The sequence below is a fragment of the Oxyura jamaicensis genome, chromosome 1 (genome assembly GCF_011077185.1).
Source record: "Oxyura jamaicensis isolate SHBP4307 breed ruddy duck chromosome 1, BPBGC_Ojam_1.0, whole genome shotgun sequence".
Classification (NCBI taxonomy): Eukaryota; Metazoa; Chordata; class Aves; order Anseriformes; family Anatidae; genus Oxyura; species Oxyura jamaicensis.
The window spans coordinates 58,808,021-58,877,573 of record NC_048893.1 but is presented as its reverse complement, the minus strand read 5'-3'; the positions used below and the strand labels follow the sequence as shown (position 1 = coordinate 58,877,573).

The 69,553-nt window shown below is 44.6% G+C and overlaps 4 protein-coding genes across 10 annotated transcripts in view; 2 read left to right on the top strand and 2 right to left on the bottom strand.

The window, feature by feature from the left end:
- TRIM24 (tripartite motif containing 24) overlaps positions 1-6,899 on the top strand; it is a 58,245-nt gene extending 51,346 nt beyond the window's left edge. For all 3 annotated transcript variants that reach the window (XM_035342421.1, XM_035342414.1, XM_035342432.1), the window contains 4 exons: positions 2,184-2,316; positions 3,480-3,554; positions 4,876-5,025; positions 5,987-6,899. In XM_035342421.1, the coding sequence (XP_035198312.1) occupies positions 2,184-2,316; positions 3,480-3,554; positions 4,876-5,025; positions 5,987-6,196 (568 nt within the window). In that variant the 3' untranslated portion in view covers positions 6,197-6,899. The remainder of the gene's footprint in view (positions 1-2,183; positions 2,317-3,479; positions 3,555-4,875; positions 5,026-5,986) is intronic.
- A 2,550-nt stretch (positions 6,900-9,449) lies between these two features.
- SVOPL (SVOP like) lies at positions 9,450-24,994 on the bottom strand. Of its 4 annotated transcripts, none has more exons than XM_035342445.1 (15): positions 24,911-24,994; positions 24,105-24,196; positions 22,957-23,055; positions 22,497-22,568; positions 21,970-22,094; positions 20,487-20,550; positions 19,238-19,363; positions 18,831-18,959; positions 17,668-17,741; positions 15,705-15,907; positions 15,223-15,334; positions 14,407-14,488; positions 12,868-12,957; positions 12,364-12,477; positions 9,450-9,545 (listed from the first exon to the last, which is right to left on the bottom strand). In XM_035342445.1, exons 1-15 carry the CDS (start codon positions 24,987-24,989, stop codon positions 9,534-9,536), a joined length of 1,473 nt encoding a protein of 490 aa, XP_035198336.1. In that variant the 5' UTR covers positions 24,990-24,994; the 3' UTR covers positions 9,450-9,533. The 4 variants fall into 4 exon arrangements, with proteins under 4 accessions (XP_035198336.1, XP_035198353.1, XP_035198361.1 ...); XM_035342462.1 differs by having other exon boundaries at positions 14,407-14,483; XM_035342452.1 differs by lacking the exons at positions 9,450-9,545; positions 12,364-12,477 and having other exon boundaries at positions 12,526-12,957; positions 14,407-14,483.
- A 5,673-nt stretch (positions 24,995-30,667) lies between these two features.
- On the bottom strand, positions 30,668-59,211 carry ATP6V0A4 (ATPase H+ transporting V0 subunit a4). Of its 2 annotated transcripts, none has more exons than XM_035314398.1 (21): positions 59,072-59,211; positions 53,704-53,912; positions 53,101-53,179; positions 52,172-52,266; positions 51,016-51,141; positions 50,524-50,615; positions 49,662-49,788; positions 49,047-49,129; positions 44,856-44,949; positions 43,593-43,805; positions 43,041-43,191; positions 42,101-42,240; positions 41,781-41,938; positions 41,219-41,312; positions 39,757-39,875; positions 38,640-38,856; positions 36,922-37,029; positions 34,933-35,067; positions 33,980-34,097; positions 31,845-32,016; positions 30,668-31,328 (listed from the first exon to the last, which is right to left on the bottom strand). In XM_035314398.1, exons 2-21 carry the CDS (start codon positions 53,818-53,820, stop codon positions 31,235-31,237), a joined length of 2,532 nt encoding a protein of 843 aa, XP_035170289.1. In that variant the 5' UTR covers positions 53,821-53,912; positions 59,072-59,211; the 3' UTR covers positions 30,668-31,234. The 2 variants fall into 2 exon arrangements, with proteins under 2 accessions (XP_035170289.1, XP_035170282.1); XM_035314391.1 differs by lacking the exon at positions 59,072-59,211 and adding an exon at positions 55,406-55,718.
- A 1,261-nt stretch (positions 59,212-60,472) lies between these two features.
- On the top strand, positions 60,473-64,959 carry TMEM213 (transmembrane protein 213). Its single transcript, XM_035314405.1, has 3 exons — positions 60,473-60,881; positions 62,579-62,647; positions 64,057-64,959. Exons 1-3 carry the CDS (start codon positions 60,800-60,802, stop codon positions 64,224-64,226), a joined length of 321 nt encoding a protein of 106 aa, XP_035170296.1. The 5' UTR covers positions 60,473-60,799; the 3' UTR covers positions 64,227-64,959.
- The last annotated feature ends 4,594 nt before the right edge of the window (positions 64,960-69,553 follow it).

Genomic DNA, 69,553 nt, shown 5'->3' with positions numbered 1-69,553 from the left:
GTCATAACATGCTCATTGTTTAATGCTTCTATGTAAATATTAGGCTTTCTTATTAAATATCAGCAGAGTTTTCTGGGATGAAACATTTGAATAGTTTTGTATACTTAGTTTTGTATATTGATCATCTCTGTTTATGTGCTTCTCTGAACAAGCATATTTCTGCAAGCATATCTACTCTTCAAAAAATGTTTCTACATTTTAAAAATGTTTTTTACCTTTTGAAACTTGAGATTTATAGGGCTTTTTCTTTAAATAAGGTGATACTAAATTACAGCTTTGTACCATAAGCAAAATACAGCAAAGTTACAGTAAGCGCTTCAACTAATATTTGTGCCTGTCTGAAGGGAGGAAAAAAAAAAATCCTTGAGGCATCAGATATCTTCAAATTCACAAAATTTTGTTCATATGAACAAAACATGAAACCTCCAGAAATAAGTCTTCAGGAGTTGTCATTTTCACTGGATTATTCTATGGAAACTGAGATGATGATATCTGGGGGGCAAGGAAGCCAAAACCAACTTTTCTGAAAAGCATTCAGTGTTGTAAAGGTCCATACTGATACAAGTGCACTAGGTTCCTAGACTTCAGAACCATGTTTTAGCTTAAGTTTCCTCCTGGCTTCAGATTTTTTTTTTCTCAGCTTCACTTTTTTTTTTTTTTTCAACTGTAATGGTCTACTTCACAAACTTTGGTCTCTTAGGATTAGTTCCTTCAAACACAAAAATTCCCTTGTCATGTCAGCAGTCTCAGTCTACTTGTGATTGCCTTTTGTTCTTGCTTCACATGGATAGAACACTTTCCCATATAGATTCACAAGGTCACTGCATCTTTTTGTCCTTCACACCAACCATCCTACTCTTCCTGATTCTTGGATATTTGAATGTGCCTTCTCTCCATCTTCCATGTGTTTCCTATATTACAAGATCTTTAGGTGATGACCTGTATCTATTTTTGTATATCTGTCATATCATTTCTTCGATACTGGTCCAGGTACAGAGGTGAAAATATGGAAATAAATCTGCTAATCTAAGACAGGAGAAGGCAAAAGTCTTTTTGAAGGGAAATGACATTATTCATTCCTGTACACTAAAGCTAGCAGGTGGTGGAAGTCTTTGAATTATTCTAAATAAGTACTAGTAAGACAATTTTTTTTTTAAATAGTGGAAGTCATCTGCCTTGCTATCAAAATGAACTGAAAGGTGCTGCAGAAATTGTTTTCCATTTGCAAAGATCTTTTAAGATCTCTGAGTAAGTACTTGCAGTTAGGTCCCATAAATGGTTATTGCTGAGTTGTCTATTATGTAAAGTACAATTCAGCCCTCTTGTGGTTATCTGTAAGAGTGCAAGTTCTCCACAAGTTTTATTTTAGAGAACTCTTATTAAAAGCATAGATTCTTCATAGGTTTTCTGAAACATAGAGATGTTCACAAATTGTATGAGAGAGTCAGTGAACACGGTCACCTTCCAGAACTAGTTTTGTCTTGTTCTTATGCTGTCAATTACATCTATTGGGTATTCTTAGGTGGTAATTGATAAAATCAGAAATAGCTGAAAGTTTATTTAGGGAGTGAAAAATAGCCAGTTTTCAAAAAAAAAATAATGTTGTCTAGGGTAATCTGGATACGTGGTAGATCAAGCTTGTACAGAGAGAACCTGGTTCTTGAAATATAACACTAACACTTTTCTTTCTGTTGGGCCAACGCCATTTGTCTGTAAATGAATTCTTCAGTCTCTCTGTAGTTACAAAGTACAACACTTAATAATGCTTTGGTTGAATTCTAGGAGGTCAAAGTTTTAGGAACTTTTTGAAGTTTTGTGAATTTTTGTGAAACTTTTCAAAGGAGTGAAAAGTTTCAGCAGTAATAAAAGTAGACACCATTAGTCTTATGACAAACCATTCCCCTATTGTGATACCATTAATGATACCCGGTGCCATTAAAAAGGTAACAAGTTCTAATAATGTTTTTGCCAGCAGTCCCTATCTCTGCTTTTTGTAGTTTTAAAAAACGATCTAACCAACAAAAAATGCAACAGAACAAGACACAAAGTAGGGAAAAAAACAACCCACAAATGAAGAACTTATCAAGAAATATGTAGAAAGTCTTTTATCAAGAGTTTGCTACTTTTATCAAGAGTGAGGCTAATGTATCTGTCTGTCTTGTTTCTGTCTGTCTTGTCTTTAGCGGGGAGTGGATTTGTACGTTCTGTCGGGATTTGTCCAAGCCAGAAGTTGAATATGATTGTGATAAACCCACTCACAGCCCTGAAAAAAGAAAACTGGAAGATACTGTGGGTTTGGCACCAATAGACCGTAGGGTAAGGATGAGATGAGTCTTGCTGCTTTTTTGTACTATGAAATGCATGCCTTAAAAACAAAACAAAACAAAAAAATACACACCAAACAAAACCACCAAGAGATGGTAAAAAGGAGAAATAACTTCTTAAATAAGCTCTGAGGTGTTAGCAGCCTTCATGTAAACATGCTGCACGTTCTGAAAGTCTGAGAAGTGCCTGTGATCTGACGCTCTGAACTCAGACTGCATTCTAGGAATTATTGAACGCTGTTTGTAACAGCGACCTAATGCACAATGACCTTGCATTGAGCAATTTTTTCTTTGTGTTTTCCAGGTTTGGCACAGATTGACTTTATCAACTAACGATTTTTGTCTTTAAAGCACTTTATTACCATCCTTTTAAAAAAGCTATGTTTGTTCTTTCCTAGCAAAGAGGCAAGGATTAACGCAAGTGTTTGGGAAAAACTTATATCAGTTTGAATCTCTTAATACTCTAGTGGAAAAGTGTTGAAAACAAACAAACGAAGACCAAACAAACCACCATCTGAGGTTTTGCCTTAAACCTCAGAGTTAAACAAAAACAACTTGTGCCTTTGAGCAGACGGTTGAACTGCTTGCCAGAATCTTTTGGATTTTGTTTCTTGTTTTTGATTTTTGTTGGTGTGTCTTTTTAATTTTTTTATCTCTTTGTTGCTTTATTAAAAACTTATTTTTAAGCTATTTTGAGGTCTCTTGGAAACTTCATCAGTGTTTTACTTGGTTCCTGTTGGCAACCTGTGTAAATATACTGAGACGAATATTGTATTAAGGAGCTTAGTCTACAGGTAGGGCCATTGTTTGCCTGTGCAGTCTGAAAGTAAACTAGCTCTGTTCATATTTTGCTTTAAATGTAAGTTATAAGTCTTGTAAATATTCCAGTGAAGGATCAGCAAGCATAAAGTCACAGAAAACTATCTTTTGAATCTCTTTCCAAGCTCAAGATCCAATTTAATATACTTGGGTACACAAGGAATAGATTTTTTCCCCACTGCTAACAAAAATTGCTTCCTAATACAGTTTCTGTGCTCACTTTTCTGCTTAGGGGCTGGGGGGAGTACTGAGCATTTGTTCAGTGTTTTCTGTAGTTCATTATTTTAGGACAAATCATGTAGTTTTTTACTTGGCTATCTATTTTTCTTGATACAGAAGTGTGAAAGATTGCTGCTATACCTCTACTGTCATGAAATGAGTCTTGCTTTTCAAGATCCAGTTCCTCCCACAGTATGTACTACACTTCTTTCATTTCCATTATATATTAATAGCATAACTGGCATGGTTGTAACAGCATTGTTATACTCATTATTAGAAGTCAGGTTTCCTGCACATTGAGTGTATTGAACATGTTTAGTTTTACTAAAACTGTCTGAAGGGCAGTTGAAAGACAAAGCACTGGGTTGTAAGCGGAGTCACTAGTATGATTCCCCAAGAGCTAACTTCACTTTAAAAAGTACTACAAAGTAGACATGAAAAGTAAATTCTGACACTGTTTGCTGTTTTTACAATGCTGAGTGATATCACTAAAATAAAATAATAAAGGAATTGGGATACATATTTCTTTTTTAAAAAAATTACCTGATTTTTGAAGATTGGAGTACTGCACAGTACTAACATGAAAAGTTCTGGCTGACTGTGAGAGGGCACTTCTTTACCATGAGGGTGACAGCACTGGAACAGGTTGCCTGGAGAGGTTGTGGAGTCTCCTCTGGAGATACTCAAAACCCATCTGGATGCCATCCTGCGCAATGTGCTCTAGGTGATCCTGCTTGGCAGGGATTTGGGCTAGATGATCTTCAGAGGTCCCTTCCAACCTTGGCTATTCTGTGATTCTGTGAAATTGAATTTCTCGCTATTAGTTGGAAATTTTAGTTTAAAATGCCGAAGAAAACTTGGGTGCATGCATCAAACAGTGGAAGAATGACAGCAAGTTATTTGTGTGCTTTTACAAATTGTAGTCCAGGATATGCAGAAGAGCTACCAACACAATCAGATGAATGGTGCTTCTTTTACGTTCCTCAAGACATGTCAGTGGGAAAAGAATACATCAATAAGTAATAACGCCCCTATGTATCCTTCTTATTCCATTTGCCAAAATCATTGAACTCTGTAACTTGCCACCATTTTCAAGGACATATTTCAAGACTAAAATTTGCTTTAAGCAATGCACGTACTGCCTCTGAGCGTGTTGCCAAAGTTGTTATATTGTGGTCTTGAGAGTGAAACTTAATAGATGGTTCTCTTGACATACAAAGGCAATGTCAACATCGTTTGTTTTATTGCATGTAATTCATGCAGTTGTTTGTTTATTTTGCTTTTCTTTTAAAATGGGTATTGGGAGGAGTATATTTTAGCCAGCAAAGCTAGCATGTGTCACTGTTAGTCCAGAAACTGTCTGTATATTTGTGAACTGTATATATATCTTAGAATTGTACTTCAAAAGATGAGACTAAATCTCCCCCTCTCCCTCAGATGTAAAGGTTTATACAACAATATTCAATGAACATATTGTTCAATAAATAATTAAAATAAATTATTCTCTGTTTAGGTTCCTGATTACTACAAAATAATCAAAAAGCCTATGGACTTGTCAACCATCAAGAAAAGACTTCAAGTGACCAGTTCATTCTACACAAAGCCAGAAGATTTTGTGGCCGACTTCAGACTGATTTTCCAAAACTGTGCTGAATTTAATGAGGTTAGAAAAGTAGATACCTCATCTGCTTTTGTAGGCTTAGATGTTTTCAAGAAGACTCTAGTGGGGGTAGAACTTATTTAAACCTAGGTTGATGATAAGACCTTAGCGAAAACAAAAATTGCATTTGAAACTGTTGGTGTTAGATGAGTACACAGTAGAGATCTTTTTGTAGAAGGAAGGAGGCTTATAACAAACCTGAATGGTAGGACAACAGATAAGGAGTAGAATCATTGCTCATTATAGAGGTTAATGGTGAGGATTTGACTGAAAACTTGGTTTAATGTTTATTGCATTGAATCTTAAATACATGTTGAAAAAGGGTTGCAAGTACTGAGTGAACCACAAAAGGAGACAATTAACAGTGGGAATAAGGTTTCTCTAAGTGGCTTCCATTGGGTTCTCATCCAGACATCTTCAGTAGCTGGGAGTCACCTGCCATGGTGACTTCTACTTCATGAAACTGGTCAGCCATGGTAGCTTCAGACCTAGTCTTCTGAGACTCAGACATTATCCGTTCTAGTAATATTTTCAACATAATTTAAAGATAGGTCGGTAAGCTAGACAAACTAAAGCATTTCATACGGGTATTCCAAAATACTTAAATACCCTTGAGGCATACCTGTATATTTCAGAGCATAACCCAACTTTTTTTGTAACAGTCAGGATGTAACAGGTTGTAGAATCTTTTTATACAGCTTTCACAACCCATGGCTTTTGCAGTTAGTTTCTGTGATAATCCATCAGAGAAAAAGGTCAGTGGAGGTGTGGACCAAAAGGTCTGCCCTCTCCCTCTGTTTTGCAGGCTTGTGCTGTTGGGTACCATGTGTTCCCAAAATGCTATCCTTGGTGCTGTTCTTACTGCTGTTTGATTTTTGTAACTTATGAGAACACTTAATCACATTACGTCCTTTAGGTATAAAGCTATTTTGTGATGTATTGATGTTGTTAATTCACCCAACAGCCTGATTCAGAAGTGGCTGATGCTGGCATGAAACTTGAAGCATACTTTGAAGAACTTCTAACAAGCCTGTATCCTGAGAGAAAGTTCCCCGTACAGCCTAACTGCCAGGGTGAAAGAGAGAACACAGAACTTACTGATGACTCAGATGATGACTTTGTACAGCCCCGGAAAAAACGCCTCAAAGGAGAAGACCGTCAGTTGCTTAAATGAGACGCATGTGTGACTGTGGAACGTTTTTTAAAAACTAAGAATATTTATCAGTCAGTTGTCAAAAGGGGAAAAGTCATGACTGCTTTGACCTGTAGGTTTGTGGATATTTACTATACTTCCTACCCCTTGTCTGAAACACAAATCTAATGGAGATCCAAGGCATGTGGAAAGCTTCTCTGAAGTTCCAAACTTTCATCAAACTTCTGGAACGGCACAGAAATTGTGATTTGTTTGGAGTGACTGCTGTTTAACTTCTCTTTAAGGAAGAAAATAAGTTTGTATAGAACTAAATTTTAAAACATTACATGGATTCAACTGAATGGCTTTCTGAGTTTGAAGAAAATGTGATCTCACTGGACATTTAATTTTACCAAAGGCATGTGGCTGGCCATAACTTGATTTTTGTACTGTATTTAACACAAGCCATGAAAACAGGTGGTGTAATATTGTTGTCCTACAATACTGACTGGTACAATGAAAGTGTAGTTACTCCCAAAGACATTATTGGTGATTTTAAAATGTAAGGGAGAGTGTATTAAAAAAAAAACTTAAAAAAAAAAAAACTTAAAAAAAAAAAAGGAATTTGAGAGTTTTTAATAGAGGAAGCAAAGGATACAGTGCTTTTGTACCACTTTTCTCAGCACCAGCAAGAAATAATGGTATTTCTGTACTATGTTGTTTAACAGATGTCTCATAAGTTTGATGTGTTTCTGTTTAATGGAGTCAAAGGCAAAGTCTTGAGGAAAAAATGTTTGCTTGCAACTACCAGTCAATCTTTGGGTATATTTGGGGGTGGGAGGGAAATATTATTTCTGTCCACAAGGTCTTGTTGTTTTTCCAAATTTCTCAATATTGTTGTGAGCATACAGCCAGCATTGTTATTCTCTTGGAAGTACACAAGAGGAAGAAGAGGTTTTTTAAAAAATGTCCTGTTCTTTGACCCTTCATCTGTCCTTGTTAAAATTATCAGATGAGGACAAACTGTTGTTGTTGTTGTTCTGTCTACTTTCCAGAGGTGCTGACCACAACACAGATAGCCGTTTCTGCCCTCAGCAATTTCAGATTTAGAGAAGTACTTGTCTGTGGCTGCTCCAGCTATTGATTTATATTCTTCATTTATGCCATCTTAAATGAAAACTGAGTTTTAGGGATAACAAGCAGTCTCTTGGATTAATTGAACTCTGATGGTGCCAGAATGTTTCAGATGGTATTATGAAGATGTGTGTGTACACAAGCCTGCTTTTTTACTTGCTGTGTAGCACGGATAATGGTGCTGTGGATAGATCACTGACAAGCATAGACACAAGTGCTGCTTGTGTTTCCCTGCTGTGTACATATGCACTCAGAAAAAGGTCTTTTTCCTTTTGCCTTTCACCAGGTGAGATGCTACCCACCTGCCTTTACCCTAGAGTGGCCCTGCATATTAAATATAGTAGATAGTTCAGAAGAACACCCAGTTGTGCTTACAGCCAGCCTTTCACAGTCACTATACCTTTTGAAATTCCAGGATGATATGGTTTTAAGCTGCCTTGAGTAACCATTCTTTTTCCCTTTTTTTTTTTTTTTTGAAAGCTTTATTGCCTGAATAGAACTGCTTGTAGCAGGAGTTCTATCAGGGGAAAAAAAAAAAAAAAGAGAGGTGAAGGATGGTGACAGAGACCATTCTAACAAAACAGGCATGATCAGTGCACACTGTAGGAGCACGAAGTTAAGAAACATGAGGTGCTGCCATTGCAACACTAAGTTTTAAAGCTAGCACCGCCTAACCGTCCTAGATACCCTGTCACCAAATTAAGTGTGCTTCCAGAGGATGCTGACAAGGGTTTCTCTGGACCTTAAGTTGCAAGCACGTATTTATTAGGTTTAGCACAGTTAGACACTTATACAGCTTCATACACAGCTTGTTCTTTCAGTGGAAAATACTGGGGAGATGAGTAGTGATGTACTTGCAGTCCACTTGCTTCTCTCTCTGCTTCTGATTTTTCACTTCAAAACAGAAAACTTTGAAATCATGCAGCCAGCACTTGAACAAATTAAAAATAGTTTATTCAAAACAAAACCAACCAAACAAACAAAAAAAACTAACCAACCTACAACCTCATGCTCTATTTTGTTGAGGAGTGTGAGTGAGCTATAAGACTCTTCCATAGTCTGGTTTTCATTCAAACTTCACAGCACTATAGTTCAAAACAGAGACAATAAAAAAAAATCCTCCTGAGCTGGAGGTGGGAAAGTAGCTAAGGAATTACCTTACATCAGTCTATTTCCCCTTTTCATCAAGCTTCAGGTGTATTTTCATAAGAAAAATATTTAAAAACAAAAACAGGCATGCTCTAACATATTGTTCTTGTTTCCTTGCTAGTTGCATAAGCAGTGCAGGTGCTAGTTGCCTGAGAAGTCAGTCAGGCTCCTGGGCAGCCAGCCCGCTGGCTTACTCTTGCATTAACTGGGGAGCTGTGGCAGCTGGCCATTCAGACCATCACTGTTAGATCTGAATGTCCAGATGAGCGTGTGATTTGTGTGCTTCACTGGCATGCCATCTTAAGTGAGATGGGTCAGGCTAGCTCTGTGCCAGCTTGCCACAGCTGCTGTCAGGACACGGATGCTTTGGTACAGAAAGCCATTAGGTAGGTCTTCAAGGACCTTAAAGTTGTGGTAAGCTGTGCTTGCCAGCTGCCTCCTGAGATCCTCATCTGTGTGCTACCATCAGGCATGTGGGTGAGTGGGTATGAGGATAAGAAAATTATTTCAGTAAACTGTTTGAACACATCCCTGTTTAAATAACCCACTGGAAAGGTCAGACTCAACTTTTGTCTTGTGATTTCGGATGCCACCCTAAGAACCTTCAGAAATTGCCCATGCAATGATGTTTGAGATGTTAAAATTAACTTCTTTATGATGTACGCACCAATATTTGAGGAGTGCTATTTTGTTTTTTAAAGGTAAGTAACGTGTTCTTTCAAGCTGCTATTGTGAAGCCCCTGTCTACTTCATGTATTTTTTTCTTTGCCTCAGTTCCTTGAAGCAATGATGACGGTGGTGGTTTTCCATTTTTTTGCAACATGACACTGGCACTACTATTAGCACTAGTGGTAAACAGTCTTCATCTTGCCTCACAGGATCAGTAGAAAGCATCTTTTTATTGAATCACAGGAAAGGGAATATACTTGAGGAAGTTGCCCTTTGTCTATGCAAATCATAGCTTTTACACTGTTCCAGTTACCTTTTTCTTTTTTTATGATGGAAAGGGTGTGGAGAAGCAATCACCATCAAATGCAGCTCACAGGAAATGACAGCTTCCAAACGTCTCTTCCACTCTATCATCAAATACATGCTTTCATTTTACTTGCTAAGAAATGGGAAAAATCAAAACAAAAAATTAATAGAATGCACATGAAAACAAACAAAAATGCATACAGAAGAGTATCCACTTGGTTATGTGTCCAAAAATTCTTGCCTCTGATAGGCAATCCTCATGGCTATTTTGAGTGTAGACTGATGCTGTCCTAATAACCTGAGACAGATACAGAATAGAATCATGGAATGGTTTGGGGTGGAAGGGAATTTAAAGATAAACTAGTTCCAACCACTGCCCTGGGTAGGGACCTACCTTCTGCCTGAAGTCTCATCCAGCCTGGCCTTGAAGACCTCCAGGGATGGGGCTTCTTCCACAACTTCTCTGGGCAACCTGTTCCAGTGCCTCACCACCCTCACAGTGAGCAACTGAACAATTTCTTCTTTTTATCTAATCTCCCCTTTTCCAGATTAAAACCATTACCACTTGTCTTAATGTTACACATAGTGATGGTAACATCACCCTGAACCCTTCTCTGTGCTAAATAACCCTAACTCCCTCAGTCTTTCTTGATAGGAAATGTGTTCCAGCCCTCTGATTGTTTTTATGACCCTCCTTTCACGTCCTTCTTATGCTGGGGTCCCCAGAACCTATTGCAGTACTCTGTGTGGGGTCTCATGAGAACAGAGAAGAATCACCTCCTGCGACCTGCTGGCCTTCTTTCAATGCAGCCCAGGGTATGGTTGGCTTTCAGGGCTGCAAGCACACATTGTCTGTTCACGTCAGGCTTTTCATCCCCCAGGACCCCCAAGTCCTCTGCAGAGCTGCTCTCAGTCCATTCATCCCCCAGTCTGTACTGATGTTTGGGATTGCCCCAACCCAGGTGCAGGGCCTCGCACTTGGCCTTGTTGAACTTCATGAGCTTCACACTGGCCCACCTCTCAGGTCCCTCTGGATGGCATCCCTTCCCTGTAGAGCATCAACTGCACCATTTGACTTGGTGTCAAACTTGAGGGTGCACTGAATCCCACTGCCTGTGTCACCAATGAAGATACTGAACAGTTCCAGTCCCAATACGGACCCTCGGTGGACACCTCCTCACTGGTCTCCATCCAGACAACGGACAGTATGTTTTTTTAAATGTCATTGTTCAGATTCCATAAAAAGTTTCCTACATGTGTTTCATTCAGTTGTTTCACTTAGATCTAGTGTTGAGTTACACATCTATTGTTTGGAGCTTTAGGATTAAACATTTCCTTGTTCAAGAGCTTTTACATTGTGCATTTAAACTTCAGAATGGATTAGATGACTGCTCTGTGAAGCCCTTGGAACATTCAACAGTCATGATTCAGCAACGCCTGAATGACATTACGTACACAAATACAATCTCTGACATGACCTCTAGAGAAGAATAACCGATCTGAATATATGACCTAATGGTGGCTTCTTGTAGTACACAACTGGATCTACAGATTTTTATTTTTATGTCCTTTTCACTTGTGCATGTGAAGGCCAGCAACTGGAGCTTATTACTCTTACTTGTAGCAAGTAATAATGCTATTACATTTGCAGGGGAAGAGCCCCTTCCATTAAGGAATCATTACATTCCCATTTATCTCAGCCACTACTAGCCAAAATTAATCTATCTGTACCTGAATCAGAGGTTTCCTTTTATGTTTAAAGCAGTTTTAAATAAGCATTTGCTTAGTAATTTTTGTAGATCCAACCAGTTGAGGGATTGTGGGTCCCTGGCATCTGTGCATGAGGTTGAATTTCACCCACAAGAGAAAAATGAGTTGTTTTGTCCACTTAAATTTCTTAAAACTTATTAAATTTCACTTAAAGCTTAAGCTTTTATATTTTTTTATAGTCATTTACAGAATATCATATAGATATTTTAAAATGGCATAAAAACATGAGTCCATATTTCTAAAAGACGTGCATTTTAAGAGGCAGGCAATGATTAATATGTTTATTTTCCAAAATCTCTAAGGTTAACTGTCCCACACACCTGTGGGAAACCGGAGATGTGACCCAATGAAATTCAGTGTGCATGTCTGTATGCATATAATGCATGTATATGCATATATATTTCAAGTCTGGTCCTGAATCCCACAAAAAGCAGTTTGGCCAAACATCTGTCTGGCCCTAGGTTGCTAAAGAATTTGGATTACCTAGCCCATGGTCTTCTGGTTTACAGGTTAAGACTGCAGAGGAACGTGCAGAGTGATGCAGACCTGCCTCCTGCATGATATGAAAATTTCCATGCTGGTAGAGCTGAATTGCCTGTAACCACAGAATTGCTCACCACCTCTAGTAATTAAATCAGTGCTACTTGGCCATGGGAGGCTATCAGAGTTTAAGCTGACATTCCTTCTTAATCTTTGTGCGTAGTGTTTTGGCTGACTGCCTCTGAAGCCTTATAAGAAACACTAGTCACACGGGTTTAGGTTAAAGGGCTGATGCTGCTGGGGCATTTACTTGAATTTGATGTAGAAGTGGCTTTAGTAGTTTAAGGTATTACTTGTATGTGCTACTATCTCTGCATGCAACAGAGGCAGAGCAGAATATGCACAGCAGTTTCAAGCTGGGACAAAGAAGTGCTTACACTAATTTAGGTTAACATGCTGCCATGAGGGAGCTGGGGTTAGGACTGGCATTCTTGTTTGTTCTTACATAAGAAATGAGATGAGGCAACTGGGGTTACAGTGCTTTAAGTTGCTATGACAGCACCTTCCTCTGTTTATCTGTCAGTCTTTATTTTGGCTTATGAACCCTCAGAAGAGTTTGGGGTGCTTTCTGTCTGAATCAAAATCTACTAGTTTCTAAATAGCCTTTAGGTTGCAGGAATTCCTGGACTGGCAATACAAACCTGCAGTGCCCTGCCCTTGGTCTCAATGGGCAGTGTGAACGCAGAGATTGCACACACAGCACACACAGATGAGAAAAGACACAGGGCCCCAAGGAAAGAAGCACTCATAAGAACCTGCAGATAAAAAAACAACAGCTCAAACATCAGTTTGGTTTTGGGTCCCAGCAGTTAATTGGGAATTAAAGAGTGGATGATGGGTTACAAACACCTGAGAAACAAAGCAACGGCCAGAAAAATGATCTGTCTGGTGAATCTAAGAGTTTTCAGAAAGCAACAAATTCTAGCAATCTAAGCTCTGGGAAGATATTACTCCAGATCTACATCTGGCAAAGACCCCCAAAATACTCTATAAATGTCAGATAAAGAACTAATGAGTTGGAAAAAAACACCACCAACTAGATTGAGTGCCTCACCCTTTTTTGTGAACTTCAGGAGCATATGTCTGTGTATTTGATAACAATGCTTGCCTCAAGATTTTACCAACATTATCAACTATGCTCTTACTTGTGATATAAATGGTGCCACCATCGCTCCAACACGGCACAATGATCCACTTGTTCCCATCCCCAGAGCTCGCATCGTAGTGGGATAAACCTAAAACAGGCCAGAAGGAAATAGGGTTAACACAACAATGTTCTGTGATATGTGTCCCCTTTTTCCTTTTTTTTTTTTTTTTTTTTTTTTCTTCAGAGAGCCCCATTGCATTTTCAAGGGCAGCCAGGGGGATAAGATATAAAAAGAATTAAAGGTTCCTTTGTGTCTTATTTGTGCCATTACAAATCTGCCATTTCTTGCCCAAAGTAGAGGCTTAGGGTGACAGACACACCTTTCTTCCAGTTACACTGAGCTGCTCAGGTCAAAGTCACAGACTGTAGGCTGGGTGCTAGGCCCTGTATCTGGAAAGCACAAAAAAGGATATTGTCTGCAGCCTTCAAGACAGCCTATTTATTTGTAACAACACCTTTGTTTAGAATGAGGAAAAAGAAAATGAAATGCCATTAAGAAACCTCCAGGCTTAGAAGAACATGCTTTGCGTATTTTCTTTTTCATATCTCATATTTTCATAATACCTGTGCCAATAAAACACTTAAGTATGTGCTTTGCTTAACTTTAGTTACATCCCATTAATGTCAATAGATTTTAGGCTTTTTAGCCTTTGTCATTTAAGCCTTTGTTTAAATATTTTACTGGTCCAAGCCAGAGGATGTAAGGTAATTCAAGAAGAGTCCAGGCATGTGGCCGGGAAGGGCATTTCTAAGTTTGGTTTTGATCCTCAATTAAATTGCATGTATTGGTGGTTTATCATATGGCTATTCCAGCAATGGTCTTCGCATCAACAGCATCTGATTCTGCACTATTAAAAGCTGGTATTTATTCAAGTCTAGTGCATGAGTAAGTACAGTGTGCTATTAAAAGTACGGCACACTATCAGGCCAACCCAGGTAGCTACGGCTATTAACTTTTTATCACTTTACTCAATCTGAAAGTCAATACATTAAATTTCACACAGTGGTGTTTTTTAAATGAAAACTATGTGCGAAACTACAGAACTCATTGCTCCAAAGTTGTATGAAGGAGAAGCTCTCTGAAGAATTAAAACTATTTCTAGACAGAACACAATAATTCCATTAGGTGATAACATAAATAAATAAATATATTTATATGTGTAACTCAATATACTAACTACATCAGTCCCTTAAGTGCTGGCAAAGGTTCCTTTCAGTGGTAGCCTATTATCTAACTTGAGAGGGATAGCAAGGGGTAAGATGGAGATTTCTGGAAGATGTCCATAAACAACATCCTCAAAAATCACATTTAGTAGTAGCTGACCAACAGGTGGCTCAGTAGGGCATTCATGTCCCTCCTGCTCTTCTCATCTCCAACCAGTTTTCTGATTCCTTCTCTTATCTCATACATGAAAAGTGTGGTCAGGAAGCAAGAGACAGTTCAAGAAAGATGACTAACTGGTCAGGAAATATAGCAGCATTGGCAAATGGGCTTTCATGCCCCAGAGCAGCTTCAAGTACTTGCCGAAGGACCCACCTCTGCAGTGTAAATGTAGATGGTGTTGAAGTTTGCTGAAACCAAGGCACGAAGCACAAAGAGAAAACCAGTCATGCCTGCACTAAAGAGGAAGCAGCATAGGGCAAATAGTTAGTGTCACTGAACAGTGATCAACAGAGACGCAACCTAATGTACTCTCTGTGATAAGGCTTTTAAAATAAGGAAAAGTTGATTGCTGACAAGTGTAATCTTTTTCTAGTCCGTTGGCAGGCCATGTTTGCTATTTCTATAAGGAAGCTGCAAGCAAACATGCTGGCTGTGCTCAGGCTAGAGTTAAGGCAGAGAAAACTGAAAATAATAATAGTAATAGCAGCAAAGAGGTTGGTACCCAAGTTGGTGACTGTAAGCCTCCTGACAGGGGTTCGTTTACCTTAATGCTATTTGCAGCCTCCCACTCCAGCTCCCAGGGCCCACGGTGCTGCCAGGCTCCCAGACAGCTTAAAGCAGACTTTAACTTGAAGCCCCCCCGACTTCCAGCTGTTAGACTCTGCTATCTTGAGAGGGAACTTTTGGAAATCCCCCCCTAACCAGCCTGATAATTACAGCACTCACAAAACCTTTCCCTTGAAGCCCTGAGCTCTTTCTGAAGTGTCTGGCTCTACAAGTTAGAAGAGACATAGCTACCACAGCTAAAAAAATATAATAATAATAATAATAAAAGAAAAAATAAGAGTGATTATACTTTCTAGTGGATGTTGTTCACATGATTTTTACTTTCTCAGACTGTACTAGAAAGCAGCATGTCGGGGAAGGTGCACCCACGCCCAACAGCACCCGCATGCTGATGGTGACTACCTGGAGGTGCAGATATTAAGGAGAAGAAAGAAGAGCGCCGTACATCCCATGGTGATACACAGGCTCAGGCGTCTTCCGAGGAAGTTGATGCCGAGGATGTTCACAGGATTTACTGTGAGGCAGAAAGGAGAAGCATAAAATGTTAGGTGACATACTTGTAATGATCATTTGTCTCTACAGACTTCAAGGCCTTATGCAGTGTGACTCAAAAATACCTCTCTGCATCCTCAGCACCTACTGAATACTCTACAAAATGTGCAAACCCTGTAGTGCCCTCCCTGTACCCAAAACCTGCCATCTGTCCCCATGGCCCATGTCACAGGCTCCCCTTTGTGAGGAGCTGGTGCCTGGCACTCGCCAGCAAGGCTGAGGACATTTAACCCTGCAGGACATCTCCGGGTGCTCAGCAAGCAGCACAGCATAGTGAGCACGAGCTGGTGGCAAAGAGGGCCTGGAAGGGCGGGGAGGGGAGAGGAGGTTACGCGCGATCTCCCCAGCGGTGCTGATGATCATGGTCTGGTACGCAGAAGGGCCAAACGGGCGGCAGTGGCAGGGGCTGCGGCTCTCCTCCGAGACAGGGCCTGGGTCCTCCCCCATTGGTGCTGTGGAGCCACAGCTCAGGTCCCGCTCCAGCAGCTCAGCGCTGGCCAAGATGACTCCGTAATAAGCGAAAGCTATGCCAAGCCTGCGGGGAGGAACGGGGACATTGACAGGGAAGGTGAGGAAACGCTCTGGCACTGAAATGCAGCAGGCTTCGGGTACCCTGGGACTCTCCCTGCACCGTGGTGCTGCAGGATGGGCACCCCTATGAGCCTGAGCCCAGCGGTGATGCGGGCACCCACCAGGTCAGCAGGCACCCAGCACATGGCAGAGCACTGCCACACATGTCCACACACCTCCCTTCCTCGGAGGACCCCACCCTGGCTCTTAGCTCTCTGATTGCTTGCCCATTAGTGCTGGGTTTTGCTGTGCAGCAGGACACCTGGACTGCCAAGCACCCCGATGAGGGTGAAGCTCATGCCTGCATTTCCACTGCCCCACAAACACTCTGAGAAAGCAGGGTGCAATGCTGCATTTGCACGTGGTCTTTTCCCCTTCCCATCATTGCTGCGATACCCCAGGGAAAGGATTTGAAGAAGCCATGAAGTCTACAGGCTGTTGTTAAGCAATTAATGCCAAGAGCTTGCTCATTTGTAATTGGTAGTCCCGATGCAGTGAGTCACTTTCTGACATTAACACTACTGCTCTGGCCAGATGTTCACAGCCCACATTGCCACTTTCCTGCTCCACTTTCAAATGAAGGAAATGCTCCTACATCTCTCAGCTCCTCCATAAATGCTGGTTGTTGGCTACAGCTTTGCAAAGCATTGCTGCCTCTGGGCAGGAGCTGTGGTGATCCAGCTGGGAACAAGTTGTCCCAATATCCACCCCACTTCCTGCTACTTTCAGGCTGTGCACTGTGGTCATGGCAGGGAGAGCATGTCACTTTAGTCCCTTATCTTATTCTGGTCTGTGTGTGGAGAGGCTTCCAAACTGCCCCTGCCTGGAGGGAGTTCCTAAAGCAGACCCCAGTGCTTGCAGATCAAATACATCACATAAAAACACTGCCCAAGTGTTATATTCCTCATCCTTCCTTCATAGTGATTTTCAGAAGGAATTTTCATTATCCTGCTGGAGAGACTCACACCGCACCCTGGCTCGCTGTCAAGAACAGGCCACTGGTGGTGGCAGCCTCACTGTGTCATTATCGAGTAATTCAGCATATGCCTAATCATAAGCAGGCTAAGTAATTTTTTCCTTTTTTTTATTATTTTTTTTAACCCCCCCTGGCAGTTTCAGAAACAAGCTCCAGAATGCAGGCTATGAAATTAGTTGCCTGGGGACATGGGGGATGCTGAGGGCATGAAGGGATGGGGATGCAAACCTGAGAACGCGCCAGTGGCTCCCGGGGGAGTAGGAGAGAAAGAAGGATTAAAAACAAAAAGATATTTCATAATGCTCACACAAGTTGAGGGAAAAACATAAAATATTCAAAGCCTGACTTAGCAAGATTTTGGGTCAATGAGTTCCCACGGACCCATTATTTATACATTTCCATTCCAGACAGCACAGCCAATGAAACATATATTACCCATGCATACAGCTACTGGGAACATGGCAAATGAAATTCGTCTGTCTTCAGTCTTAATTTTCCTCAGCCAGTGGCAGTGTACCAGTTAATGAGTTTCTGTTTGAGCCCTGTCTCACTGATACGTGGGCTGGCCTGTGAAGCCATGCATTTGTCCTGCTCTCTGGATGAACAAGCTGGCAACATGAAGTGAAACCAAACTGAGGGTACATGTGGTATGCACAGTGGGCAGATGTGAGCTCTCCTGCTGCTCATTGACAAAGCCACCTGGGGAGCTGATAAGCAAGAGGGGAAAAAAAAAGAAAGAAAAAAAATACCATATGATCCATATCTGCAGAGTGGTTCTTAGGTATTTGGGATGCATGAGGTCTTTGAACCTTCCTCTTCTTTCCTGCAAATTAAGTGGTAGAAAAGTTTGCTTAAAAGCCATCTTTTACACCAGGGCAAGAGCTCTGTGGCAGCAGCTGGTGCCCAGGTGCCAGCACCTTTGTCCCAGGTGTACTGTACCTCACCAGCCCTCTGGAGAGGAAGCCCCTCTTCCCAGAGGATGTCTGCAGGAGGGCGTGCTGCAAAGGATGGAGGGGAGGAGGAGAACCCTGCGCACCCCCACCTTGGCCCCCACATGCCTGAGAAAACAGGTATAGTTTTGGGGTTGCATTTATTATTATTGTTGTTATTATTACTATTATTATTGTTATTATTATTATTGAAGCCTTGGAGGGTGAACAACTGACAAAAACCCTGTGCATGGCCAATGTGGTTCCATTACATAAATTCAATTAAACTACAGCAAAGCTTTAATCCTAATTAAGTCCAATACAATACATCTTGCATGAATTGCTGAGGACAATGCTTGGTGCCTGTGGGATTAAATAAGCTGCAAAGAGGTCCAGGGAAGGGACTTAAAAGAGCTGGATTATAACTTTGAGGCCCTGGACACGAGAAGCGATCAGCTCCTGAGCTGTTCAGCCTCCTTAAAGAGTTGGAAATGGTGGCAGCTCTGAAATGTCCTCCTCTGCTCTGCCTCTCTGGCTCCACTTGCAGGGACCAGGGATGCTGGGAGCCAGCCCGCAAGCAAGGCCAGGGGCTGGGAAAGGCTCTGGGACTTGCAGGTGGGACCTTTGTCCCATGGTCACGACACCCAGTGGGACCCCAAGGAACAGGTCTTGCGTCTTCTGGTGCTGGGGATACTCTGGGAAGATCCAGTGGTGGTAGTGTGAGAAATAAAGTTGTGTTTTCGCAATGGAAAATTCCACTAAGCTTGCATATTCAAAAGTGATTGTGCTGGCATAACAGTGGCATGACAGTGGGGAATATGTTAAGCAGATAAGGGGAAGGTCCCACTGTCCTAAAATATTGTGGATAGCTAAGCAAAACATGACAAGCAGTGCAAAATCAGTAAATACAAAAAATCCTGACAGCGCTTTTCATGCCCTCTGCAACCCCCATGTCTCCAGGCAGCACTGCAGGCTGGGCTTACCTTGGGGGGCTCCTGCAGCACCCCCTCGGGCATCGCCGCCCGGTTTATCTCGGCTATCCTCCTCAGTGTGGCTAGGGCAGCCGCCGTGTTCCCCGTGGACACGTTGTACCGTGCCGACTCAGGGATGAACTGAAAGCAGAGCAGTTTTAGAAAGCCCTTCTGCCCATCTCCTACCAGCCCACAGTGCCCACAGCCACCCATCCTGCCCACGAGCGCTAGGAGTAGGGATTTTCCATGTCACTCTACAGAAATAAGACAGTCCTCATGTCTGAGGTCAGTATTTCTGAAGAGCAGAGCTGGGGCAGATGTGGTTGGCTGACACAGTGGAGGGTGACGTCTCTTGCTTCCTGGGGACATGCCAGGTCAGTGGTGGTGCAGTGGTGAATGGGGAGAGAGGCTTTTCCTACCTTGAACACCAGGATGAGAATGATGCCGGGGATGGAGGCAATTCTGATCAACCACCGCCAGCCGATGGTTGGGTTCACCACTGATGCCAGGCCAATGATTAACAAGGATCCTGCCAACCAGAACACCTTTCCAAAGGAAAAGGAGGGGTTAACATGACAACGTTTTGCTTATTTTCATCCCTTCTGATTTCATTCCCTGGATAAGAGGGGTTCTGTTTGGGGGAAAGCTGCAGTTCAAACTGAGCTATCCTGAGGCTGTCAGAGAAGCTGAGTTTAGGTTGAAGGAAAGAGGGAAAGAAATTATCTCTGGATGAAAACAGATAACGTGCTGTAGCTGCTATTGTACTTAAAGCCTCATTTGTCCTTCCAGTCACTTCTCTGCTAATGATCAGGACTGTGAATTTTTCTCTTGTCTGAATCTCTGTGGGGAAGCAGCAGATTTACAAGCCCCAAAGGCAAAAAGGGGCAAGATTTGCACTGCTGAAAGTTGGTGGGTCTCCAGTGCTGAGTTATACCAGTGGAGAATCTGGCCCCAGATCTGCAAGTACTTTCCTCCCTGCAGTTCACTTGTTGCCATCCGGAGAAATGTCCCTTTCAGGGGACCACACAAAGGAGTTCCAGCAGTACAAATCACAAACAAACTCGCAAAAGCCACAGCAAGTTCATGAGTAATCTGTGGGCAGAAATAACACGTTTCTGGGGAGAAATCCAAGATTGTTCTTTTTTATAAACTTCTGTGTTTCTGATGACACTTGGGTAATGAAGCCCTGGGATCAAACATAATGAAAAACAAACTACCCCTGCCACCAAGACTGTGTACCAACCCTTCTGTTCCAACAGCCAGATGAATTCATGGGCTCAGCGAGGCATTCACAAATCATTTGCACATGCATAAAGCGGTCATTGCAGGAATCTGAGCAAGGAATAACCCCAGTTGTGCTCACCGTGGTTTTTGTCCCACAGGCGACCACATCCCTTCCAGCACGTCTCAGACCTAGCTTGGGACTAACTATGCTGGCCCTGCAGGGAGAGACCCAGCCCAGGGCCTCGTGTGGGAGCTGCCTCATTAATCACACATTATTACCATCATTCAGACTCAAAGGTTTGTATTTACCCAATGTGAGACCCCCAGCACACACCAATTGGAAACGTTGAGCTGCCCTTGAACAAGGAGACCTCTCCTCAGCCCACCTCACTTTGGACTCCTGGGATTCTGGATGTGAAGGAACAGTAACATACTGGCTCTTACCTGGGATAAGGGCAGCATGTATCCTCGGTACTTGGTAGGTAAAAATTCCGTTTTTATGATAAGCCTAGTGAAAATGGGAAATAAGGCAGAAAGAGACAGCAAGAATATCTGCACTGATCAAATGGCAGTCCAGCTCAGCCAGTATTGAATGTGGCTGCCTGCAGACAGAGGGACCACCCCTCTTCCACCACTGAGCTCCCAGGAGGGGGGACCCTGCTCATCATGCCCTTGGTCAGGAAGGCACCAGGTTACATGCAGGAAGGTGCCTGGCATAAATCCCCTCCTTGGCCAAAAAAGAGAAAGGAGAGAGTCCATGTTGGCTCTTTCTATCATCTGAGCTGTTGAGGTGTTTTATAAAATGTGCAGCACCAGCAGCAGGAGGGACTGCAAGCACCTTAACTGCTTGGCCTTGCCCTCCATCCTCTGAGGGAGGCAGCCCCAGGATGCTGGTGGAGGCACGACCCGGGCACGGGGTGTCTCTTACTGGTGGCAGCACCAGCCTCCTGTCCTTCACTTCAGCAAAGGGCTCTTGGGCCAGTGCAACCTGCTTTGGGCTGTCATGCCTGGGCAGTGGGTTTGGAAAAAATCATGCATTCCAACCAACATTCACAGAGACTGAAAGGGAGGTGAGGGAAAGGCTGAGAGAGGTTTGCTATAGGAAGGGTAATGCTCTGCCTCCCACAGCCCCTCAAGTGGAATAGGATCTTTATTGCCTGCCCCGCGTTTCAACCCAGATTTGGAGGAACCATGGAAAAAAACCTGAAACATTGCGTTTGTTTCCTTGACAGAGTCCAAAGAAATCTCTTATTTTGCCAGGCTCTTAGTGAAGTGGCTTTTAATACTGTGAATTTCTCCTTCCCCCTCACCCCCCAACACCTCCCTCCCTGCTTCCGCACCAAAAGGGCAAAAAGTTTCATTTAAGTGGGAAGGTTTTACACCAGTTCAGGAAGAATTTGCTACTCTAAGCAGAATTGTTGTGACTTTTTTACAAGGAAGCAGCCTTTGCTCATCTGTTACCTGTCTAATTGTTTTTACAATATGTGTGCTTAATAATCCCCCTGTCACTAGTTTAATGCAAACCAGCTGCCCTCTCTGTCCCAGGGCTGAGGAGCCCTTGGGAACTGCAACTTAGGTAGACAGACAGGGATTCAATGGCATTACAGAACTGTGTTTTTCTTTAAGGCGATGTGGGAATTTGCTCTCCTCTGCACTTCCAGCCCCCTCAGAGGCCCCTTCCTGGCCATCTCCCCCCTGGTCACCGCGCAGCCTCAGCTTATCAGGCTCAGCACACGAGACGGCGGGCGCTGCGCCAAGGTCAGCCAAAATGAGCTGCGGGGCCTTTCTTGCTTCAAACCCAGGAATACAGCCCCCCGGGCCCCTGGGTGCCTCCTCGGAGGAAGGAAAGCAGAGCCATGCTCTCACTTTTTCACGAACAGAACCTGGTGTCAGGGTGCTCCTCACACGGTGCAAAGCACGGCCTTACCCCTGCGCGTGGCCTGACACGCCGCCTCCCACCATGGTCCTCAGGAAGACAAACCAGATGTAGGATGGGGCAAATGAGGTCAGCAGGGAGAAATAGGCTCCCCAGAGGAAGGAGAGCAGCAGAATCTGCAAGGGGCAAAATTAGGGTGATAAAACCAAGCACTCTCTCCAAGCTCAATGATTATTTTGAAAGTTTTCTGAGGCCAGGTGCCAGCTAAGAGAGAGGCCAGCTAGCTCCAGGCTTAAGGGGCAAGGAAAGGGCCAAGAATGGGCACCAAGATGCCTGCTTTCATGGAGTCTGGCTTTCCTCCATGGGAGGAGCAGTGACCAGCCTTCCAGAGGCTTTGGGAAGGGCTCAGGTGGATCCAAAGGGTTTTGAGCACCATGCAACAAATCCCTGGACTCTCATGGGAGCAGTTCCCCAGGGACACTGCACAGCAAAGGGATGGAGGGGACAGGTGGTGGCAGGCCCCTCGTGGCTTGTCACAGGGCTGGGGAGGGGCACGCACAGCCCCGGTGCCCACTCACCTTCCAGCGTCCATACCTGTCGGCCAGGAGCCCGAGCGCTATGCTGAAGACCATGTAGCCAAAAAACACCATCTACAGGGAATTGGAAGACAGCTGTGGGGTGCTCGTTCCCAGCAGCACCAGGCAGCTCTGCTCTCTAAAAATGCAGGTGAGCTAAATGCTTTCTAGGCAGGCGGATGAACTGCCGTGCTGGAGCTATGCATAGTGTCAGTCCTCAAAGTGAAGGGTGGCAAGGATTTCTGGAGTCAGGAACTGGGGGCTCATTTTGGCTTTACACTTTTGGGCATGGATGTGTGCTCATGACATCTTGCTTCCTGGAATTTTAAAGCTGTGGCCTGTCCCTGAGAGGAGGCCTTGGAATTTATCTGGTCTATTGGGAAACATGTTATGAAGCCTGGTGGTGCTGCAGACACTGCCCTTGTGGTGGATGACTTGCATGGGGGGAGCACAAGTCACTCACCGTTGTCACTAGAGCCACCTGCCAGTCATGAAGCTGCCACTCGCATCGGATGAGGGGGGACACGACAGCTATTAGCATGATCTCCATGGCTTCAGCCACCTTTGGGAACAAGCATGCACGTTAGCAAGAAGGGAAGGTGCGAGGAGCCCATGGGGTGAAGGCCCTCATCCCCAGCTAGCCTGCAGCCACAGCAGTCCCACCATGCTGAAACAGGCCCTGTGAAGCCGTGGTGCCTCCACAGAGGTCTAGCCCTCTGTTTGGTCTGGAAAACATGCATTTAGGAATGGGGAGAGGAGAGGATGGGACAAAGCTGCACCTAGAAAGTGGATATCTGGGTACAGCTTGTGTCTAGAAAGGCTGGAAAGATTCATCCCTTGCAGAAGAGACTCAGCCAGCTGTGCTAGTGGAAGGTCTTCAACAGCATCCAGAAACCAAGCTGCTATTTTAAATACCTGGCTGTGAATTTGGGCATCTAACACAAAGACAACCTCTAAAATAAAATAAAATTAAAATTAGTTAAAATAAAATAAAATAAAATAAAAATAGAATCATTGCTCTGTTGTCTGTTCGCTCCTAGCAGCTAGCTTTAGTTAAGAAATAAGCCATCGTTCACTCATAGTTACAGGCCTTCCCATCTCAGCTATGGCAATGCTCATGGATATGTCCCTATCACACCTTCACCCCAGCCTGGCCCTGGTTCCCAAACCAGATGTGCTGTTAACCTAGGACCCTGGCAGTTAGTTAATTAGGAAGTTTTCCAGGTAGCCAAGGGTGAGAGGAGGGCAGCCATCCTGTGTCAGACTGCACAAGGTTTGGGTGCCCAGGGAATGGCATGAAAAATGCAGTCAGGAGGCTGAACCTAACCCTCAGAAGGTGGGACGGTGACCCAGGGTAGGGGTAAGGCCAGGATGACCTGGGGCAACTTGTTCTGCTTTGCCTTGAAATAGGTTCAATATTGGTTTCGGCCAATGTTGGTTTCGGACAAAGGTGACAAAAACAGAAATCCTGCTTGAGAAAATATGTGTGAAAAAAAAAGGGGGGCTACAATATGTGTGCATGGTTCTTTCAGTTGTTATTGCACAGTAATAGCAAAAAGAAGGAGAACGTTTTTGTTTTTTGGTACCGTGCAGATGGCTGCAGACACCTACCCCAGTGCTTCCCATGATTAGGAAAAGTGCAATGTGGAACCTCCCAAATCCTATGGTTTCCACAGCTTCTTCCACCGTAAATGTCTTCTGCCCTGTAACACCAACGGGGAAGAAAGAGACAAAAGAAATTAAACAAACAAAAAAATAATAATAAAAAAAATTGTCAGGTTGTACCTCCTCAGGTCTTTATGAAATGTGAATGTTTTATGTGAACTGTACCAGGAGAAAGATTGGAAACATCTAACTTGCCCTGGCATGGGTGCTGTGAGCCAGGGCCGGGGACTGTCCCAGCCCCCTAGGCCCTACAATAGTCACAGCTGCTGCAACAGGCACAGCTGGGGGCTCTGGGCTTCATACTGTCTCCTGTTTTTTCCTCATTTTGTCCCCCCATTTCAAGAGCAAACCAAGCAGCTCAAGACAAGGGCTGGGATGGCTTTATAAACAGAGCTGGCAGAAAGCTTTCAGTGTGTGTATACATTTAAGCTCTTATTTAGGTAAAGTCAGAGCTATACAAATTTTTCTGTCAGGACATTTATCTTCCAACTTGGTCAGGTCAAACCCTGAAATGGAACAGAATTTCAGAAGAAAAATATATATATATAATAATTTCATGGAAACCAAGCCAGGCAGCTCTTCTACTGCTGCTGGTGGAAGACAAGCCTGGCAGCTGTGGTGGGAGAGGAGCAGTATGAAGCTGATGCCTGTGGCTGCACATGCAGAGATTTTAGGTAACTGGAGTGCCAGAATCCTGCCTCTACCCCACTACATGAGGAGCAAAATTTCTAGTCCTGCAAACACAAACCTACCTTTGGGGGGTTCTTGTCCCTCCGTGTGGATTTCCTCCAAGGCAATAGTGTTTACTGCCTCTTTTGGTGCAGTGGCCATCTTGGCTCCTGCTGGGGTCTCCGGTCACTGCCAGGGAAGGATGGGATTTAACTGTGAAACCTTCAGGTGGTCACAAAGCAAACTTTGCTATCAGCCAGCAAAGAAGTTTCCTGCGCTGCAATGGAAGCATTCAGATATGTTCAAACACATATTTGTTTTAGGCAGCTAGTAGGGAATGACACTTCCCACAGTGAATTTTTGCTTGTTTGATTGTTTGTTTTGTTTTGTTTAAAAAATAAAAATAAAAATAGAAGCATCACAAGGCATTTTAGTTGAGCTGACAGATCAGTCATCACATTGCTCTGGCTGTTTTCATAGAAAGTCCAGAGACTCAGGGAAGATGCAAGACTGTGTCACAGCTTCCCAAGCCTGGACATGCAAAGACAGCCAAAGGATGCTGCATCATCTCCAAGATCCAAGAACTGACAATTACTGGCGCTACGCTGCCCCAGTCAAAGGTAGAAATGTCTGCCTCTGAGGTGCTGCACCCTGTAATTGCTGGGGTTTGTCAGAGCATGAAGCAGAGCCAGAGGGTAGGAACAGCCACACAGAGGAGTGGGGTTGCCCAGCCTGCTCCCCTAACCCTGGCTTCCCAGGATGGGATGTCTGGCAAGCAGTGATCACCTAGCTCCTAGCTCCTCCTCACCCTGCCCAACCCTGGCAGCACGGTGCTTCTCACTGAACATGTGGTCCTCTGCCTCACCCCCCTGCGTTAATCCCCATCCTCTTATGTCAGCAAGAAACAGCCACGAGTTCTGGATTGCAACAGGGGACAGGTGGCTTCTCCCCCAGCGGTTCGGGTTTCTAATGCTAGATCCCTAGAACTGATCATGGCTGCTTTTCCTGGTAAGAAAATATCATCTTAATCCTGTGGCAGGGATTAGGCACACTGTAAGCTTTAACCCACAGGCTTTCCTGCTGAGTGCATGCTCAGACACTGCTGGGGGGGGGGGGGGGGGGCTCAACCCATGCACAGTGTAACAACCAGCTCTCCTCTGATGACCTCCATCCAGAGGTGCCAAACTTGGCCAAGGAAGCATGCAGTGCCACCCAGCAGTGGTCTGGGGGCTGCAGCAAGGCCAGGGATTTACCTAACAACTGAGGGCATCTAACAAAAGACACGAAATCTCAACTGAGGTAGAGGAAAGCACAAGCTCAGAAAGCACAGAGGTAGAGCACTCCCAGGCTGGGCACGTTACAAACATTGCCCTGAGGTGTGGTTAGGCAGAGGTCATTCTGGGCTAATAGCAGATCAGTTGGTTGGGTCACATACACTGACCTTGCTGTTACAGACCATTACAGTCCAGCATCCCAGAGGATGCATAGGATATTGCTTGCTACTGTCTCTGAGCAGCATCCTCAGAGGCAGCTGTAGCTGCCAACAGCACATGGTGCCACCAGCTGTTGGTGTTGGCCTCCATCTACAGACCATTTCCAGGTGGAACCAACTCAAAAGAAACCAAACTGGGTGTTTGGAAGAGCCTGTGAGAAGAGATAATGCTTTGCTGTGTGGCTGAGTCATGAAGAGCTTTACAGTAATGAAACCTGGGTACCTGTAAAACCTGTGAAATGGCAAACCCTGGCCATGCAGGACCCACCAGTGAAGCTCAGGTGCTCAAGCAGAAGGGTGAAGAGGCACACCCCACCACTGGGGATGGTGAAGACACCCCCAGAGGTGTCAGAATAGCAGCTATCACCTGTGGGAGACCCACACAGCTCCCAAACAGCAGCAGCTGACCAGGTGGAATACCTGCTCTAGCACCTCAAGTAACACCAGAAATCTGTCCAGGCTATCTGCATCCCCCCCCTGTGGCCAGGACACTGGGGCAGCTGGAGCAAAATTCACTCCCCCAAAAGCAGGTAAGAAGCCACTCTTCAGGTAAGGCCTCAGCATGATATGCTCTGCATCAGCATTTATCTCCAAGAAGATTTAGAGGCCATGCTTCAGTAAATCTCCTAAGGGTTCCTCCTGAGATTAGGGGTTGCTCATCCCAAGCACTTGCAGCCCTGTTTGCTCTGATGGAGCAGCTCATGTCTATCCCACCTCTTTGGGGAGTCACAAGGAAGAGCTTCCTGCTATTTGTAAATCACACTGAAAATACTAAATGACAATTACACGGGCCAAAAGAACAGCACTGCCAAAGCTGTTGCTGGCAGGGAAAACAGCAATCCTTCATCAGAAGGGAGCAACCAAGAGTGCAGTGAAACTACTGCTGGGACCGGCAGCAGGATGACATGACATGCAAGTGATCAGAAATCCCCCCTCCTAAGCCAAGGCTCAATTAGTTTTACTTATTTATTTATTTATTTTTGAGTGAAGTTTCCTTACCTCTGAAATGTCTCAGGCACAGAGGAGCAGATTTTTCCTCCCTTACGGCTCTTTCTTTCCCTTCTGCTGTTTTCTTTTTGCAGTGATCGTGGTGCTGTGGGGTTTGGGCTCCAGCTCCTGGGAATCAGGTTTCCTCCTGATTCAGGTAGGACCTGCACAGGCAGGTCCCTCCCCACCCACCTCCACCCCCAGAAGTAGGTGGCAGAGCGGGGCACCTCAGTGCTGACCTGTGCTGGTCTCCTTGCACCTACAGCTGCCTCTGCAGGAGCTGCCCACCATGGGTGATGTTGTCCCCTACCCCTTCTGGTGGGGACAACCCTTGGAGGGAGGTGGGCACTCTGGAGAAAACCCTACCATGGCATCGTGAGATTTTAGCTGACAGGTTTTGGAGGGCAGGTCCCATGGCGCCAGCACCTGGGTAAGGAGGTTTTGCTACCCCACGCAAAGCTGTGAGCAGCACCCAGGTGCCACAACCACCAGCTCCCCCAGGCCAGCTCAGATGCCATCACCACAAAGAAAACAGGGCCCGTCTATATGCTTCGTCTCTCTCAATTTCCCAGACAAGTACACAACTGCAGTGAGTATTCGTGGCTTGTGGTGATCCTGACCTTGCCCCATAGCAAATCTGAGAGCTGCAGGTTGTGCTGGCCAGTAAATCTGAGCTATGTGTGCTGTAAGTGTTCTTGACAAGGAGTGTACGTGCTGACCTTGTTGGTTGACCTTGTTGTTGACCTTGACCGTGTTGGCTTTAGCTTTAGTTTCTCCCAGTGGGGATGCTGGGGAGTTTTTTGTCTCTCTTCCATAAGAGTTCCCTAAATCCTTCTCTTCTGAAATATGTACACCAAGCTAGCAGCATTGCTGTAACAGTTTTATCAAAGCATGTAGCTCTCATGCCAAGTTTCACACTTTCAAGCATCAGGAATGCATTTGCTGTCAGCCAACATAAGCTATTTCACAGCCCTATTTTACATCTTCCTTTTAATAATATCTGATATTCAGCCACAGCCACTATTGGCAACTGCTAAACTGGATGCAGGACCCAGCCTGCCAGATCCATACTGTTACGTTTTCATTGCAAAAACTCAGACACTGTGCATGCGATCACAGAAGGGAACTGAAGTTTTGGCATTCCGGCTTCCCAATGCAGAAGAGGAAAAAAATATTACCAAAAATATCAGTGAAATATTCAGCTGCAGAGATGTGTTTTCAGGCTCACCTGTTTGGGATGGAATGAAGGCACGCTGCCTATTACTTCTTTTAGCCACCTCACGATAATTTAGTTGTTTGCAAAGGAAATGCAAAGACTGGTCACAGAGAAGTGTGAATAGAAATGTCTACATAAATGAGAGCTCCAAGAGAAACAAGGGAGTGAAGGTGAGAAGAAAGTCCTCCGCTGCTGGCCAAGGACATGACAGAGGGCCATCACACAAGTAAACACTGAGGAAAGTGCTGTTTGCTGCAAGAGCCAGAGTCTGAGCTTCAAGAAACTGTTGACTCCTGAAGATTTTAGAAGATCTGTTCAATAACCATCATCACCAAACCAGAGGACTCATGGAGAACTCAGTACCTGGCTATCTTCATCCTCCGTATCACCAGTTATCCTGGCAGGAGGGCCTGGTCACACGCAGCTCTAGCTCTCATGAGGACGAATAAAAAAAAAAAAAAAAAAAAAAAAAACATAAAAGAATGAATGAGTGACTGAAACCAGTTTGACTGACTTTGTTATCACTTTCTCATCCTTCATAGTCATTCTGGCTGATGAGGATTTTTTTATATATTAATCTTCTACAAAGTGATATATGTGATATGTCGCCACCCCTCAGAAACAAACACCTTCCTAGATACGGGATGAGCTTTGGATCCAAAGGCAACAATTCCTCCCTAGGTTAAAAATTCCCAGTAAGGTAACTGGAAGCCTCACCTCCTTCAACAGTGGCTAAAGCCCAGATGAAGACAACAGGGTGTTGTACCAAGGTCCACTACTCTGTAACAGCAATCTCTTCTGGATCTGACCACATCTGGTGGCCACATTCACAGCGCCAGCTAGAAAACCTGGTCTCATTCAGCTTAGCAGCTGTGCTGGGGAATGGGCAGTCACTGCTCTGCTCCAAAACTTTTAAAACAAGGCAATCTGGAACATTTCTGTTTTATTTGTTTATTTATTTATTAAGTCTTAAAAACAACCCAGATGCAAGCCAGGGCTCTCCTCAACACCACCTCAGCAATATTTCATCTGATTGCTCCCTGATTGCAAGTGGGCTTAGTCCTCTTGGGGAGTATGGAATTGCCATCCCCATACTGCAAATGCACAAGTGAGCCACAGGCTCTGCTGTAATATCCAGTTTCACACAGAATGAGAGCAGATTACACAATTATGCCAAATGTTAGACTCACTGTTCAGTACAGTAAACAACAGACCATCTTGTCACCTGCAGTACTCAGACAACAATTCATTTTTCTTGCTTAAAATGTAAACCTCGGACAAAAAGCAGAACACCAAGAAGCTCTAAAAGGAACAGATATTCTGTTTCAGGTAATCACCTCCTCAGTTACACCGCAATCATGTGGATAGGTGCAATAAAGATAAAATATGTGTTTGTGCAGAAAATCCACCCACTGTTTCATAAAGCAAATTGTTTTCTCTGTATTTGGTAATGCATCAAAATGGCCTTTCTTGCTTTGAGACAGCTTTTCTCCCAAACCTCTGCAGAGTGGGAATAAACAAATTAGGTTGGAGTGAATAACTTAAGGTGACCATAGCTGAAAGGTGGCTCTCAAGGCTGACCACTGCAGTCTCCTGGCCACTGCTCCACTGCATATCCTGCTGGAACAGTCAACAGATGTGCTTCTTTGGTGGAGCTGGATATTGAGAATGTGAGGTTTGAAAAGGGCTCGCTTGGTTACACCCTGTGGAAGGAAGCACCATCACCTCCAAATCCGTCAGTGTGCTATGTTGTAATTTTACATCCCCTGTGGTTTAAAAAATAGCCCGTCTTGATTAACAGTATTCAGTCTGAAAAATTGGCAATTCATGCATATTTAGGAAGGATCAGAGTATATCAACACTGAATTAATCACAACAGTTCTGATTTCTCTCTTCGTTCTGTTCATTAGCATTAGCATTTCTACGCAATCTGTTTTAACAACCCATCTTGAAAAACACAGCACAGGGAGAGTCATCTTAAGTCTCCAGTAAGAAACGAATCCATAGAGAGAAATAAATTGGCTGCCAATGTGGAAATTGGTGCACTCTTTTGTTTAAACAGCTCAAACCCAACGCTTTTGTTAAGTGATGACGTGTGCAAACGTCTATAATCCTGTACTGTTAAGCCCTGAAGCAAATCAGATAATAGGAGGGTTGTTGTAGTAAAGCATGTAGAAAATTGCCAGCCTGCGATATGATCCATCTTTGAGCTGTTCTGCATTGTGTGTGCAATGAAGGGCTGCAATCTTATAAGAGACTTAATCATTGTCATATGATCAACCACAGCTTGAAACAACAGCCAAAACATACTTTCCTTGGAAAGAAATAAACTACAAAGACAAGGCAGTAAATAGAGCAAAGCACATGTAAGTTGATTATTAATAACCAATTTAATTCCAGGAGGAGCATCTCTTTCTATTTAACCAAGCAGCAGGCAGCTGACCTGATCGGATGCTGAGGACCAGGTACTTGGTAAGGACATTAGTAGAGACATGCAGCCCAGGTCCAGCCAGACCAGACATGTAATATCTGTTACCACTCTCAGCTGATACAGCACTGTGTGGGAATGCAGTTAGAACATCTCCATGTATAGCTGATCTTCTTTCAAAGACCATGTCCCATTCAGTTTCATCATATAAGCCCCACTCTATGGGTGACTGACTGCAGGAAAGAAGAGCCTGGTCTGAGAAGCGAAGCAGCAGTGCACTGGCTTTACTCTTCCACAGTACCATCTATGATGTGCTTGAAGGAGAACGGGGAGAATTTGTATCCGGCTCCCACGTAGAACTTGTTCTGGAACTCCACCCTGGGGAGGGAGCAGGCAGGGATGTCAGTGCCACCTGGGGTGGACAGGACCTACATCGAGGCTAGAGGCCTAAAACACTGCACCCACAGGAAAAGGGAGGCTGTGAGAGCCAGTGGCCTCCAACCTGGGAACGTAGTCTCCTCTTGGAGCCAGCCAAGAGACACGGGCAGCCCCAGAGAGCAACTTGACACACAGTAGCTCTGACTTGCTATAAGTCATCCTGAAAATGCTCCTCACTTAAAACTAGTCTGCCACAAAGCTCAGACAGCCTGGAGCTCAATCTGGGCTAATGGCAGGAAAACCGATCCAGGTTTTCAGCAGGTTTTGCACCTCTGTCTGAGATCTTGCTGCAGTTGGTGGTCCCCAGCTTCTTGTTTGATGGTAACCCTGGGTGGGACACAACCAGTGGCTGTGTCTTCAGGCTTTATCATTAATGTCATGATGGCCCTCGGAGCCTACAGCCCAATCCCTCCCATGGAGTGCCCTGGGGAAAGCTCCACAGGCCACACCACCTACCAGTGCAGGCGCAAGGCATGCAGGAAGGCCGACAAACCCTCCATGACCAGCAGGATGGCCACTGTCAGCACTGCAAACGCTGCGAAGATGATGAAGACGCTGATGAGGCCTGTCCAGCTGCTGTTGTTGAGCCCGTTGTGCATCACCATGGTCCAGAGAACCTCTGACAATTCTACAAGAAGAAATAACAGGAAACAAGTTCTGGGCAACAGTTGTGGACAGACACAGCACTCAGTCTGACAGCTCACCCATTTCTCCCAGTTAGGTGGGCTGGCTTAAAATAAAATGTCAGCCCCGCTGACAGTAATCACATATAGCCACCCTGCTTCCCCACAAAGAGAGAAGGAAAGTGCATGCAGGCTATTTTCTGTTGCTCCTCTTCACTGTGTTTGAAGCAAAATGTGCTGGTTTGGCTTGGCTTTGTGTCACAAGTCCATGCAAGAACACTACCAGGTCCGTTGCTACCCTGACATGATACAGTCATCAGTTTAATTTGCACCTCTTTAACATGGCAGCTGGGCACTACACAGGGCCTTCTAGGACTGCCTGCTGCTAAATCCCAGAGAAGATGATCAACTGACATAGTCACTGCACGTGCAGATGAGTTTTCAAGCTGTACTGACTGATGCTGGCTTAATATCCACAGGTATTGTTCTCCAACACCCATTTTTTTCTCCAAACCATTTCTCTTAGGGTGTCACGGAGAAGATGTGGTGGAAAAAAAAGGACAACTGGTTGGTCTCTCCCAAGACAGGCTGCATTAATATTTAGGCTGCTTCTTGCATGTTTGTTAAAGATTATTTTTTTTTTTTGGTCTTACACAGGTTTATATCAACATCCACATGCGTATCTGATGTGTCTGGCCAACAGAAAACCATACTCTTAACCTACCTACCACAGTTACACAGGCTAGATTCAGAATCAAGCAGTTTTCCTCTTGTGACACAGGCAAGGCAAGGACTTAGCCCAGCTCTTTTCCATCCAGATACGCCAGCCACCAGTCTAGCCTTGTTTTCCATTTCATCAGTCATTGCAGGGAGGTCCTCGGGCCATATCCAGAGTATAAATTAAATGACCTGTTACTTTAGGTGACAACAGATGTGAGGGAACCTCTTGCAGTTGAAGCCCTCAGAAAAAATACTCCTGTCAGTGCCACTTTGCTAGGCTGCAAAAGAATACAGTGGTTTTCCAGGCAGAATTCTGACATAACACATAGGACTGCCCTTAGCTAAGTTCTTTAGTTACTTTCTTTTAGATACTTCTCCTCCATTGAAAGCTAATGCATGTTAGCTTCCAATCAACCTCTACTACACTCATTTCTGTGCCAAGGAGTACAGCTCAATCCAACAGTGCATGGCACCCTTCTCCCTTCTGTTTTCTTTTTCCAGGTTGTGCCCAATTCTTCAGGGCAGGCACAACTCATAGCCAGAGACAGTACAGCAATATTAATAAAAAACATTTCATAAAAATTAGGGTAGTTGAAAATCTGAAGTTCCAGCCTGAGGGAATTTCTAGAGTTTGAGCATTTGTTTTTGTCTTAAATCAAGACCAAAAACATTGAAATGCTGTACATTTTTTCGTGAAATGTGAGTTTCCGCTAAATGTTGCTGGGAAAAATCCTACTGAAAATGACAAGTTTCAGGAGTCCTCGAACTGAAAGGTTTCTTTTTGTTTTGCTGAACTGAATAAAAGTATCTGTTTAAAGTCTTTTCAACGTTTATCTTTGTACCCTAAGACTATAGCAAGTGCCTCATGAGCCATGCAGCTATAGTTCCCATATTGCATTTACCTCTGTGGACTGGGGAAGCCACTTGGGCTGCACCTCCTACACTGCCACACACCACAAGGATTCTTCCAGAGGGACAGCTATGGAGTAGCATGGAAAATGGGCCCTGGCTAGGAAATGGAGTCTGGAGGTCCCTGACATATAGCACCTGGGAATCACCGCTAAAAACTGAGAAGGCCACCACAGAACACTTGGATTTATCTGAAGCAAAACATTCTGGGATGCAATCATCCAGAAGGAGAACTTTGATTTAATGAGGAAATCTGCAGCAATAACCAAACACCATCAGTAACGGGGATCAGCAGGGAGTTGCTGGTGAGGTAGCTAACAGGCATAGCCAGTCACTCACGTGCATGGGCTAGGCTCAGCGCCCAGAGCCGCAGGTAGGATGCTGTGTTGGAGATGCAGCCCAGGCAGTATTCGATGGTATGGATAGCTTGATGGACAAATGTGTCTCCAAAATTGAACTGAAACGATGTAAAACCAAACAGATTTCTCTTATTTCTTAGTTCAGGGTTTATGGCCTTTCCATACATTCTCCTCTGAAGAAATACAGTTCCAGTGAAAAGCATATATTCAGAAACCAGCTCATATTCCAGTCTTATAATTTCAAATCTGGAATAAGATGGCAATCCAATTGTTGTGATCTTTGTGATTTCTTGTAGAAACAGAAATTCTTGTATAAAGTAGAGGTGTTCAGACTATCTGCCCATTGGCATATGCCTTGTGGGAGATATCACCAAATAAGCATTTCTTCTAAGACTGTGAAGATCCCTTCTCAGTCAGCCATATACACGCTCAACATTGTTAATACTTCAGACAGTCACAAACATTTTTGTCACTTTTTTCACTGTGTAGCTGCATATTGCAGAAGCCCTTGACAGTCTCTGCCAAATGAAGATTTTTCTCCTTAGCCAACACTGCAGGCTGCCAACTTTTAAATGCTCCTTTGCAATTTAAAGGAAGGAAGAATTGCTGGCTCGGGGGGAAGTCTTGACCTTGTCTGGGTGCAAAGTAGAAGTGAAACAACCCCCTGGGGAAATGAAAGCTTGAGGTTTCTAAAAGCTTGAGGTCTGTAAGGATGCCTACCCTCACCAGGCAAAACTTAAGGAAAAACTTAAAGGAATTTATTCTATTAAAATTCAGAGTTTACTCTGTTTGGAAACACAAACTGTTGCAACAGAATGTCTTGGTATCTTGTTAAAAAGAAGGGCTGGCAACTCCGCAAAAGCCTTCTGCTTGTCTCTGTGTCTTGTACTACTGTGTCTGTCTGAATAATTCTTTCTGCCGACATTTTCTTACCTCTTCTTCATCATCCTCATGTCCTCCATGGCCACCACTGTGGTCTCCCTGGGAAGCTTTCTTGGAGTGATTGGTCTCTGGGGCATCCACCTCGTTTTCACCCCCGGTGTTTCCTGAGTTGGCCTGAGACCGAATCTTTCGGAAACAAAATGCATTGTGTCATTTGTGCCATGCTAGAGGTTGCAACCAAAATGAAGCAGACCACAGCGCAGAACTTCATCACTCTCTTGACAGGTAACACATGAAGAACAGCATTGTGAACATGAGGACAATTTCAACAATAGTCAGTCATCACAGACTGCAAAAATTGAGTACTCCTACTGCATGGCTAGTAATATATATATTTTTTTAAATCCATCCTAACGCATTTTCCAATGATTCATTTCAACTAATTTAGAGCTAGTTTCTGGTCTCACAATGCACCCTTTATATCCACCAAGCAAAGAACCGTAACTTTGGCAAATGAGAATACTGGGGCACAATAAGGCTAATCGTGTCAATTATATGGCTGCAAATCAAAGACATTTTCATCAGGTGAAAGGGAAAAGGAGCCTGAAAAGATTAGGTGACTTGATGAAGGTCACAAAGTTACTGGGATACAGACAGAAATACAATTCAGATCTCTTGATTGAGAGATTCATCTCTCTTGAATCAACCAGAACACTATGATAACCCATCTTCTCTCATAATCATTCTTTACAGAGCTCTTGTAGAAGCCTGAGCAACCTGATCTGAGCCTCATCACAGAAATGACAGCACAGCATAAGAATAGCCCTCCATTCTATGCCTATAATAGCCCCATTATATAGTATAACAAAATCCTGACTTCACTGCTTCTGTCAGGTTCTGCCTTGTCATTCTTTATAGCTTCCAACAGGTTTCATGGGCAAAGTCTCATGATAACATATTGTTTCCTATTGCAGCAGCAATCTTTGTCACACCTGCTTTATCTTTGCTTTACCTGAATGTCAGCACAGGGAACAGACTTTGTTGCAAACATATAAATCTGAGCAAATGTAAGATGTGATCAGACAGCTAACATATGAAAATCAGGAACGGAAATACAAGGGCAGAATAGGAGGTGGGGAAAAGCTGTCAGATGTTGCTAGCGTAAAAGCAGGAGCTGGAGTCAGCCATGTCAAGCTTTCATTGAAATCCCAGAAGAATGACAAAACAAGAAATTACAGTGCAGAGGCAGGGCTGCAAAGGTCTCCAGGGACCTGGCTTTCAGTTATAGGTCAGAAGTGACTGGGTTGGAAAAGGTCACACAGCACAACCAGCATCTCTTTCTTCTAATGGAAACATCTGTGCCCTATAAAAGGTACTCCAGGCACTACCTCCCATTATAAAGAGAAGTAAATCCTGACAGACGAGTAAAGTCCTGTTAGTGTAATAAAGTACAGAATTAATGAGCAACTGGGAAACTGCAGCTGCTGCAGTTGCATGCTGAAGAGCTGGGTGAACCACAGAGCCCATGGGACGGAGGGTTTTGTTAATGTGAAGGCAGTCACTTAGGAAAGGCAGCATTGCTGGAAAGCTGTTAAATCAAGCCTCTTCTCCAAGCACTGTTGGTCTCTCAGAGGCCAGGGGTATCACAGTTGCGCTGTTCCCATAGAGCAGCTGACTAGTTGTTAGTGATGGCTGTAGCCCAGGAGTGGAGGCCTGTGCCCTGTGTTGGCTTTACTGGCCCTTCAGTCTCTCTAAATCTCCCCTGGATAAGGATATTACATTTGAAAGAGCTTGGTGTCACCCTTCTCCCAACAAACAAGGTATGGCCTTGTGAGAAAAAGCTCCTGCTTCCCATTTAGATGGGCCAGCCAAATGGCTATATGCCTATGTGTCTAGGTGCACGTGCCTTAAAACACAGTTTGAAATCACTGGAGATAGTCTGAGACTAGGGGAAAGCAGAATCAGAGCACTTCTGGGGGTCTGTCTCCTCAGCTTTGCCTTTGCTGTACTGAACCCCCTTCCTTGATGCTTGTGCCTTACCATGCGCTGTGCTTTCTGGTGGTTGGCTCGGAGGATGAAAGGTTTAATTAGGAGCATCCAGGGAACAGCAATCAGGGCAAATATGACCAAAAAGCTCTGCACTTCTTTCTAAAAGAGACAATAAACAGAAGAACAAAAAGTCACTCTTACTTCCTTTAGCCAACTAAATTTACGGCAAGAAACCAAGAAACCTAATTCTATAAAATGTTTTGTTTTGTTTTGTTTGTTTGTTTGTTTTTGTTTCATTTGACAGATATACTCCCCATATTGTTTGAGTCTTTTCTGTTTGTAAAGATACAAAAATAAATGTGTATTTCTTAAGGCTCCAAAAAGCAGTGTTAACTTTTTGGAGACAGTCGGAGACTTGGAGATGGAAGTCTTTCACTTTGGGAAGAGTAATTTGCCAAAACCAAATGTTATGGACTTGAACCTGGCTCTCCTGTTGCCCAAGTGAATGTCCTAACCACCGGGTGAGGTAATCGGTTTGCCTTGCTCTGATCAAAGTAGAAATGATGCTGTGAGAGCCAAGTCATTCAAGTCTTCCCTTGGAAAGCTGAGGATCCAGGAATTGCTCTCTATTTCCATTTCCAGAAGGGAATCGAATTCCCATAACTTAGCTTTGATCACACATTGCTCCACCAGCAATGCCAATAGAAGGTGTTCTTGTTGCAGTGTGTCACTCCTATTTCAGTCCTAAAATAAATGTTTGTACTTTAAAAACAAAACAAAACAACCCTACATCTTTCACATTTTTTTAAAGACAGCTCAGCTCCCTGATCACCTTATGGTTAATTTCACACAGTCTTTGCATTCGAACTACCCAGGGGAATTGCACAGAGTTACTAATGGAGATGGAGGGTAAGTGTACAAGAAAAAATGACTATCTTGGAAAGGCTTTGAGTTGTTACAAAACAAAATTTTATTTAATGACTTTTTGAAGGCTGGTAAAACTGTTTTCCCAATCTCTCCTGCAGGCTTAATGGAGTTACTTGGAACAGACCAGGTCCTTCTGCTAACCCTGACTCACCAGCAGCCCTATAACTGAGCTCAAGCTGGAGTACCAAAGTGTGCGACTGAATAGATGTAAATGTGTGACTGGAGGCAGCATTTGCTTGCAGTTTCTTCATTGATGCTGGTGATATAAAAACAAGCAAGAAAAAGAATCCCTATTCTGAACAATAATATGTGACTTTAAAGGAAGTTTTCTATCAATGGAAATGTTTTAGCCTTTTTTTTTTTTTTTTTAGGTGAGTTCCCCAGAGAAGATACTTTTGACAAAGGGCTGCCACATATCCTCAAGCTACTGCTATTTTTTTTAGCTGAAAATATAGTTTTCAGATTTTCCAAAGTAGAAATAATGAAGGGATCATCAAGGAAAGGAGACAATTGCTTTGTCTCTAGGGTTCAGTGAAACTTCAGGACCACACTTCTACAATACACAGTTCTGAACATCTAATCTTCCTCCTTTCCTTTTTTCCCCCAGTTATCTTAAATTCCATCATCGTTCTTGCAAGGATGACACCAAGAATGAGGTTTCTTCTGCATCTCTCCTACCTATCTACAAGGCCAACAAGAATATCAGAACAACAAACTTCTCTTATGTGACTGACATTTGTGGTTGAGGTTCTGAGCCCGTTCCCCATCTTTATGCCCACCCTCCACACACTCACTGTGAATTCACAAACAGCTACAGTGGATTCAAGCTGACCGATGCATACCTGGTGCGTATATAATGGAGCATTTGAAGCATCACTGTAATTGAACAGAAACATATTGATGAAGTGGATGAGAATGCTTGGTGCGCTCTGGGATGAGTGGACATCAAAATGACACCATTTGAAAATAATCATGAAGACGAGGTAGCCAAAAAGAGAGATAATAAAGATCATCTCTGGAATGAACTGCAGGATAATGTTTATGTATTTCTTGAAGTAGCTGGAAATAATAAGAAAAGGTATGTGCAATTAATACAGTAGGTATTAATACAAAGTTACACCCAAGTATGACAATACTGCATGCTGTTTAGGCATTGGAAAACCACATAAGAAATGTACAGCTATCACTAGCCAAGAAAGAACTCTGTATTGACAGTCCTTATGAATGAAAGCCATTAGTTAAATATAAAAGCTTTACAATACTGGTAAGATTAATATGTTGAAATAAAAGGTTACTTTAAAAAAAAATAGCAAATTCACAAAGTTAAGCATTATAAGCTGAGGAAGGTCAGAAGCAGGTATAGAATCAATTCTGTGGGTGCAGTCCTCCTCTCTGTCATCTGCAAATGCTTTTTGTCCTTGTGGGTCACTACACACCTTCCTGCTGTGAGAATCTCTCAAGAGGGTGGTGTCTACCCCACCGTTCTATCTCCAGTTCTTATTTTTTGTTGCAAAACATAGAGGCAGAGGAATAGCCACGTGCATGGATCCTGACCAAAGGCCCACTAAGTCAGGAGGAAGAGATGCTTACACAGTGTGCAAGGTTTCAGCATGCTTTGGATTAGACCAAACTCCTGTCATTCAATACAGAAGTTATCAATAGTAGTATTATGTTTTTAATTTAGTGTATTTTAATATTTCTGCAAAATCAAAAAGGTGAAGAGAGAAAGTGAAAAAGACAATTCACCCAAGAGAATAATTACTATGTGATGGCCATCCTTGTGACTTTTGGACTCAGCACTCTGTACTAGCAGTGGTTTGAGTCTGACAGTGTACACAGTGCAGTGAGGAAAGGGTGAAATTCAAGTCATCAGACTTAGATGATATGAGGCTACAAATGAAGGACACTAGAGACAAGGACTTTTGTGCTGCAGCAATGGGGTTGGTGAAACAGACTTACATGTGGTTGAAGAGACTGAGTATCACCCCAAAAATCATGTGCACAATCCCTATCACAACTGACATCTTCATTTTGTAGGAGTTCAGGAAAGTCAGCTTGTTCGATGCAACATTCCAGATCTTTGGGAAAAGGAACACAGAGAGACAGGAGAACAAAATTTCAAGGTGTTTTCTCATTAAGACCTGTGGAAGTTGTTACTCTGATGCCAATAATTTACTATTACTAGTTCTAGTAAGACAATAACAAGCAACAGAAATCTAGATGTTCTTTATAATACATTTAATTCTGCCAAGTGTGATATATTTGCACTGTCCTTACATCTAAAAGGTATAATGTATCATCCTCACTTAGCAGAGGAAATAACAGGGATTTAAAATAATGTAGTGACTTTGCTTCAGTCCACCAGAACCTGAAGCCAAGGCTGGTAGCAAAACCTAGGTGTCCTTCCTTGCCCTTAGGCTAAGTCACCTCCTCCAGCAGAGGTAGAAAGACCTAAGAAAATCCTTCCTGTTGCTAAAGAAATTTGTTTGACATTCACCAGATTAAGAGGACAGAGCATGTTCTATCTTTTCATTTGAACAACATAGAAAAGCTCTTTTCAACTCACTGGCCATGGAGACCAGATTATTGCCTGCTTCTCTGCTGTTCCTCCCTCCCGCCCACGCAGGGGTTCCAGCATCTCAAGCAAGCAGCAGCCAGCGTGGAAGATGGGCTAGCCATGGCTAGCCTAAATTAGGGATGTGCTGGGGGGGTGTACAGAAAATTCAGCTGTCTGACATGGCTGAACTGCACTGCCTGCATCCTGGGTTGAGCTTTAGAGCTGGGTTTGTGAAAAACTTCCTACAAGGTCAATCACTGCAAAACAGGAGAAGTTTGTGTTTCTTTGTGTGACCAACAGAAATGAGAGCACATCCAGCAGAGCAGAGGTTAACTGGCTGATAATAAGGTTGAAACAGGAAAGCCTGATGTTAGCAACTTCATTTTAAAATGTGAAAGAGGGAACAGAAGGAAAAGAGAAATAGAACACAGAGAAGAAACTGTGGATTGTTAAATAACACTGGCATTTAATTCACACTTTGTATGATGAATACACTGCTTGGAAATTTGTGAAGTAGCTACGGAATGGGTGAAGTACTCCAATAAGGAAACTGAGTACAGCAGCCTGGTGACAGAGCAGACACTACAGCACAAGACTACCCTCTAGTAAAACCAGAGTTCCGTCCTGTTTACTATTTAGCTGCTGCCTGTGCAAAATTATCAAAAAACAATAACAATAATTTAAAAAGATGAGTATTTATATCCTTGAATGCTACAGAAAAGCATCACAACTACTGTGTAAAGAACAGGCAAAGAGCAAGAAGTGAAGAGTAAGGCTGTAGAAGAGAGAGCAGCTACTGATGTACCTGATATGTAGAAACAGGACTGAAACACAAATTAGCTTAGAGCAATTTAATTTAATTACCGGATCTATTCCAAATGGATATGGATTTCCAGAGTAGACCCCTGGGACTGCCGGATCCAGCTGCAGCACTGTGTTGTCCAGAAGCACATCCTTACTACAAGAGAAAAGCGAAATAACCTTTGCAGCTAAATCTCATGGTATAAGCCTACAGCATACTTATGTGAGATGTGCTGAGGACTACCATAATAGCTCTCACTGCCTCCAGCCTTTCTGTGAACTATTATCCTGGGTTTGTGTGCACACGTGTGTGTGAGTGTGGAAGTGGGTCCTGCCCAATGACAGTCTGCCATCACACTGATAATTCTCTGTGCATCAGTCCCGGACACCTGCAGATTTTTATGCACATCAGTGCCTGAACAAAAAGGCATGTTCCCAGGGACTCCACATTTCCATTTCAATAGTGAGTTTGTCTGTGTGTGTCAGACAAAACCTCTGATTCATTCATGACTACATCCACAGCAGGGTGTTCTTTCCCTCCCCACACAGTCACTCTATCTTCCTTTTAAAGCCTACGTGCTCCATTTGGTGTGTTTTCACTTGTTTCCCACATTTAGCCACTTACTTCCAAGTATTATTTTTAAACATGGGGATGATATGCCAAGACGAGCCAAAGATGTTGAATGATTTAGAGAAGCAGTCATTGTAGATGAAGCCAGTATATATGGAGAATATGCCCATGAGCAGGATCAGGTAACGCCCGCTGAAAAAGGTGTTCCAGATCTGCGGGGGGAGAGGCACAGTGCTGGTAACCAAACATCTGCCTCACAGGCATCTTCAGAGGATCCCTGTTCAGTCTTTGGGAAGCTGGACACTCCCTTTATCAAATGGGGACAATGAGCCTTTTCCTAGGCTGATAGGGTGCACCAGCTCCCTGGTACTCACCTCGTTAGTGCTCTTCTGGGCCAGAAGGCTCTTCTCATTAATGACCATCCAGAGTGCAAAGCCCAGCATGACGGCACCATGGCCACAATCCCCAAACATCACCGCAAACAGGAAGGGGAAGGTAATAATGGTGTAAGGAGCTGCAGGAAAGAAAACACAAGACACTCAGCTCCTAAACAAAAGGGACTCAGCAGAGGAGCACTCCACCCCACCAAGCCGTTCCTCAGAGCTGCTGTCCTTAAAGGCCTCCCTGCTCCCTACCCTACTCACCAGGCAACCAGATCTAGCGCAGAACTAGCTTTTACCACTAGAAGGATTTTCCAACTCTCTAACCTCCACCTTCCTTGCAGTTTAGCCTTCATTTCATCCCAACATAAAAGAAAAAAGAAAAAAAAAAAAAAAAAAACAAAACACCATAATGTGCAGACAATTGCATTCTTTTCTGCAAGAGAAAAATGTGCTTGAAGGTTACTATTGTGCTTCTCAGTCTTCTAAATTCAAGCAACCAGAGTTTACCTAATCTGTTCCCACAGGCTCCTGTTTCCAATTTATGTTCATTCTCAGTGGTCTCCTGGGGATTCTCTACAATTGTTTTACACTTTTCTCAGGTGCTTTTTTGTTGTTGTTGTCCTCAGCATGATAATAAGCTCACCTTATATTCACCTTGTGAGCTTAAGTATTTTCCTCAGAGCTGCTACCTCACCATTTGTTTCCCATTCTATTTTTGTGTTGTTCATTATTCCTGCCAAAACCAGCCACTGAAGGCTGAGGGCCAGATTCTGTGCCTGAGAAAATCCATGCTTATAAACTAGGCAGTGCCAATGTTTGCCAGCAGAAAATACGGTTTCGATTTCTCAGTCAGTTTTAGGCTGATGAGAGAGCCCAGAGGCCTTCACTTTGGCTTTGGCAAGCCTGGCACAGGTAGCCAAGTGTTTCTCACCTGGGTTCATCTCCCTGTAGTTGCCCACACCATACGCATCCACAATGTTCTGAAATCCAGCTGTGAACTTGTTGGTCCTGTTGAAGGTGGGTGGTGCCATCCTGGTGTGTATGGCGGTGAGGATAGGGGTGATGGTAGAGCCACTTCGCTCCTGCAGACCCGGTGACAAGGACAGACACAGTCAGGCTGGCTACCAGAAAGGCAGCGTGAAGGTCTTTGTCCAGGCTGCACAGGCAGCAATACGAATGTTGGACTTAAAGTGTTAAATCTCAACCCTTTTTCTAATGTCCAGATTTTTCCATTTTCTGTGCTATTGATTTGTCTGGGCAACGCTGCCAGCACTGCTGACGCTTGTGGTTCAGTCACAAACCTGCTAAGATTTAATGCTGACCTTAAACTCCCCAAGGCCATCATGCAACAACCTCAACTTTAATTAATGCTGAAAAGGGAGGCCAGCATTACAGTAACAGACAAAAGCTTGAACGTATGCTCAACATATGAGCAATGTGGTTTGTGTGAGGGCTTCAGGGACCCGAAGCACTGGCCTCTTACCATTCCCTGATGGAGAGCTCTTTTTATCCGGCCAGCATCAGCCACTGGGAACCAGATCTCTGCAATGACACACTGCTGGGTGACATCAATGTTACAGCAATTCAGGATGTGGTAGATGGCCTTAATTTTCTTCACCTTGATCCCCCAAGACCACAAGTTGGCTGCTGCCTCATGCAGCAGTCGCTGGCGGTGGGACTCAGTTTGGGTTATCACCTGTAAGTAAGCACAGGCAGTGCTCAAGATAGCAAGGCACAGGTAGTATGCTCTACTCAGCAGTTATCTGGGGAAGGGCTGTGGAAAGGGGTTGGTTCATATGAATGAACTAGGTGTACTGGTGGGCAGCGTGTGGAGGTCTGGGTGTAGGAGCATTTGGCACCAGGTGCACAATGCTGTTTGCTGATGGCTCTCCCTGCATTGCCAAGCCCCTGGAATCGTGGAGGAGACCAACAAGAGTTCCTGGGCTATGTGATTGTTGCTTACAGAGCTACAGCCCATGGCCTTGGTGGGATCCCCACACATCGTGTGGCCACCATGATGCTGCTGCATAAATAGGCACAGGGGACACCTGTGTTAGGAGGATAACCTGCATGGTCTATGAGTGCTGAAGAAGACACCTGCCTATGATGGTTACAAGTGAAAGTCAGTTCAGGAGCAGGCTTGCATGCATGCTTGGCTATTAAGGGTATCTACAGACGGGGTGACAGCAGGATGCCAACTGCAAGCAGGGTGTCCATTCCCTCCTGCCTCAGGACACACATATCGTCATGTGTGGCAACACAAATGTCACAGGCAGGAGTCCTCTAAAAGGCATGAAGTCCTGGTACAATATGTGGATGTACAAGCCATTCAGTACTCATAGCGACTGAACTTGGTAATTTTCAGCCCTACATTAAATGATGGGGTAAAAAAAGGTTGGAGACTTGAACTTCTAGGGAAGCAGTCCTGGCTTTCCATTGCTTGTGTACCAACAGCCTCAAGATAGATTATCATGGTAGAGAAAACCTAATTGCAATATACTTTAAAAAAATCACTTGAGCCCTTTCCGCACCTAGTATAGTTGTACTACACCCTGCACACGGAGCTCAGTTCCAGGAGACTGCTGTGAGACTGCATCCACACCACTGCCCACCCCTGTGCCCCAGCAGCAGGATGAGACCAAGCAACTGAGAGCCCTGTCCAGGGCCACAGGGGTTCGGACAGGACAAACAACTGGGAAGGTCCTGCTTGCAGGGTTTGGACCCCAGTAAAGCCATTGCCACCTACTGTGTTCAGATCCTCGATCCTTGTGTTCACTCCATCAAGCATTTCTCGGCGCTCGGTGGCAGACTCTGGACAGGGATAGACTGTGGCACGAAACCTAGCCTCAGGAAGAGAGAAGTGAGAAACACCATTTATTTGATTGACTTTTTCTTCCTTTGTGCTCTTCTCAGCTCAAAGTTGGGGAAACTGGACTTTATCCTTTACCTGGTGCCATGTAATTCTTACATAATACTGCTGAATAAAGCTGTGATGGGTCCCCCAGAAACATCCAAAAAGGTACATTAATCGCTTCATAAGAAAAAGCATCCTCTTGCTTGCTCTAGCTGAAAAAACACTCCCTGTCTCAGCTGCTACAAGGCAAAAGATATTATACTGCGCTCAGCACTAATACACAGGCACCTCCCTTTCGCCCACAATAAGACGCCCTGCTAAAGTCCTCGGAAGTTGCTCGGACTGCAAGGAGCCACAGTAAAATAACCTTGGCAAAGGCAGCCCAGTTAACGGGGTGGCCAACAGATGTCCCTCTTGCACTGAGGCTGGAAAAATCCCGTGTCACCGTCAGTGCACTACCCGCACTCAGTCACTGGGGGTAGGCAAAGCCCAGCTTCTGCTGCACAGCAAGCAAACGCCCTTCGTGCGCCCAGTCTGTGCGAGTAAATTACCCTGTAAAATAAAAAATAAAAAATAAAAAAGACCCCCTGTATTTCCAGGGTAAAACAAAAGCAGGCTGACCATACGGCTGGCTCTTGACTTCTGGTCCATCTGCATAGCTAGACAGCTTGGGAGCAAGGGAAGGATGGGTGAGGTTGTACGTTGACCTGACAAAAACCACTCCCAGGTGTTTTTAAACATGAGCATCAGTGTGTAAGTGTCCAGACCTGGGTAAATATTTTTTGTTAGCTTACCCCCAGGACTGCATTTGGGAGATTCAGGTGGTTAGTTTAGTGTGGTATAGTAAGAACTAATGTAGGCTCCCTGTGTGTAAGTGAAGGTCTTACCTCCACGCAGGTGTACATTACTTTACCTATAGTATGCAACTTGAGCACCTTTACTACAGCTACAAGTCATGCTAGTGGTGCTGCAATAACCAAAATAGCAGAGATTCCTCTCTTTTCTTCCTACCAGTTTGTTCAGTGATACCTAGTGCTTGTGCCAGCCCTGCCACTTCAAGGGCAATATAAATGTCATCCTTCAGTATTGCTCCAGCAGGTCTGCAGGAAGAGATCACGCCTCTTTACAGAGGGGGCGATGGAGCAGGAGGGAGCACTGGATCTTCTGCTCCCCTAGTGCAACACGCTGCTGCCGTCCTGCAGTGGAGCTATGCTGAGGCAGGGTAGCTGAAAGGCTGCCTTTGTGCAAGTGTGACCAATTAGAAGAAGATGTAACAGGGTCACAGGGGTCCATCCCTGTTTAAGAGACAAAAACATGCATGCTCTGTGCAGATAAACATCACATTCTGGCTTCATCTGAGCACAGAACATATCACCACCTGGTCCTCAGAATCAGTTCCAGCACACACACAAGTGAGGACAGTTGCAAATTGAAGAAAACAAGCAGCAGTTTCCTAGAGATCAGCCCAGAGCTGTGTATAATGACAGCACACGCTCTTCAGCTAAACTTCCCTTTCCAGAATTGAATCTTTGCTCACTCAACACCTGGTATTCCTGTCCAAAGGTTATTCACCCTACCTAATTATTTCCATCTTCTTATTCTTCACAGCTCTTAGTTCATCTTTAATAAGGATTTTTAATCAAACTTGAAAGCTTACTCCTCCATGCTGTACAGTTCCCCCGTTTCCAATAACGTTATTGCAGCAGTGTTGCTTTGATCTTTTAACAGCCATTTTGCATACCGAATATCAGCTTTGCCCTAATGGCACAGACATCTCTGAAAGCTCCAGGAGAATTCAGCAGGGAATCCTTACATTGATAAACCCAGTTTAGTATTCACATTAGCACTGAGGCAGCTGCAAGAAAAGGAGGAAAAGAAAATTTCTTACATTTTCCTCCTCCCTGCTCCCCTACACCTCTCACTAATAAATTTGTGCATGGTCTTAATGCTCATGAAATTGGCAGACTAATGTTACCAATTAGAGTCAAGCAGGGACTACAGGCATAACCTGAGGCACACTGCTCTGCAAACAAATCTTAGCCTGCCTTGCAGGAGACTGGCTTATATCAATCCCGTGATTTTTGCAGGATATTTACTTGTCATGAATGATGACTTAGTGCTAAGCAGAAATGTCCTGCGGGGGCTGGAATGACACAGCCATCTGCTTCAGGTATAGTTAACCCTGCCTTAAAGATGGGCCAGACCAAAATGTCTTGACCTGTGTATCAGGGATGGCTGATGGCCCACAGAGCACAAAAGGAGATGCATAGGATAAATATATTTTTAAAAACTGACACTCAGCAAAACAGACATATACGGCATAACTGCAAGCAAAAAATAAAAAATAAAAAATAAATAAAATTGAAAGGGAGGACAAAAGGACATTCAGGAAGATTTCAAGTATAGCCTGATTAGCTGGCAATAAAGGAAAACCTGTGTGCTAGCACTGCAAAAGACATCCTGTGGATTTGTCTTAGGTGGGTATGTTTCCTTTCAGTTTCAAAAGGCTGAGAGAAGCTAGCCTAAGTTCCTTTCTGTGAACCTACCACCACATCCACATCATAACAACATACTTGTCACGTCATTGCCCACCCTGCAAAGATCTTCTCACACTGCCAGTGCTGCAGGCTCCCTGCTGCACCTTGCTGCAGAGGGTCACACCTCTTGTTTGTAAGATTCTGGGTTCAATCAACAATGAAAATGCTGGCAGGCATCATATTGCCTGTACGTCTACCCCAGAAAAAGCAAAACAAAAAAAAAGTATTTTGACTGCAGGGAGTCTAAAATGTTGCAGAGGAAAAAAAAAAAAAACTCCAAAATCAAGTGCCCTCAGCTCTCTGGGCAACCCCAACTCTAACTGGATGCTCTGGCAACCTGCAAGGCCATCGGCACAGGGACGAGCCCAATGGGAAGCCAATGGGAAGCATTCACAGCCGGCGATTGCCCAGGAGTACAGAAGGGGAGAAATGTACTGAACAGTGTCTAAAAAGCAAGCAAAGAAGTGGAACACAAGCAGGGAACTGTAATCCAGAAAGAGAACAAGACTTGCCCGAAGGCAACTGGCAGCAGACTGCTCCTGCCCAGTGGTGATGGCAAAACTCCCCCCTTTTCCAAGGTTCAGGGTCAGATAGCAGTGACTGAGACCCAAGAGCCTTCCCCCAGCTCTCTGTGCCCCTGTGGCTGCTTTACGCAGAGAGATGCCCACCTTACGTGGCCTGAGGATGAGCACAGGGCTGCTTTGGAGTGAAGTCAGTGCTCCAAGCTGGATGAACTGCCCTTCCTGATGTTCTGATTAAACCCAGGAGGCAAGGAAAGGCCTGCCCCGAGCACACAGGCTGGGCAAGAGAAATTGTTGTCTCTGTCCCCCTGAACTTCTGCAGCCTGCAAGCGCTTGGCTGGCCTCACTTGGCTGCGGGGTTATGCCTCAAATGGATCCGGTAACAGCAGACAGATCCCCTCATCAAATCTGATTTACGCCGCAACAAAGCCCATTGGTCACCAGTGGTATGAAAGAGTAACAAAATATTCAACCTGAATTATCTTTTCAAGATGTTTAACAGGGTGGAAACAAGTCAGGCTGTATGAAGCTTTCATTTCTCTGGACTCTGTCTCTGATTACACAGACATTGCCCAAAGGCCTTGGGAAAGGGGGGAAGCAAACTACAGCATCATCTTTTCATGATGAAAGGCTTGAGAGCAGTCCGGGGATTAGCATGCTCCAAGCGCACAAGCTGCAATATCTGCTAGGGCCCCTGATTTTCAGGGGTAGGATGCCAACTATTTCTTTAAGGAAAAAAAAAAAAAAAAAAAAAAAAAAAAGTCCCCTTTAAGATGTCCCAAGTTAAAAACCTCTCAACCTCCTACCATCTCCAAGTCACTTTGGAAAATTTAGAACTTCAATTTCCCATTGCCAAGGTGATGTATACCTCTTATGATTAGGAGCAACAGAAGTGAGAAGCAGAAGGGAGCTCAGTGGTGCTGCTGACAGAGCACAGAGATCTCCAGCTCCAAGCTCGGCCAGCCCATGCTGACAGACAAACACCTCCACAAGAGTCATTGCGACCTGCTCACAGGCTGCCTTACCCGTCACAAATCTTCTTGATTTTTTGTTTGAGCTGCTCTCCTTGATAGAAGATAATGAACACATTCTTTTTCACCTCTTCTCTCTGCAATGCAATTCAAGCAGAATTTAAAGCACCCAGGGCAAAGAATCAGGTGCAGAAAATGATTTTTTCTTTCTTTCTTTGTTTTAAGACAGCCTCTTCAGTGGTGTGTTGTTTTCCCCCAGCCCTACTTTTTCAGGAGCAACAGTTTCCCAGGTGCTCTTTCAGAGACCAGGCAAGGATGGTGGCTCTGGGTGAAGGAGTGATGTGGAGCAGAGGGGTAGGGGACAGGAGGTCCCCAGGGCTCACCCTGGAGACACCGAGGGAGTCGACCCTCTTTGATCACAGCCCACCTCCCTGGGTGTCCCCATAACACAGCCACTCTGCTAGCGTTCATGTGTGCCTGAACCAGGCAAGGCAGAGAAACCATCCCAAGAATGGCAAAAGGGGAAAGTGGTACCAAAAGAAACCTTCTCCCCCCACTCAAACTCTCCTGCCTTTCATCTGAAGGCTGCCTTCAGACACCCAGATCTGCCACAACCAGGGCACTGGTTCTGTTTCTGCAAGGAAGAAGCAAAAGCAGGTCAGTACCCACCGTCACAGGGTCCTCCAGGGGAGTGTCCATTTCGGTGTACCTCAGGTAGATGTTTCCCCTGCAGGCTCGCCACAGTAAACGCTCGAAGGGTATCATCCTCTCCCTCTTTATAACCCCTGCTGTGAATCTGAGTGGAGTTAAAAGATAAATTACAAGACCATTTTAAGCCTTCTGGGACCTGTAGCACACTCAGGTTTACAATTTCTTGCTTTTTAGTCTGTGATAGCCAGGGCTCAGCTGTCCAAGGCAAGGCCTCCACAGGCACGTGCTTTGCCCGTACCAGAGCTGATCAGGGTTACAGAGACCAGCATGAGCAGCTAAAAACACCTACCTGGGACAAAACCGTCAGCGTGTGTAACCATACCTAGCTGATGTGAACATAAGGGAAAGCTGTTTGAGTCTATGTTGGCTGCCGAATTACCATCAGCGTTATGTTATGCTCTGTGCCTGCTCTCCTGACTCTCAGCCTCAGGACTGCTTTTTGACAAAGCCCAGTGCAAGAAATCCCATGGCTTTTTGTTGTGCTTCCACTTCTATCCCTGTGGACGGGACTGGTACCCACTTGAGTCCAGAAGCCACATATGATAAGTCATAAATAAATTATTTTCAGTCAATACCTACTAAGGGCTCACTGAAATTGGTGGCCTGGAAGTAAGAGGCCATTCGTTCCACTGACCCATATCATGACCATGGTTTTGATGATAACTTCAGAGGACAGTCACTCCTTCACCCTGATCAATCAGCTCCACTGAAGAGGCTGGCAGCAGCCTGTGATAAGAGACTGAAGGAAGTGTATGGGTGCCATAGCAGCGTGGTGCAGGTGGGAAGCCTGGTCAAGCTAGGGGCTGTCACCGATACACACCCCAGCTTGGCAGCTGCAGCGGGAGTGCTTCTCAGCTCCAGCAGGCCAGATGTGTCTTCACTGAAGAAATCATCTGGCAGATTGGTTTCTGCCTGAAAAAAAAAAAAAAAAAAAAAATTAACTCAATATTCTCCATTTGAAAACTATTTTCATATCTTTCCCCCAAAAGGCAGCTTTCCACAGAGATTTAGATCAATGGAAATCAAAAGAAAAAAAAAAGAGAGAGTAAAAAAAGGTAAAATACCTCTTAGCCACTGAAAAGCATAAACCCTATTTTCAAAGAGAACTGGGAACCAAGCTCTTGAGCCCCACTGAATCACAGAGATTCAGACACCAAAGTGACCAAGATACTTTTGCAAATGTATCTTACTGAACTGCGTTAAAGAGCACTGTGATTTGCTTAAAATCAATAGCAGCAACACACAGCAAATGGAAATGCCAATATTTTTGGGAACCTTCCACATCTTAACCGGAAGAGCAAAGGCCTCTCACCTCAAAGAAGTCCTGGGTTTTCTTCAGCAGATGTTTGAGTTCCATCAGCTCAAGGAAGTTCTGCTTCAGCGTTTGCTGATTCTGGTTAGCTTCCAGCAGCTCAGCCTCAAGTTTCTCCAGCACTGTCTATTTAGGATCCAACCACATCCAGAAAAAAACTCAGTAGCAGCTCAATGGCCCTTTTCCATGCTGATATCAAATCTTAAGCAACAGATTGTTGGCTTATTTATTTTTGTTTGTTTGTTTGTTTAAGGAGGAGTATATTCAATGTGGCCTTTAAGTAAGCACTGAGTTTGTAGGAAGATACTCAATAATGTCATTTCCCTATTGCCACCTCCACTGTTGCATATTTTGCCCTATTTAGGCATTAGGGCCAAAATTCACCTGACCAAAGTACAGGCAGATGAACGGGTGCCTGTTGTAGATACCTCCACCTGTCTCAGCATCTCTGTGGTTCCCCACAGAACATCTTGGACCCCAGGTGGACTGGCTGTGTCTACTGACCACAAAAGGAGCCTACAACAAGGCCTTTATCTTATGTTCATTAGCTATAAACCAAAACTTAGGTGAGGATGTGGGCCTAAGAAGAGACCAGGCAACCGCCTTGCTCCTGTGAAGCTGAAGCCCTTGGGAAGCACGATCTTCCTTCCTTGCTACCTGCGTCTGCAGAATTTAAAAGTGACCCAGTCTATAAACTTCCATAATCTTCCATCTGGGCTAGAATTAAGCAATGTCATGGCACAGCGTCAGGCACTAATATCACAGCCATACTCCCACCAGGACAGACAGCCCTTTGGTTTTTATGCAGTGAAGCTGGTTCTAACATCAGCTCTCCTGATTAATCACCCAAACCCTTCTTACTCTTACAGATGATGGAGGGTTTTTGATGAGAGTGATACCTTTCCTCCTAATATGGTGGACCAGGGCTTTCACAGGGTGTTGTAAAAAGACTGGGTGCCATTAGGAACATGCAACAAGACCAGCCTTGACCTAACTGCTGAGACAGCAGGTTGGGGAGCACTTCTGCAAGCAGGGAGCTCTCTGGTGGCCTCAGTTATCAGGTCCTTCCTTGCAGGGGGTCTGCATCTAGCATGTTACCCAGACACCCTGGTGCACGTCTCCTTCCCTCTTTCTTGGCCCGGCCCATATTCTGTACCTCCATATCAATCATTTCGCGAGGTAGGGGCGTCTCTGGGTACTTTTCTGGTTTGACTATCTCCACAATGTCTTCCATCTCATTTTCCAGAAAACCTGCAAGGAAAGAACACCGGACACGCAGGGGTATTTCTGAGTTATCCCTCTGCATGTAAGCAACAGGACCAGCCTGGCTTCACTGAGCATTTGTCTCTCAGATATGACCTTGCAGAAAGAAACACACCCAGAAGACACAAAGCAGTTCCAGCACAGCTGAACCACGAAAAGCATCTGGGACAAGCTGTAAAAGGGCCAAGGACACTGACATCATGGCTTTGAATCCCTCCATGGTGTGATCTTGTGGGTTACCTCCCACTCCTTAATTGGGACAGCCCTGAGCCCTGGCACAAATGGCTGGAGGGCACTGCCTTGTTTGGGGCTGTGAACAAGGCATGCAGCGAGCTCAGGTTTGCTCCTCTGCTCTAGCAAGGGCAACTACTGCCCTTGTCATGGTGGGTGCTGGTGTCATGGGGGACAGCAGAGCTCAAAGGACACATGTCCATAGGAAACCAAGCTCCATGAAATTGGCTGCCTGTGTTTTGAGGATTTGTCCCTAGGCTGAAGCGCTTGGCCACAGCACTGGGGTAAGAGTCAGGCTATCTGGGCTGAGACTCCTGCCCAGTCCCAGATTTATCTTGCGATTTTTTTATATTCTAATTATCCTCCTTTCAGTTCAGTTAACCATTTTCAAAACAGGGGCAATGATTTATTGCCCATATGGGGTGAAGTGTTAATTAGCTGATGCATGCAAAACATTTCCAGGAGATCGGATGAAAACACTGACTTTTTGCCACTAATTCTGTCCCACAGTGTGCGAGCACTTAACAAAGACATAAATCCCCCACCGCCAGTTCATGGAGAGCCGACTGCACTAGACAAGCATTTACTTACGCAGGATCCTCTCCAAGGATTCGCACCTTCTCACTTCATTCACAAACTTTCTCTGGAAGCTGTTCACATTCGCATTCAGCTAAAAACAGGAGGGAAAACAGGCCTGGGGCTGAAGGCTGAGCACCACCACGCTTGTTTTAACATCAGCAGAGAATTAACACCTTTGGTACAGACGGTCATCTTACAGACTCCTAATGGCAGGGCAATACCATCAATTTCCTTGTGGACGAGGACATGAGGACATCGTGGCCGTATCAGCCCATTTCCACCCAGCCTTACATGACAGCAGAAGTCACAGGTGTTAACAGGGAAGTCACAGGTGAAGTCACAGGGACTCTCTCATTGAGAGTCCCCCATTTTCTGGTGGTGGAGGGAGTTGTCCCAAGGGCATACAGAGCACTGGGTGGGGACTCAGGGACCAGTTGGGTCTCGGCACGGCACTTGGCCATATGATTAATGTGGAGGTCCTGTTCTCTCCATGGGCTCTTCAACCACCCAGTAGGGGTGACGATCATCACCTCCTTCCCAAGAGCTCTGGGGAACAACAAGCACACCCTGGGGAACATCTCCAGTGACCCAGAATGCCTACAAGGCACTACTCACATCTCTGAACTGGACCAGACCCAGCTCTCCGAGCTCAGCCACGCAGCAGTAAGCAGCCTCCACCTGCAGGAAGAGCTGCATCAAGCTCATCTCCTCACTGCGGAAGACCGAGGCCATTTTGGCTGGCCTCCTCCTGCCCGGGTGTCTGCAGGGGCCTCAGCAGCGGCGTGGTCCTCCTCTCCCAGGGAGGTATTGGAAGGTGCTGAGCACTGTGGGAACATGGGGATCACTGTGAGGGACTCAGTTTCTCTTTGTCTTCCAGAATACAGAGAAGAAGACTCATTAATTGCACCTTGCAGTAAGACAGGTGACAGAGGCCAGACTTTTTTTTTCCCACTTGCACTGGTAGTATGAACATAGCATTGCTGAAGCATACAAAGCGCATTATATGGGAATAGGGAGAAGAGGATTACTTTGTTTAAATTTAAGATAACTTTAATGTTTAAAAAATATTCTTCCCTACAAAGGACTCTTTTCAAAATAGGATAAATGAAATATCATGCATTTCATAAAAGTTCTTTTTGTCCATATGCTTTTCATTGTTTACCTTGGGTAATTTGAACATACAAATTGCCTGTAGTCATTCTTGCACAAAATAAACTAATTTGCATGCACAAACACAGTAATTATTATTGCCCAGAGAAAAACATGCAAATAGATATGCTTCTTGTTTGTGTTTCATTTTGAGAATTCAGTAGCAAACCTACATCTTTTAAATAGCAAACAAAAATCCCTATGTAACTTCACTTCTGTGTGTTGACCAGGATGGGAAGCCAAGTATTCTTAACTTGTCTTGCAACCCTTTTTTCTTACAGCTTAATGTGAATTCTAATTATGTATTTTATAATGCATAAAGGACTCCTTTTAAATAAGATAGAAACATTTTGCAGAGTATTAAAGGTTGTTTAACAGGAGTAACTTAGTCACTAATTTGTATTTGCTCAATTGCCCTGTTTGTTTTCCTTGTCTTATTCTATTCATTCACTAAATGATTTAAAATGCTGAAAATAAGGTATATGAAACTAATAGCTTGTTAAAATAAAACTTATCGTGTGCCAGCTGCAGTGGCTTGAGTAATGATATAAACATTGATATTGGTTGGACATTTTTCTGCAAAATATATTTTTCACAGGAAAAAGACCCCATAGCAACACCCACACACACAGTATTCATGCAAAAATGTCAAAATTTCTTTAGCTCTGATTTTCAGAAAGTTAAAAAGATCATCAGAATGTCCCATCTTAACTTCTTTAGACTGAAGAGTGTGAAGAGAACATAATTTAAAGTAGCTTGTACTTTTAAACTCGCTGTTAACTTACATAAAAATGTTAAAGGCTTAGAATTAAAAGATCAAAACTTAAATGAAATATCTGGAAATATTTCAGTTAAAATGTTTCAATCCATCCCCATCCTGGCTTCTACTTTTCCTTAGCAAAGGAAAACCCCCTAAGGCTCACTTTCCTCTTGATTTGGAATGAGAGTGAAAAAAAGACAAGAAGAGAAACCTCTTTTCAGTAAGAAAATGCTTTCCTTCCCATGCAGAGGAAGGCAGAACATGTTCACTCCATCCACCTCCTGTGGATACAGGGGGCTTTCCCAAATGGACCTGCTGTCAGCTGTGCCTCTCTCATCACCCCCCCACATACTTTTTTTTTTTTTTTTTTGATTTGGCAAAAGAACAGTTAACTGAACAATCACTCACGCTTTCTCCACTCTCTATTTTCCAGCGGCGTTACGGCATGAAAACGCTCCCTGTTTCGGGCACGGAGCTGCAGGGCTCGCAGGTGCCACGCTCCTCTCCTGGAGGCTCGGCCTCCCGCTGGATGGAGACAGCCAGGCCGGCTCTGGCACCTCTGGGAGCAGAAGACCTTCTCTGCTGAGGTCTGCACCGGTCTGGACCAGAGGAAGAAAACCTTCCCACCCTAGAGCAACCCCCGGGTGGTCCGGACCCAGTGCTTTCTGGCTGGGTCCCCACCTCCCTGCTGGGTCTGCTGCCAGAGCCAGCCGCGCTGCGGCGGCACGCGGCGTGTTGGGACTAATAACAGACAGGGCACGCCGGCTCACACCGCCCCGCTGACCCGAAAACAAGCCAGAGCCTTTGAAACCTGCTGCACACAGGGATCCATAAACCAAGAGAAGGTCATTTGCAGCACTGGGTGTAGTGTCAGTCGTCAGGGAGGCGGAAAACTCCCGTGCTGTTTCTTGCTTTCTTTTCCTCACCAGCAGCAGTGCGGCAAAGGAGAGGGAAAGAAGGGGAGGTTAATGATTTTACTCCAGCCAAGGAACTGCCGGAGCTGTATGGCAAAGAGGCAGCTCGGGGGCGAGGGGCTCTGCCAGGAGAGCTACGTTAGCTCGGGGCAGCACAGTGAGCAGGAACATGATTCTTGCTGCTTGAAATAATCTGATAGGGAAAGGTGGCTCTGTGGCTCTTGGCCCACTCTAGCTGCTAAAGTGAAGGCTCCAGAGGGAAATGCTGCCCCTTCTAAAAGCAGTGGCAGAGCTCCCACTGAGGTCAGAGGAGACAGGTTTCACACCATTAAATAAGGGCAGACCTGACAAGGGTACAGCTTGTCCAAGGAAACAATACCAAAGGCCTGTAACAATAGTGAGTTTTCTAGCGCAGAGGTTTTCCATTCAAAAGCAACTAGGAGTGGCCCAGCTCGCTAGGTCAGCTACTGTGAGTGGGCTCCTGCCGCTTTCTGAAATCTGTCTGCCCCAAGTTGCATGACCCAAAATGAACTTTATATATGATACAGAAAAAACATAAGACAATTCTGGTAGGAGGGCATAAAACTTCCATTTTGCTCAGCTGCTGCTGGTGCTGGGAGCGGAGCCGTGGTGCTGAGCCAGGCCTGGTGCTCCCTGGCCTCACAGCTGCACCATGCTCCTCTTGTCAGTGCACTCAGCTTTTCTTATGGCTGCTGCCAGTGGAAGAGATTAAAGGCAGGTGAAACTTAGCACTTTCTGCTGGAAAAGTGGGACTTACCTCAAAACGCAGGAGCGAAGCCGTTGCTGTAGGCCACCCATCACATGCAAAAGTACCACATCCACCATGCAGGGCTGAGGAGAAGCTGGTGCAGGAAAGGCACTGCCCCGCAGCCCACACTGTAATGCTAACTAACAGGATTCACCATTCAGCTCCTGACTGAGTTGTACTGACACAATAAAATAAAACAGTTTCTCAGGCTGTTCCCTGTCCCTGAAACCACAGCGTGTTCTTCCCCCAGCACCGTCACGCTCATTTAATGCATCAGACTCGCTTCTGCTCTGCATGGCAGTCAGCCTGAGCTGCTCTTGCCCAGTGCCACAGTTATACCTGGTGGTCCCCTGAGAGCTGTTGGGGTGAGGGGACAGGAGGGAAACCCAAGCACACTTCATCACCTGAGCAATCTTCGCTGTGCCAGCCACTCAGTCCAGCTAGCCAAGGAGTGAGCGAACATGGAGTGCAGGAATAAAGCCCTCTCCCGTGCTCTTGTGTCCCTCTTTGCACACAGAGGACAGCAGCAGAAAGTATCTCCTGTTTCATGCCTTTAGCATGGACAAGCATGAACATTATTTCATAATAAACGTATTATTAAAGATCAGAATATCACTACTGATGGCAGGCACTATAGCTAGTGCCATTCAGAGGAGTAGGAGCCAAGGAGGTCTCCTGTCTGTCAGTGGGTTCATTGTCCTGGGAGGGGGTCCAGAGGGACAGCGCTGGGGCACGGTGGTGCCACATATCTAACTTTTGTCTAATTGTAACCTCAGCTGGGGCTGGTAAGGACAAAGGGCACAGTTGTGGCATGTTTTGGGAGCGCTCAAGCTGTTTTCCCCTTTGCATTCAGAAAGCAGATCCCTCCCCCCTTCTTTTTAAATAATAAAACCTGGGTGGTTTGGATTTTTTTTCTCCCATTCACCCAGTTCTATAATTCAAATCCCCTCTTTACAGGTATTTTTAGCTTAGAAGGCCATCTTTCCTGTCAATGAAGATGCTAACCAAAATAGCCTGTTCCCTGATGGACAAATAATTGGTATTGGGTCCATCTGCCTAAAGTTACCAGCTTTTTAAAGCCATGTTTTGAAGGTAGAGCTCACCAGTAGGTCAGACCACCTAGCCTACTTGTTGGCTTATAGTACCACGATCCCTTCCGTAAGTTTAGCAGAGCCCTTGTGAATTGGCAGCTGGGAATTGTCAACCAGCCATAGACTCTGCTCTGTCAATATGCAAAGCTAAGGGAGATCCCAAACAGGCAACGGCAGGGGTGTCATGATTTTCAGCAGCCTAGGGAATTTTCATGCAGCTGTATGTGTCACTGGGATCAGCATCTCAGTAACCACTCCATGCTCAGCTCCACCACACAGAAGGTTTTGGTTGGCCATACTATGTGTTAATGTGTGAGCTTTCACCCAAGCTACGCCCTGTAGCAGCAGCTGAGCAGGGTAGCACCTCAGGTACACAGAAATCAAGGTAGGGTGTAGTTAAACTCGCCTCAAATAAAAAAGTGAGGTTGTGTGCTTTGCCCTGAGCTAAATGCAGTGCTACTGCTCAGTTACCATCATGTTGGTCACTGCAGGGATGCAACAGGGTTGGAACAGCAATCAGATTTCACTTGGAACACAAAACATAAACATGTTGCACGTGTAAACAGAAAATATATATATGTATATATAGACAAAATGAGAATGCGTGTGCATGATAAAAGGTAATAATTCCCTGAGAGACACACCTGGTAGTGGTGTGTCAAGGGTAATACTTTGTTCAGTAGAGAAACTTAATGCCAAAGCTCTCCCTGTGGCACAAAACATACAGTATTGCCTTCTTAATAATTATCAAGAAAAGCTGACCAGCAGCCCCACACACTGTGGAAGAGTCTCTAAGGAGAGAGGTGGGGAAGGACATGGCTATAGGGTAAACTGAAGCATGCCCTGAGAACTGCATGGACAGGAGAGCACAAGCTGAAGGAGACCCCTGTCTCTGCTGGTGCCATGGTCGTGTCTCGCACAGCAAGGTATCCTCACACAGAATGGAGTTGGTACAATGCGTAGGGACCAAGCTAGGGACAGCTTGGAGAGACTTACCGCTCCACAGGCAGTCACAGCACTGAAATATGAATCCATTACACATAAGAAATGAAACAAATCCAAATCTGTGTCAGGAGATGATTTTCTAGGGCTCCCATTGTGCTCAAACTTAACAAGCAAAGCCTTCATTTCCAGTTCTATCCAAAAATCACTGAAGCCAAACACAGCCTTTCACTGCTTCAGGAGACTTTGGAGCAGCACTTTCTGTGTTACAGAGGGAAAAATTATTGTAAAGGAAAATAAATACTTCATGTTAATTATGTAAAGTATTTTCAGTATCCCTCAAAATGGACAGGTTTACCTGAAAGCTGACAGAGCATTTAGGTAATAGTTAAAATTCAGAAGATATTTCATTCATTCACATAACAGTAGGGCAGTTTCATCTTCTTTCACTTTCCCTCAAACATGTTGTGCTGCACAGAACACTTTTGTACTCATTATTTCTGCAAAATTAAATGCCAGATCAGCTTTCAGCAGGAGGCATGGTTGAGAAATTCAGGAAGAACAGGTGAAGCTGGAAGTTAACAGAGCACCGTTCCTACCCAGAGTGAGAGAGTTGAGTCTTAGTTTAGTTTTGATGCAACAGAGCGCTCAGATAAAAGCATGAATTAAAGAAAATTAGCACAAAAGGACTTGGACATTGAAATCAAGCAGATATGAAGGTTGTCCTATGGGCTACCTCTAAGCAACCCTGAGCAGTAGGAGTGTGCTCACAGCACCTCTCCTGCCGTGTATGTGTCTACCCAGGTCAAGAGCCACCCTGCCTGGGGTTACGCACCCAGGCAGCTGCCAGCCGAGTGGGACACACCGCGGGGCGCTCCTGAAGTGTCAGTCGAAGGACAGGGCCACGCACACCCACAGAGGTGTGAGGCAGCTGCCACGGACCGGCTGGTGGCAGCCGTGACTCCTCCAGCCCTGGTGGCATGTTGACACCAAAACAAGGAGGCAAGGACAGCAAGCATGTCCTTTTCAGCTGCCCTACCCTCCTCTGAGGGGCTCGGGGAGGCCTTTCTCCAGGGGAGCTCCATGTTGCCTGCATCCTACCATGCCTAAGTGCAAATACCTGGTAGGGAGCAGAGCGCCTTCAGGGCACAGGGGGGACAACGAGGGGAACACCAGTCAGGGCTGAAACCTCATATGTTCTGCTCCTGAGCATTTTCTTAAACAAAGGGAAACCGAATATATCTCATTTTTTTATTATTATTGTTTTTATTTTTTACTGGCATCCCATCGCATGCTGTTTACCCATGGGAAGTCTGTCATGACACTGCCTGCTGACTTTGGCAGTGTAGATGGAAGAAGGAAAAACTTTTAGATACTGCCCATCCTACTCAGATGGCTGCCACAGATGCCTTCTCCCTCACCTCCCAAGGGAGGGCTGACCATCCCAGGCAGGCCCCAGATGGCTTTATTTTCACATCAGCACCCAGAACCATTTTTGGCCACCACTGAAGAGTACCGACGACCTGTTTTCCCCACAGAGTCCACCTCTGGCAGAGGCTTTCTTCCTGATTTAGTGCCTCACACTTTCTTTAGGAAGGACATTGTGATGGGTAACAGATGGGCACACAAAGCCAACAGCCTGTGGAACTGCAGCCATGTGTGGTGCTCATCAGACCAAGCCACCACCAGAAGCACTTCAACAGCTCTTTTAGCCCATCGTTGCAGGATCAAGCAGAGACTCAGGTGACAGAAGCTGCCTGGGAACCCCAATGGGAAGGGCTGGCTCCAGAGGCCTTTCCTCCCTCGGGCTGCAGCAGACCCTGGGGAGAAACCTCCAGGTTTGACCTTCAGGGGCCCTCCCCCTGCTGCCTCAGTGCCCTCCTGCTGGGGCTGTTTTGGTCAGAGCCCTTCTCCTTCCTCGCCTTGTTGTGGTGGGGAAGTTCAAGGTGTCCTGGCAGCAGGAAGCTCCTTTGCTCCACCCTCTGCCCTGCACACCGGCCGCCTGAGTTTGTCGAGGATTTTGCAGAACCAGAGCTGCCAGGAACAGCAAGCTGACCTGTGCTCGGGTGGGAGCTGCACCCCCGGCATGAAGCTCTTCTCCTGCAAGCCCTGGGCAGCCCTCGCTGTGCTCTTCTTCACTGCCACGCTCCAGCGTTCCTGCTCAGCAGGTAGGGCTCTTCTCTTACGCTCCAGCTTCTGTACCCTGCCTTTCCCCCCACTCCTCTCTAAATGTATTACCCCCAGGCGGTGATTTGTTCTTTAAAAACAAGGAGGGCTCCCTTGTATCATCCAAAAAGCGTGAAGAGCTGGAATTGATCAATGCTAACGAGAATTACGCAATATGATTGATCACAGCATCTTTCTGAAGAGAAGTGCTTTTGCCAGCTATTTACAAATCCACCCTAAATGTGACTGAGCTGCAGGCTGCTCTCCAGAATGGCAGAGACAGGGGACCACGGTTTCTTGGCCTTCGATTACTTGCTGAGGCGAGAGACCATTTGAAGAGGCTCACTGTAGCCTGGTTTAGCTCTTACTAGGTGCTTTTTGCAGGAAAGCTGGCTTTGCTGTCCCCGTAATTGGAGTGGCTGCCTAAAACCCAGGTGTAAATGAGACCTGTGAGCAGCTCTTGTCCTGTCAGAATATCACCTGCATTTGTGTATCAGCACAGATGCTTAAGGATGGGTTAGCTTTGACAGCCCATCCGCAGGCTGTGAAGTCTATAAACATGAAACAATGCTCTGTGCTCTGCAGCACTTCCTTCCACAGGTCATGCACAGGTTTTAATTATTTTTTTCAGTGCTTCCATGAGGGTACATATTAACCCAGAAAAGAAATTATGGGCTTGGCCAAGGTCATTCAGCAACTCCTAGCGGAGGCAGGGAGAGGAATGAGGAGCACTCAGACCCTGCCCTGGAGAAGACTGCCCGGGGACCCATTCCCAGCCTGGCAGCAGGCACAAGGAAAGCTCTCGCCTTGCTGGTGGCCACTCAGCTCAAAACACAAAGCTGAACCCCAAGTGGGCACCTCCTGCAGGACAGCTTCACTTCATTTACTGTTATTTGGAAAAAAAAAAAACAAACTCAAACCAAAGTTTTGGGCAAAGGTGTTGTTACGCTTTGTTTTCCTGAGCTGAAGTTAAACCTGAACCATTACTTTGAAGTCTTCAGTGATATCAAGCTGAAATTTAATTCCTCTTTCTATGATACTCCGAGTTATCAGCTCAGAGATGTTTTGACTGGAAATAGCTCTCTCAGCCTCTGCTTGGTTTCTGGAACAACAGTTCGTTCGGATCCTTCTGCCTGCACACAGCATCAGCCCTTACTGTAGTAGTAAGTCTGTGTTTTTCTTACATCTCTGCAGAGGGCCATTGCAGACACTTCACCTGATTGAACTCAAAAACTGGACTGCCCATGGTAGCACAGGAGGAGATATTTCCTTGACTCCCTTCCTTCTGCAGCAGGGGACAGGCTGGTGCTAGCACAGGGACCACAGCAGCCCATGCTTCTCCCAAGCAGGCGTCCCTCAGCCATCCCGTCCTGCAGCACTCTCAGGTGCACACTGTGGCTGGGGGAAAAGGGGATATTAGAAGGTCTAAGGAGGCTTTGGGAAAAATGGGTATTAGAAGTCTAAGGAGGCTTTGGCCTGTGACATCACGTACAGATCTGGAGGACTGGAGACCAGCTGCAGTGCTGTGCTAAGAGTGCAAGTGTGCTCTGATTCTAGGTAGCAAACAGGATAAAGAGACAAAACCTTCTTCACTGAAGCCCCTGTCTCTGTCCTTCCCTTACCTAAATCTGTATGCTGTATTTTCCAACCTGAGCTGGTTAATGTGCTCATCTTTTCTCCTGTGCTTTCCTTCTGGCAGCAGCTGAAGGAGCCTCCAACCTTTCTACAAGCGCCGTGCCCATGACTGAGTATGAACCACCATGTCTTCGTAAGTCTTTGTAAATCATGACTACCACGATAAAGCCAGGTAATGAGACTATGCAGGTCTCTGGAGAGGCTATCCAGGAAAATGATTTATTTGTTATCATTTGCTGTAATCAAGGCATCAGTTGCAGGTGAAACTCTAGGAGGCATTTCTAAGCCTCCTCTGTTGGCATGCCCCATATATTCCCCGTACATTCAGGTAGACTCAGCTTTGAACAGACTAGCCCATGGCTGATTCAGTTTGTGTGCCCTAGAACTCCTGCCAGACCAGCTGCCTGTGGGCACAATGTGGACTCCCAGGAGCACTTATCTCCCCCACCCTATTGAGTCATCCCCAGACAGCCACCCTCAGGCAACCCGAGATCGCACCAGTCCTCCCAGAGTCACCCCTCCATCCCAAACATCAAACAGCCCCGAAGTCCTGCACTTCCTGCATTGCAGTACACATACCAGTAGAGGCGTGCTACCTTTAAAGGATGACAAAGGTATAGGACAAGGTGGTTCTGGCTGCCCCAGCCTTCATGGGCACCGAGGTTTCATGCTCAGCTTCCCTTCCAGCCCAAGGAATTGAGATGCTTTGGTCTCCATGCTCCCTTTGATACTTCCACCTCACCACCCAGGATGCAGACACAGAGCTGGGTATCTTCACTCTACCCATCTGATGGAAAAAGCACCTTATTTAAAGGTGGCAAACACCTTTAAATAAGAGTATGAATACAACAACTGATGATAGATTCCTCAAGTGGCTTTAGGAAATCGAACTGCTTTAAACAAACAAACAAACGGAAAAAAAGATGCAAAAAGGTGCAAAAGAAAATAGAGAAAACGCATGGAATTGTTAAAAACTTTTCATTTTTAGATATGTGAAATAGAGATGTCCCGGTGGTGGTAAGCGTAAAAACAGCAGAACACAGGGAAGTCACATTTAACAGTGCAGCTAGTGATTATATTACCAACTAACTCTATTATTATTTAGGTATCGAGTACCTAAAACACCGGAAATCCTGCTGACAGTATGTCTGCTAGTGATCCTCTTACTCCATTGCCATAAGTTTTCTCTTCACCATGTTTATTTGAAATTGTAACTAGCTACTTCTATCATACACCATTCCTAAAACTGACCAAGGAGATGCCATGTAGGTGTTTTGAAAGTTTTCAGTAACGGTGGGCACAGTGCTAAGAGCACCATCTCAGATGATTGGCCAACAGGGATGACCAAGTCTTGAAGACATGTAGATGAAAGTGAATACTGCCATCCTCCAGGTTAAGAGGAAGCTTAGGGGGCAGATGTCCAAAGTTAGAGTGACAGAATGCAGGGCAGATTGCAAAGTCACCGTATCACCTGCCTTCTAGCAAGGAAAACCTGCTACGTATTTAGGCTCCCATCAGCTCTCTTCATTTCTTCTCCCCCAGATGTGGACTTCTGCACCCGAGCAGCTATGTGCTGCCCGTCAGGCATGGATGATTACGGGTGGATTGCAGCGGCTGTCGGCTGGAGCCTCTGGTTTCTGACTCTCATCCTGCTCTGTGTGGAAAAGGTCATGAAGCTCCGGCCAGATGAACCCAAATATTTGGTAGCCTGAAGCAGAGCAAGCCAGCGAGCAGCAGTCAGGTGCAGACAGACTGACAAAGCATTCCAATCATTTCCTAAGGAACAGAAAAGAAAGGGACTGTACCTTCAGCTATAAAAGGCCAGATCTAAGCAGGCACCTGCTGAGGCTTCATCATCCCAAGCAGGTCCAAGCCACCAGCCCAGGTGTGCAGCAGGCTCCATCCAGTCCCTGCAAGCCACCAGGGACACACAGAAAACCTTTTCCCCAAGCCCTTTCCAGCCTGCAATCAGACACGGAAGGAGCAGTTACCAGGCTATAGCTCCCTGCCTTCAGACAACCCAGTACAGAGCCTTTTGAGTTTGAAACAGAAGTGAGCAAATAAAGTTAGTCCTTGGAGGAGCAACATTACCAGATCCAGTGCTAAGCTATGGGCCAGCCTACGTCAGTAAACAGATACAACTCATTGATTACTGAATAACTTTCTTTCGCTAAGCTGTAGTGTTTACTGACAAGGAAAACTCTGTTGTGGAAATTTAAGGCTTGTTTGGGCTGATTTGAAATCAGAACTCGTTATTCCAGTGCAACCTATATGTGAACTGTTTTGTGGGAGGTTAACATTGGTTGCATTTATTCAGCTTGCACCTGCCTGTGTAATTAAGCCATGCTGCACCATAGCAGGTGGGTTTAAACCACTGTATCCAAGTGAAGCACAAAACTGCTCCTATTTATGTAAGATGATAATAAACGCTCTTCTTGATGGAAAGATTCCCACTGATTGGTTTAATCCTAGTTTATGTTGAAAAGCTTGCATCAGCAAGGAATTACCACACCCAAACTGTTAGAAACATGATTCTAATGAGAAATATTCATGCAGCAGAGTTTGCTTCACAGCAGTCAAATCTTGTTTGGGGCAGTTGCACCAAATCCATTATTAAAACAATAAATCAACATTAAACTCATCTAGACGAATACAGGATTAGCAAACCTCCTAGAGACCAGCTGAAACGAAACACAAGAAGTTATCCTTTAACCAAAGAAAGCTCTATCAGAGATTTCCATCTATTAAATATCATTAAAGCCTCACCTCATCTGTTAGAAAAGATACAAATCAGCTTAAGACTCTTCAAATTAATTCTCGCACAACTAGGCACTTCGATCAGGACAGCCCTGTGCCAGTTGGAACTGACACATGGTTACCCCTCACCAGCTATCCACAGGAACGGGCACCAGTTAGGCACTGAGAAAAAGGCATCCTACCATCAGCGCCACTTAACAGAAAGTCTTCTGGTGGGAAATGCTGAGCTGGTGTGCTAGCTTCAGGAAAACGTCCTGAAAGGGAAAGGCTTAATTCCTTTGTGGTGTGTTTTTTTTTTTTCCCTTCCTCCTCCTTTTTTTTCCCCACATGCACCATAGTGATGCATATTAGTAAATAGTCACAAAAAATGGTTTAATTAAGAAAAAGCTTCAGTATTTCAACATACAACAAATAAAGCAAATGTAACAATCACAAGACAAATGTCGGTGTTGGACCAGCCAACTGCTTCTTTCCTCCCCAAAACGCTTGTGTATGCACTAACTTACAGAAACAAAGGATTCTACACTTTATTGTTGGTAGTGACTGAAAGCACTGCGAGCTGATGGTTAACCACTCCAATAACTGATGGACAACAAACCTTGTAACTACATACATCGTCTTTTGCCTGGTTGATTAGTTTTAATAGAGGAAAATGTGCATTGGTCTGAATGCAATATGATAGATACTGTGAAAAAATCTCCACCTATTGCCTTTGTGCCTGCTTCTGCAGAACTCTTCCTAGCATTCTCCAGTTTTATGGAAATTGTTCTCTTTCTCAGGAACACAGAAGTGCCTGCTGGAAATGGCATTAGTTTTGATTTTTGAAGGATTATGTTTTATGGCTTTTGCATTTCCTTGGCTAAGGCTATGAGCACGTGAATGCAGTCCGTCACGGGAGTGAATCCACTTCAGCCCAAAGAGCTGTGAGCACATGATGCAAGCTCTAGATGCCCTATAGCTCAGCACAGCACCTGCAAACCTATTCCATAATAACTGAGCAATTTGGAGGGCTTCCTAAAGCCTGCCTATAGGAGCACAGCTTGTTTTTCATATTCTCCAAAATAGTCTGCTTGTGTGCAGCCACATTTAAGGAATGTAGATGATTTAAATCTCAAGTGGTGTTTTTTTTTTTTTTTTTTTTTTTTTTTTTTTTTCTCCTCACAGCTTTTGAATGCACAATGCAAAAGGAGGAGACATTCTCTAATGGTCTTGTCAGTGTTTCAGGGGCTTGTCAATAATTGCAGGAAGCACAGAATAAAAAAATTGTATCCAAAAGACATGGGAAACTGATAAAAAGGCAAACAAAAAAAATGCTGCGTGTAACTGGATTATTCATACCCAATATACAATAATCTAAAGATTATCCATGGTCCACTATGGCATTTCCTGGAATATTTTTAGCTGAGGAACTCACGCAGCAGCACAGCTTGTGGGTTATAACCTCTGTTTTAAGATCAATTGGGTCACAGTAGAAGGTTGTGGTCTGGTTTTGATGCACAAGTTAAAAGTGACTCTACAGTACAGTGCCTTAGAAATGCGGTCCATAAGCCATGCCATGGACTGTTTTTGGTGTAATCATTGCATGTTTTCTCATTCCTAATAGTATCATCGCCACTTATTATTATCCTTCTAATAGTATGATTGGTATAATAGTATTATTACTCCCAACTAGTGCAATGCTGCCCCAGCTTCATTGACTTTAAGGGAGCTACACTAACAAGCATACATCCAGCACGTGCCTTGTTTTATTCAGGAAGCCTACCGTTTTTATTCCCACAGGAAAAACGTGGGAACAAAACATAACTCCCAATTTACAGGCATCATTTCACCTGCGTTAAACCTTGGTGCTCCTTCAGCATGCCACACGCTATGCCATGCTGCGGCACTGAGCTGGTTTAGGCTCCCAAGCATCTCAAAGTATGTAAAAAATACGGCAATGTCTCATATTACCCATTAAGCTGTCCATTACCCTCTAGAATGATGACAGAAATATTAATGCTCCAGTCATTTACAGTGCATTGATCAGTCAGATGCTGTGTTCTTGCACCAAAAAGTTCCTTACTGGAAGAAGATGGAAAATAAATGATTCCAGCTCATATGATTTTGTATAAACAAGGCAAAAATGCTTGAAATCTGGATGGCTGAATGAAAATAACTGTCACTGAAACACGCGCTTGAATCCTAACTTTGCTAGTCGAGACAGAACCATTCTTCACATTATCTGAGCAAAGTTTCTGAATTTCAGGCAAAGAAAGTATTGAGTGCCTAGTACAGGAGACACCCAGATGGCTCTCGGGAAAGCTGCTGGTCTACAGGTATCGCGATAGACAAACAGAGCAATAGGGAACGCGTAACCAATCAGCACTTCTAATACTGAATACTGACTCCTGGGTAGCTACTTTAATTTGCCTGGAAATAATATCAAATCACAACTGACCAGGAATTTTAAAAATCCTTAATTCAAGACTAAATTGATTGGTACCCGATGCACAAATCTTTTTAGATACCATTCTTCTGGTAATAAGTCACTTTACTCTCTGCCTCTATCCTCAGGGTTTTAGTGAATGAGCTACGTATTAAGCAATTGTACTTTACAATGATTACACTTTGCAAAATCACCAGAGGGATGAAAACTGGCAAGCATCAGAGCTTCCAGCTCACATGAAACACACAGAGAAAAGGCAGAGGTTAGATGCCTATGAAAATGTGCTCTGTAGTAGGAATTGGTTGTTCTGATAAAGCCACTACAAAAACTAGGATTTCAGAAAACTATTGTAATTAATTACAGGCAAGGAATTAAATCTAGGCAACCCTGGGAATCGCCCTCTCATCCTTATGCTCCAGATCCCACTTACTTTGTGGTATCAGTGGTACCAGAATCTCCTGAGGAATTCAAACCCAGCTGCAGATTTTTGTCCCGGAATCAAATATGCCCTTTTGAAAGAGTTTACTTCTAAATCCTATTTTGTAATAAAATCTCCAGAAATAAGCTCAGGGTAGACAATGCAGTTTTGTCTCCTGAGTCTGAAAACAGCTAGGGAAAAAAATACAGCTCTAAGACACACAGAGACTTTTCCTGTCCACTTTCCCTACCTTTGAAGGTAGGAAATCTAGAGACACGTTCAGTTAAGCACTTTGCTCACCCACCAAAATAATCACCTGTAGGCCTCTTTGTCTTGCTGATGTAAAACTTCCCCAAATTTGAATATTCTCTCCAAGAAAAAACTGAAAACAAAAACAAAGCCTCTCTGAATTCATAAACGAAAAGTCTCCAGACTCAGAAATCAGTAAAAAAACAAGCTCTGTTCCAAACCTGACCTTTTAATGGTGTCCTTAACTACAAAGGACATGCAATAATACCTTTCAATGACTTTTTCAACTTTTCTCTTGTGATTACAGTCACTCCTGTTCCATCCCTTTTCTCTCCCATTGAGCTCATTTTCCATCAGTTTCACATATTCACTGTTTTTGTGAATGATTGCGCACTGATCTAAATACAGCGTTTCACCCTGCAACTAACTACTCATGTGAGTGACTTTAAGACAATCACATAGAAGACCCTCTTCTAACCCTTGAGTCTTAGTTAAACTTACTGCTGCCTCTCCGCTGTTTGGTGGCTCATCTTTCAAACTATTTACCCATTTCAGCTTTATTATTTGCCATTTACTCAATACGTTAGGTTTCTTCTCTTCATTCCCTGCCCATAGCTGCACCTGCTGCTGCTGGCAACAACCAGGAAGGTCCTGCCTTGTCCCCTTGTCCTTTCCTTCTCTTCCCTTTCCAGGGGAAACAGCATTTTAAATCAAATCACCTCCCAGCTGATGATGGTTCTGTAAGATCTCTTTGCTGGTGACTTCTCTTCACCAAGGTTTTTTTGTTGGTGCTGGTTTTGTTTGGTTTTTAATTATTATTAATACACTTTTGTGTCAGTGGCTTTTCCAATTTCTTTGTCCTCGATCACAAAACAAGTGGTACCAACATACAGAACTGGGGTCAGTGAGTCACAGGGAGAGCCTTCCCTAGTCTGTAGTTTCAGGTCACATCATTGAACACACAGCCAAATTCTACTACTACTTTCCCAATGTGACTTTCTGGAGCAGAAGCTACAGTACCTCTTGAGGTACTTTACAGCTCCATCTATTTTGTCTGAATGGGGAAAAAGTAGGGAGATATCCACAAAATCTCTTTGCTAGGCTGGTTCCATATCATATAGTTAAACCACATCAGTCCAACAGCATCCATTCTGATGTGGCAATCCTCTGGGCTCAAATATATGATGTCA

Excerpts from the sequence above, each read along its gene's own strand:
- SVOPL (XM_035342445.1), bottom strand. The coding sequence starts at position 24,989 with ATGGCCACTGCACCAAAAGAGGCAGTAAACACTATTGCCTTGGAGGAA. Across the intron at positions 20,551-21,969 it reads GTGTCAGGCCACGCGCAGGG|GCTTATCATAAAAACGGAAT; the intron begins GTAAGGCCGTGC and ends CATTTTCACTAG. Across the intron at positions 17,742-18,830 it reads TGCTGCAGGAGCCCCCCAAG|GAAAGAAGAGGAAGGTTCAA; the intron begins GTAAGCCCAGCC and ends CTTAATTTGCAG.
- ATP6V0A4 (XM_035314398.1), bottom strand. The coding sequence starts at position 53,820 with ATGGCCTCGGTCTTCCGCAGTGAGGAGATGAGCTTGATGCAGCTCTTC. Across the intron at positions 49,789-50,523 it reads GCTGCAGCTGCCAAGCTGGG|ATTCACAGCAGGGGTTATAA; the intron begins GTGTGTATCGGT and ends AACTCCACTCAG. Across the intron at positions 41,939-42,100 it reads CCCAGAAGAGCACTAACGAG|ATCTGGAACACCTTTTTCAG; the intron begins GTGAGTACCAGG and ends CTCCCCCCGCAG.
- TMEM213 (XM_035314405.1), top strand. The coding sequence starts at position 60,800 with ATGAAGCTCTTCTCCTGCAAGCCCTGGGCAGCCCTCGCTGTGCTCTTC. Across the intron at positions 60,882-62,578 it reads CCAGCGTTCCTGCTCAGCAG|CAGCTGAAGGAGCCTCCAAC; the intron begins GTAGGGCTCTTC and ends TCCTTCTGGCAG. Across the intron at positions 62,648-64,056 it reads GTATGAACCACCATGTCTTC|ATGTGGACTTCTGCACCCGA; the intron begins GTAAGTCTTTGT and ends CTTCTCCCCCAG.